Source organism: Grus americana, chromosome 3 (assembly GCF_028858705.1).
Source record: "Grus americana isolate bGruAme1 chromosome 3, bGruAme1.mat, whole genome shotgun sequence".
Taxonomy (NCBI): domain Eukaryota; kingdom Metazoa; phylum Chordata; class Aves; order Gruiformes; family Gruidae; genus Grus; species Grus americana.
Genome location: NC_072854.1, coordinates 80,752,635 through 80,813,582, shown reverse-complemented (window position 1 = coordinate 80,813,582; position 60,948 = coordinate 80,752,635). Strand labels below are relative to the sequence as shown.

At 44.4% G+C, this 60,948-nt stretch overlaps 2 protein-coding genes across 5 annotated transcripts; one reads left to right on the top strand and one right to left on the bottom strand.

Moving 5' to 3' along the window:
* Positions 1-2,610: 2,610 nt before the first annotated feature.
* On the bottom strand, positions 2,611-24,379 carry TAF5L (TATA-box binding protein associated factor 5 like). Of its 2 annotated transcripts, none has more exons than XM_054821547.1 (5): positions 24,162-24,379; positions 19,060-19,204; positions 14,110-14,214; positions 10,597-11,321; positions 2,611-4,615 (listed from the first exon to the last, which is right to left on the bottom strand). In XM_054821547.1, exons 2-5 carry the CDS (start codon positions 19,199-19,201, stop codon positions 3,818-3,820), a joined length of 1,770 nt encoding a protein of 589 aa, XP_054677522.1. In that variant the 5' UTR covers positions 19,202-19,204; positions 24,162-24,379; the 3' UTR covers positions 2,611-3,817. The 2 variants fall into 2 exon arrangements, with proteins under 2 accessions (XP_054677522.1, XP_054677523.1); XM_054821548.1 differs by lacking the exon at positions 24,162-24,379 and adding an exon at positions 21,780-23,412.
* Positions 24,380-24,498: 119 nt separating this feature from the next.
* On the top strand, positions 24,499-42,856 carry URB2 (URB2 ribosome biogenesis homolog). Of its 3 annotated transcripts, none has more exons than XM_054821395.1 (10): positions 24,499-24,517; positions 24,795-24,959; positions 26,184-26,360; positions 28,090-31,459; positions 33,445-33,605; positions 34,817-34,927; positions 35,863-36,105; positions 37,156-37,246; positions 38,471-38,610; positions 42,113-42,856. In XM_054821395.1, exons 2-10 carry the CDS (start codon positions 24,834-24,836, stop codon positions 42,308-42,310), a joined length of 4,617 nt encoding a protein of 1,538 aa, XP_054677370.1. In that variant the 5' UTR covers positions 24,499-24,517; positions 24,795-24,833; the 3' UTR covers positions 42,311-42,856. The 3 variants fall into 3 exon arrangements, with proteins under 3 accessions (XP_054677370.1, XP_054677369.1, XP_054677371.1); XM_054821394.1 differs by having other exon boundaries at positions 24,517-24,565; XM_054821396.1 differs by lacking the exons at positions 24,499-24,517; positions 42,113-42,856 and adding an exon at positions 24,519-24,565 and having other exon boundaries at positions 37,859-38,609.
* Positions 42,857-60,948: the final 18,092 nt, after the last annotated feature.

The window sequence follows — 60,948 nt, the reverse complement described above, 5'->3', positions numbered from 1 at the left end:
CAGGATAGCCTCTGAATATCCCAAAGTACATCACAAGATCAAAGGCTGCTCGCAGATGGAAACAGGTAGTTCGGTATGCTACAGCCTACCTCTGTTAAACAATTTTAAGGCACAGGAAAAAAAACAAACAAAAAACCAACAAGAAACCCAAAACAAAACCCAGGCTTGATTAAGGAAATATTTACAGGTCATTTACAAGCAAGGAAGGCAGTTTGATTATTTCAATGAGCTGCCTGACCAGCCCTGCTACCCTACCAAAGCTGCTGGAGTTGGTGGCGTTGTGACGTATAGCAGTGTGAACAGAAGTATTGCTACTGGTGGGGGGGGAAGAAGAGATAGCAAAGAAATAGAAGTGGACACCATCATGATCCTGGTCTCATGCCCTAACACTCATAGTTTCTGCGCCACCTCCCATCCCCTTCTCCAGAGCTGGGGTAGCGATACTGGTACACCCCCTCCGTTCGACAGCAAATATTTTTCTTATCGGGCTTGTCATAAACAGAAGATCATGACTTCACTGAAGATCACAAACCTATGCAAAGAGAAGACAATTTTATCCTAAGTGGAACTGTGAAGATCTGGACTAGGTAGGAAAGCAAGGCTACCAACAAAGCAAGCATGGCTCTGAAGAAATCTTCTTCCTCGTCTAACCCTCAGCTTAACGCAGCTGATCTCCTATTTGAAAACAGGATGCATGTTTTAGTATAGAGTAACACCTACGATATCAAGTTATAGAAATAGCTTCCCCAGCTGCCTTGTTCAAGAATTGCACTGTCCAGAGAGAACATTTCTGCAGGATGACAGACAGTGCATAACAACTTGATTTAAACTGGGCACTTTGAGAGAATGTACCACCTTCTCTGTACAACTGCTGCTCAGTGCTGTTGTATAGCAGTCTCCAGGAAACAGAAAGCCAGATGCATATTTAAAATCATTTAAAAAAGATTACCAGTCCAGAGACAAATTTTACCAGTATTTTGTACTTGAAATACACTGAGCATGGTGAGCATTGTTGAGTTATTTCAGTCAGTTTGGGCTCCCATCCAATACTTTAAAAAAACAACTCCATAGCTAACGTGCAGCATGACGGGATCGTCTTTGGCGAGGGACATCCAGGCAGTTAATTTAACTGTCACATCGGTGTCTCGTAATGGTACAGTTTTAGAGCCTGGCTCACCGTGAGCAACTAGACACCACTCAGAAGGAAGGCCATTTCAGGACTTTGTTGAAGAACCCACTGAGCCTGGAGGACTAACAAACAGTCAACCACAGTTGAAACAAGGCTAGCAAAATGGCTTGAAGTCCTTTTTATTTTTCTTGGCGAACCCAAAGGATCTGTTAATGGAAATATCATTTCTGAAAAATGTTTTTAGACTGAAGATACTTGTAAGAGACAGCTTTTTTACAGAGGAACCAGAATGGGGAGGAATAGGATGAACTTCGCCGTTCAGGATGTTAAGACGTTTAGACTGAACAGCATGGCAGCATGCTGCTCAGGAGATGCCAGTCTTAAAAGTGGGAAGGGCACCTTAAACACAGACCTTTGAATGAGCATAGCAGTTTGTTTATTAGGGCAAATACCCTTTCCTTTCATCACTATTCAGTGACTAAGCATGGAGTTGTACCTCGGCTTTGTTCGTACTGTGGCCTGGACTACCTGACACCTTTTGAAGGGGTGTTTGGCTGTTCATTGCCTTTATCAATTCAAGAGGTTAGGGAACAGAACCAAGTATCAGATAACAGATGTCAGAACTAGGAAATACTTTTGCCCCCTCATAAAATCGTGTAAAGCTTCTTGCTGCAGCAAACTGCAAAAGCTGCAAGTATATAGCTGATAAATAAAAGGGAAAACTAAATCCATCAGCAGCTATTGCAGATATACAGCCTGCAGCTCTGGAGGTCTAAAAAAAAAATAAAAATACCCCAAACCAACAAACAGTAACTGTGAGAAGAAAGGATTGTGTAAACCAGGGCAGGATCGCTGTCTATATGCCGTCTTTGAGCGTCTCCTGTTAGCCACTGCCCGATACCATGCAAGCACCTCATGCACTGTGCATCATGCAGGAGGATTTTCTGATAAGATGTTTTAGTAATTTACCAACATGTAAGACAAAAAAAAAAAGGCAACTGTGAGCCGTCGTCTAAACTCTTAGATCGTTTGGATGTTCTCAAAAGAATTCTCTCATGAAAGTCCAGAAGGTCTGAGGGAAACTGAAGGAAGTTATTTAATATCAACAGGCTGTCTAGAAGACCTGAAGATTGTGGTTTTGCTCGAAAGAGGCATTTTAGAACATCAAACCACAAAGTAAAGGTCAGGCAGCGCTACAGAATGAGGCCTTCTGGTGTAGTGTCGACCTCCAGGGTACCTAGATCCTCCACGTGTTTCAGCTAACCTACAAGTCTGTGTTAATACCCTATGCCATGACCTGCCAAGTCAGCTCTGTGACAATAGGTAAGGGGATATCAAAGCAGCATGCACCGAGTGAGTGAGACCACCAGATTCAGCCTCCAAGTGCCAAGCGGGCTGTGGCTCGAGCAGTGTAGAAGCATGCTCCTGCCCTCTCCTTCCAATGCAAGGCAGAGCAAGTTTCCCAGAAAGGGACCAAACCATTTTTATTTTTTTTTAAACTAAATGCTTTTAATAGAAAACAAAATACAAAATAACTCTTTCCAGAAAGCAGAAATATTTAATCTCTCCAAATGACAAACTAGAACGTGCTTTTTCCGCAGATCTTTGTTGTAAATGCTGATGATTTATCTCACAAAGTGTTCATGAAACTGATATTGCAACATTTTGAAAAAAATCCAACACTGGCAGAGCTGCCTCTGTGTACACACAATAATTTAGTAATACTATTTTTTCCCATGTCACTTTGTGTGTCTCTCTCTCCCCGTCCCCCTCTCCTTAGACTGCCAACTTCCATTTACGGAAATATTTCTGTGAGGTGCAGTGGTGGACTGACATGCCCCATTTCCATTAGAAGTCCAAACTTAGCCGCTTCAGTTCTATAGTGCCCTCCCTCCAGACAAGGCAAGTCATTTATTACCACTAAAGCCACCGCTCTACCCCACTGTCCTCCCATCCTCAAAACACAGTGCAACCTGATTCAGAAAGATTCCTAATTAATGGAACATAAATACAAATATCACAGCTAGTACCAGGAACCAAACCCAAATGACAATGCAGAGATGGGCCCCAACTGAGGTCAGATTTCCATCCCCTTACTAAAAAGAAAGACGGTATTTTCTACTTAGCTAGTCCAAAATATTCCAGAAGTGCTATAGGGAGCTGTAATATTTAGGACCACTATCACTGTAGAAAATACATAATGTTCTTTTAATATAAGGGTCTTAAAATGCTGGTCCTCTGCAATACCAGGAAAACAAAAGGAAAACAAAACAAAACAAAAAACACTGGGCCAGTAGTTCTCCACACTCTCAAGCCTCAATTAACAGTAGGTAAGATGTGCCCATCAATCAATGCAGGATATTTAAGTGCAGATCAGCAGCTTATCTGGTTGGTGGTTTCACTTGTCTGGACCAGGCTTTCAGTTTCCCCAAGCTACTGGATTTCCTCCCCTTTTCCCCATCCCTACAAGATTAGAATGTATATGTATTTTCATCACTCCTCCTTTTTTCCTTATTCTGTTTAACTGCACAGGCCTTTTTGTAGGCAAGACATTTTAAAGCATTTGCATCACTTTGAACATGCTTTTCAAGGGGGCAGAGGAAGAAAAGTGTTTCACAGTCAGTAATCTCAGCTTGCAACGGACTCTGGCATTCAATACACCCACCCACTTCCCTAAGAAAAAAAAAATTAATGTTCCTGATTTTCTTGTGCAATTCCAGTCACTAGAAGAAGATTACAGGCCATAAACTGTACGCTCAGTACGTTATTCATTTGTCCGGTATATACACCAACCAGTTCACTGGAAGACCCATCTGCAGGGGCATTGCAGTAAGTGTTCCGAATGTCCCAGACCCGGACTGAATTGTCCATCGACGCCGAAGCAATTAAACTACTGTCGGGGCTAAAAGTAAGGCTGGTTATGTTGTCCGTGTGCCCCCTCAGTTCTTTGTAAAGAGTTCCTGATGCCAAGTCCCACAGCTTTAGCCGCTGGTCTTCACCTGCTGATGCCAGGTACTTACCGTTGGGAGAAAACGCAAGCGCTAGCACGGGACCGCGATGCCCGGTGAAAAGACGCACCGAGTTGCCTTGCTGAGTGCTCCACAAGCGCACAGTTTTGTCCGTGGAGCCCGTCGCTAAGTAGTTGGAATTGGGGTGGAACTTGACGCAGTCTACATCCGCCAAATGGCCCGCATATATTCGCAGCGGATACGTCCGATCAAATGACCAGAGCCTTGCAGTGCGATCGTGGGAACCACTGGCAAAGTACAGGCTGCAGGGACTAATATCCAAATCCCAGACAGGATAGGCATGTCCTTGGTACAACACAGTGTTTGTAAAACTTCCGAGGTCCCAATATCTGATGGACATGTCCTCAGAACAAGATAAGAGTCCTGAACTGTCTGAAAGGAACCTCGTGCTATACACAGGTCCACAGTGTCCTCTCAGGATCTTCATTTCTGTGCCTGCGCTGTCGTCCTCTTCCTCCTGGTTGCAGAGGAGAAAAAACAAACCAGAAAGGAAAGCATGTTTATCTGTTCAACAAATACAGGAACCACCATGAGGAAAACAGGCGGGCATTAATACAGAGGAAGTTATTTTAGACATGGCTCATTTTGTGCAACTCGAACACAAACATTGCTAGTGCATTTGCTACATCTAAGTTAATGCTGAAAGAGATGGGGAGATAAGACTTTATTTATATAAAGGTTTTAGCTTCATTTTTTGTAGCCTCATGCTCACTCCAGAAGGCACCTTAACCTGGGACTACATACAAATAGGAAAAAAAAAAAGTATTTTAGACATTTTTCCACTTGCTAAAAACATATGCTTATTCCCTATCCGCTCTCCACTAAACTTTTGGCTAAGACGTTGAAATAGATCTTGGCATCTGCTCTTTCGGTGTGGTCATTACTGGAACTGAATCTCACAGTACAGAAAAAGAAACCCAGATGTCTCAAACAAAAGAGAGGAGATGGAAAGCCAAAGCATATTTGTCAAGCTGTTTGCTGGACATGCCTTCTTAACCCCACACATGAACAGAAACCGAGTAAGGCTGTAATATCTATTTCTCCATGCAAGCTCCATCAGGATGCTTTCACACCCTCACCCTTCGAGAGCAGCCTTCAAGAACAGCAAATGTATGCAGCTTATTTAGGTCAAAGGATCTATTTTGGGGTAGGAGAAGATGAATAATCACAAAAAGGATGGCACTGGAAACCTTTTTATCCTGTAATTCTCCAATTCAAGTACCAAGGCAGATAGTGAACAAGTAAAGGCTTTCATGTTTGAAGGCCGTTCAGCGAGCTGCGCAAAGGAATCTCCCAATGGAGGGTACATGTCTCAAAGTCTACTCAAGTAGCACCTCTTGACAATCAAAGGCTACAGACTGCACAATTTTCATCAAATCCCAACTCAAGAGAGTATCCTTGCCTGACAAGCTGGGGTCTTACTGAGAGCGCAAGATAACCATGGCTTGGGGCGCACCTGTGTAGCAGCTTGAGACCATCCTTCCTCAGGGCTCTTAGGCAGATACTGTTCCTCAGTACTGAATCAGTAACACTCATCCATGGACAATCTCTGCACATCAAATTCAGCACAACGCCTTTTTGTTTGTGAGCAGCCCCGTTAACTTTTATCATCACAAACTGGCCCATTTCCTGCAGAAGGAGCACTTCCTGGCCTGAAAGGAAACCCAGTTCCCCAGGGCTGCTGAACTGCTGGCGACCAGCAGAAGTCGGTGCGTTGGGAGCGGCTCTCTTGGCTGACACGACATCTCCCATACCTCTAACCTCAGGACTCATGGACGGTTCTGCTTCAGACCTACCAACAGTCCCAAAAGTCCTTCTCCAGTGGTTTCCAATCTCACATAAGAGGTGAGCAAACTTTGCGAGCTCACTGCCTTTCTCCAGCTCAGCTGCGTGTTTAGTGGTAGGCAGCAAGCCGTGTTTAGCAATGCTACTTCTCTTCGGAGTAGTCAGCGCCCATGGGAGTTTTATGATGTGGCTGGGAGCCAACTTCATCTCTACTATGGAGGTGAAGCAGAGAGAAATTACAGGCTCTAGCATGCAAAGCCCCATTCTTATTCAAATTGCTTTTTCTACCTCAGGTAGAGCATCGCTTGCTGGAATCCACAGCATCTCTAGGCTACGTTACCACATTAAAGGAGAGAGGCTGATACCTGCAGCATTTTATACAATTTAATTATAACCATAAGATTCCTGACAAGTTACCAGTGGAAGCCCATTCAAGTTACCTATATTGTACTATAGTTTTTGTAAATTCTGCAAGTCCAGGTACTTAGTTTTATGCCTTCAAATTCATAGAAGGCTACTTGGGTCATCTGCAAGCACATATTCTTTTTTGTTTTCAAGCACCTACTCTTATTCTCTTGTATTACAGTAGCAGATTATTTGAAAATGCCTTCTGAAGCATTCAAAACCACACTCCTATACGGTCACAGGTAGCAAATCTTATCTTTGACTTCTGTTTGACACCCACTTAGCATAACAACTGCACACTGTTGTTACAGCTCACCAAAACCGGTAGACCTATAATGCCTCTGAGTCACTACATTCTTCCGTTTCCTCCCCATCCAAGTTGGTCTGCTGACCAGATTAACAAAGCAGCTGGAAGTGCAGCCACTAAATTACTGCCTTGCAGAACCAAGCTTCATTTCTTTGTCAGATCAAGCACACTCTTCCTTGCATCCCACAGCTACTACCATGTAGGTGACCATTTACAGCAGCTATAGAAAGGTTGCAACCTGTGTTACAAATCAGCAGGGAATCCCTCTTCATAATATATTTTCAGGATTCCCACTTCACACACTGGTACCACTGGACGCTACCCAGATATCCATTAACTCCTTCTGAAGTGGTTTGCTGCTACAGCAATGAATGATTTGTATTTCCTTGGAATGGACAAGAAATTAAGTTATACAAGCCTATTTTAATCAATAGCCTACCCCCCCAAAAAAAAAACCCAACCCCAACCTCCTACCTTTTATTATTTGTACTATCCATTTTTGAAAAGAAGATCAAAACAGATTTGAAGTAATAGGATAGAACTGGAAAACCTACCAGCACTACTAAAATGAGCTAAAAAAAATAAATTAGTCTTCAACAGCGAACAGGATCCTGAGCAAGTACAAGACTCCCAAAAATTGTATTATTAAGAAACTGAAAACAACAAAAACATTGGCATGTTTTATTACACAGGACACCTTCCAAATGATACACCTATGGACAGACTACCCAACTCCTCAGCTATTACTTAAATCAGTATGGATTTTGCATGACAGTCATCTGGACCCAGAAAAATTTACTGCCAATGTATTTAACCTTGTGAGCAAACGTTATCTAGCTGACAAAAAGTGTCTTGATCTTCCACCCAGCATAAGCCTCAAGGGAATGAATGAGCCTCAAAAAGCAACAATGATAACCTCAAAAAAAATGAATCAAAAATCTCACCCTGCCCCATCCTCCCTCCCCCCTTTTTTTTTTCCTTCTATCTAGTAACAGGTTTCCCTGGGTGTCGTCATCTCTCTTGACCTGCAGTGCTCTTAAGATGTCAAAAGGGAGTATCTCTTACCTGCCTTAGTTAGGGATTCCCTAGCAGGGAAAGATGATGGAGTAGATACTGTGGCTTTCTTTGCAGGACATTCCTTACTGCTCCTTCCAGAATTCCCTCCCACCTGCCATCCACCAAGGTGTCAGCATCATCCCCACTCACTACCACTTGAAGGACCACTGACACTTAAAAGCAGAATCTCAGCAGCAGAGCTGAATGGGGTGAAGTCTTAGTCTTCACAGAATTTAAAGGCTGCCACTCTTGTGGCTTGGAACAGAGAGTATTATTTTCTATTGTTAATTTATGTAGTACCAGTGATAAGCATCGCAAAATTGCAGATACAAACAATACATCCATTTGCACAGCTGCAAAACTGCATTTTTACACTGGACCTTAGGTAAGAGAGACTATAAAGTGGCATTTGTGAGATGCTACTATAAAGAAAACAGAATTACCTTATGCAAAAATAGTAAGCCTCTCCTATTTCCAAAAAGCAAGACAACACTGGTAAAGTGCACTAGGGTATCACACTGAGCAAAAATTCACTAAAATTACACCTAGTAGGTGACTTCGACCTTACTGACACAAAGGCTTTACAGACTAGGAAAAAATGTTGTTCTCTAACACTTTTGCCAAGTCTTAACCTCATTTTTATATATACATACAAAAAGAGTTAATAAACAGAACAGTGATGCCACCCTGAACAAGATCTACTGAAACTAGCACAGTTTTAGCCTTCTACATTTTCATAAACAGAAGGACCTGTCTGCTTGTGGCAAATCAGAAACCAAGCTGAAGATTAATTATTTCAGGCACTACTATTTAAATACAGTATCCAAAGCTAATTACACAATGCAGAAATCAACCAAACCAAATTTAGAAACCTTACAAACCCCAGCCAAATCTATCATCCTCACAAGTTATTCTATAGAACTCACTGAAGTAATGTCAAAGCACATTCAGAATTTCTGTTCTTTGTTGAAGTTTTCGTCAGGTTTATCGCTGTGAATTGTTGCTAATCAGACTGCAGTGACAGTCTGAAACACAGCCCCTGTTCACACTGAGCTGCATTACTGATGACTGCAGCCAGGTCAGGGTGGTCTTGTTTGCTCTTACCGTCTGTGACTTCTACTCCCGTGGCACCCAAGCGGGTGCTGGTCTGCTTCCACCTGTGATGCCATGGGTGCCTGTGCATTTTCACTTAGGGCTCCCAGATACTGGAATTTACTTCCCTTCTAGTCAATAGGCTTTCATGTACATTTGGGACACGTAACCAGCAGCATGTTCAGGCTGGTATCCTCTCTCAGCTTTGAACTCCTGATCAGGTCACTATTTGATCAGTGGTGGAAGTTATTCAGGGCAATGATGGCTTTGATCTGCGCTGGTCTTTGACCAGTTTTTCGTTTTAGACCTGCGCACAAATACTACAGGACACACAAAATATTAAATACCCAAGCCATTTGTACTCAAGCTTCCACAGCTGTTTCATAATACACGTATGATATGCACGTACGTGCCCACATGCCAAAAGAAAGCTAATATGCACTCCTGATAACCTGGCAATATCTCACTTTTCTATCGTCTGGAGCCAAAGGAGGTGATCTGCTGATTTACCAGAGAAATTCTCCTCTGTTGCAGGTTATTGACATTTGGTTTCCATGACAGGCAATACAGAGTCACATGCCCTATGAGCTCTTGCAGCTTATAATGAAAACAAGCCCATAGCTCCATATTGGGCTAGTCTGGCCCACTTACCTGCTCACTCTGCAGAAAGGGTTAACCTGGCAAGCGGTGAGCATGCTCCTGTGCTATCTCACCTGGATACCTGCCTCTAGTTCTCAAGCTGACTAACAAAGCAATCCCTAACCACAGATCCCGGCCTACAGCAAGCCCTCTGCACTTTTCCAAAATAAACAGAACCATGCCACTAGGTATTTTTATGAGAAGAAGAAAAAAGTGGAAATAAGGATGTTTCTCCTGCTAAATGCTCAACACAAGAACAAATGGAGTCTTCTTTTTTTCTTCCTCTTCAAGAGGGGAGTGATTAAACAAAGAAAGAGTCACAAATTCTGATCTCTAACCAGATATAAGATGCTACGTGGGCAGCTGTGGCAAGAGGAGAGGAAGGGCGTGACCAGAAGGCAAAAAAATGAGTAAACTAGAAGATGCTATCTAGCCTGGCATGTGAAGACACACACATCCCTGTCCTTGTCTCTAGCACTCCAGAGTGGGAAGCCTCTGAAGCTTCTATGCTGCAGATTATTTGAGAGAGACATTTTACATAATTTTTCCATGCTAACTCTTTACCTCTGATTAAGGTGATTCCTTAAATACCGTTTTGCACTTAGGCATTCCTCCTTTTTCCCAAGGCCTCAGACCAGCCTCCTTTGGCTCTTTCCTTACTTTGGCTTTATTTTCCTCTTCCTGCATCTCTCCCCTTCTCTCCACCCTTCTGACTGGTTGTTCTGAGCCAGTTTCCTTGTAGTTTTCATTCACCACAGTGTGTTTTTACTGCTTGCATCTCCTTGTTTCATCTTCCCATCCATACGAAGGCTCCATGCTCCTCAGGGAAGGGAGCCTTCTCAAGTCACTTGTCCTTACTGGGCTGCCTGTGTACTGTCATCTATTCAAGGACAGCTGGAGGAGGGACACGAGCACCTAGACCTAACAAACTATGACCCGAGCACAAACTCCTTGCACCTCAGTGCAGCATTTACAATCACTGCAGGAAAGAACAAGGACAACAGCAGGCTATAAAATTTGTGAGTCAAGACAGGTTGTGGAACAGCCTCACAGTCCCCTAAAGACATTACTAAATACTCCACAATACATGCCCAAAATACCCCAGCAGAAAAGGGGAGGGGGCGGGGGGGTGGGTGGGGGAAGAATATCCAGACCTCCTCATCCAGGATGTCACAAGCCAGGCGGATGCGGGACACATCAACGAGGTGGGGCTCAGATTTTAACTTCCTGGAACGCAGGCTCCACAGCTTCACACATGAATTATCAAACCCAGCAGCGAGCAGCTTGCTATTTGGTGAAATCTCTGCAGTGTTCAGCAACTGCTCCGTGTTATAGAAGGCATAGAAACAGATGGTCGTTAAGGAAGGGGGCCCGTCCTTGACACGTTTAATGCTGTCCTGCAGTAAATCCAGTGCTGCCTCGTTTTGCAGAATGGAAGCTGGCACGTCGCTGGGTTCCAGGCCGTTGCTCTCGTTGCGTGAGGAACTCCCACCAGCGTAGAGCTGGTAGTCAGTCCTCTTGGCGGGCTGCACATCCAGGTGAATGTGCAAGGTCAGGACTTTGCACAGGGCGTTGTTGTTGTCACTTTGGAGGTAGCGAAGAAGGTAGTTGTAGCTGTCCTCTTGAAGGCGGATGACATACTTGTTGTCCAGAAAAGCCCGGAGCTTCAAGTTGGACAGGATATCTTGAATAGTCATGGTAGTTTGCAACTGCTCAATGATATCCTTCTGGCTGGCATTCTGCAAGAACATGCCATGGAAGCGGCTGTAAAAACTGTCCACTGTGCTTTTTAGGCCATTCTGGACCATGTTCAGATGGAGGTAGACAAAGAGGGGATACAGAAGAGGCATCACTTCATGGCTGTGCTGAGAATCTGAATCTGTATAAAAAACAGCAACAAACCTTGAATGATTTCTCAATCCACCTTCTACTGGGAATAAAACAGAGCAAGGACAATTACTGCAAAAAGCCTTGACTGTGGTATCAGAGAGCAAGAGGAGGTTTTTGTTGGTGCATCTAAGTGAACGTCTTTTGTCACCTAAAGGGGATACACAGTACCTATTACGGATTTAAAGAGAGAATTTCAAGTCAGTGAGGTATGTTGTCAGAACAAAATGCAGAGATTTCAAACTCCTTTTTAGGTGCAGGTCAACTATTAAAATACCACCTCAAACTACATGACAGCTGAGTTTTCCCCCTATGCATTTAGAAAGAAAAACTATGTCCTCTGTTTATTGCAATAAATGGACTTTAAAATTTAGTCATTATATTTAAAATAGTATTTAGTGTGTTTAAGTCAAAATTATTAACCTAGAGCTTGTGCAGGCCTGAATTTTGGTGGCTTTTTTTCCTCTCAGCTTCAATAAAACTTGCATGTGGTGCTTTGGATGAAACTGATTTGTCTCCCGGGGAAGGAAGCTACACTTTCCAAAATGTGCTGCAATATGCTGCGCTCTTGTTTTATTTCTGCGCCTGCTCATGTGCACGCTTTCTCTCTCTCTCCCCCTCTCTGTGCCAAGGCAAATCCCAGCAGTAATTCCTAGTACACAGTGTAACAAACTCCCAATTAGGCTGTGCTGTACCTTGCAGAGACTAATCTGTGCAACAGCTCCACCCCTCCTTCACCAGCTTCTTGGGGCTGTTTCCCTTCCACGTTCAGCGAGGAGCTTACCCTGAACACAATGGCAGTGTAGAGGGCCACAACAAGTTACCAGAGGACTAAATAGTCCAAATTATTGGAAGAAAATAGGCACTGCTGGTCTTCAAACAGCATTGCTGCTTTTCAACTTGTTCTTCCCTCCTGCCACTCACCAATGCATATTCTTTTTTCTCCCCCTTTTCATTAGATTATTTTCCCTCTCCTGTTGAGCATCTGCCCAGACTTTCTCTGGTCCATACTGTGCCTCTCCCTCATTTCTGTATGAGTAACTACAGAACATGTGTGTGGTCCGCAGTGTATACATGCATATTTGCATACTTTGGCATCATTCTCCTTTCTGTCCCACTGAAACTGGGCCAAAGCCAGTGAAACCAGTGGTCCGTATGTAGTAAAAGCACCAAGCAGCTAGCAGCTGCTCTCTTCTCTGTGGGTGCTCTAGTCCAGAAATGCAACAAGGGGAAGGACCTCACTCTGCAACAGGGGAAAAAGGGATGATACGGGAAGTTGGCAGAAACAGGAATGAAGAAAATGTTCCCCGGGAACACATGAAGAGAAGTTATGGGGGCTGGGTCTGCCTAGCCTGGAGACGAACCTCTGCCTTCAGTACCCAGGAAGGCATTATGGAAGAAAAGGAGCCAGCCTCTTCTCAGAGGTGCCAGTGAAAGGACAGGCAAGCTGCTGCCAGGGAAAGTGTCACCAAATGGCTCAGCCCTGCAGCTGCGGCCCAGAGGCACAGAGCAATCTCCACACTCTGATTTTCAAAACCTGGCTGGACAAGGCACTGAGCAACCTGATCAAACTCCAATCTTGCCCTGCTTTGAGCAGCTGGTTGAACTAGAGACCTCTAGAGTAATTCCTAAATTATTCAGTGGTCCTAGTCCCCTGCCCACTCCCCAGTGCCCTGGGGGCAGGCATCACAGAAATGAGAAGTGTCCTGCTGTGCCTTGTGGCTGGCTGGCAAGTTACTCCCTTGCAGAAACAGAAGCAGTTCATGTATGTGAGAAATCAAAACTGAGCAAGAGGGACAAAAAAAGATGAAAATAGTCGACCTGAACACCAAAACCATACCTAGCACTTCCCCAAGTGATATTTAAGCTACTGAACAGAGCAATCATACTTCTCAAAAACCTAAAAAACTGTAAGGATTTACCTTCACTACTAAAGTACAATGGTGTTGAACTGCTCTAGGTGGCAAGGCTTACACTTCACTATTTCTCTGTCCCTTCCCTTCCAACAACTACCAGGAATTTTAGTCCTAGTGTTATGCACACTGGGATCAAATCCCTACACTGGACAAACGCAGATGTGCCCAAAGGCGGGAGGAGTGGCAACCTCACTTTCCTTGGTACTATTCTCTAAAAATCCTATCTGCTTTCTTCTTCCCACATTTGGGACTCAGAGAAGAAATAAGGACATTCCCAGGAGTACCTTTTTTTTTTTTTTTAAATGTAATTAAAAATTACATAAAAAAAAAATCATGATTGTCTTCTGCATCACAGTACAGAATGAGAACTTTCTTCCTTTCTGTCACATACCTCCAGTCTCAAAGCCAGTACAGGTAAATTTAAGGGAACAAATTCTCCCTTAAAAATCCAGACCATCATAAAAATAAGCCAATTATGAATAAAATTAAAACCCCTAGACTAGGAGACAGCAGAGAACTACACTCATTTCTAAGTTACTTGCCTTTCACATAAAACACTCTAATCTTCCTTCTTGTCCTGTGTATGTATGCTGCTGTCTGGAAGATCTACAAAGGCCAAATGCTTGAACAAGAAAGGGCAAACAGTCAGCTATCTACAAAAGCCAAAGGTACTCAGCACTCAGACAACAATGAAAAAGAAAAATTAAATGTTTCTAATTCTAGTAACTGAAGTCTCAAAACTAGAAATCAAAAGATAGTTAGATATATGATTTTAGATTTCATTATATTGTCCTTCACTCACTGAAATGACAAAAAGAAAATAAAAATCAGCTACTGTCCTCTTCCTTGCTTCCTGATATTTACCTGTGAGAAAATTGCGTAATCGTCCAAATTGTACTTCATATTGCTGTGGCTCCGCCAGGCAGGGAGCTGCAGACACAACGTTGGCACAACCAGATTCAGATTGAACTGTGAAATAAAATAAGTAAAAATTAAATAGGGATTTAAGGAGTTCTGCAGGTATCTGGAAACAAAGTTTCTCATAAAATCCAAGGTAATGCAGCCACCAAGATGACATTTCATCTTTCAAACCGTCCAGGGATGACATAGTCCGAAGCACCTAAACATGGCATTAACAACCTAGACAGATCATGGATGAGAAAGTATTCTGGAAGCTTAAAAAAAAAACAAACCTAAAAATCTTAGAAACTCACCTGCTCCCCCCCAGAATACATTTTAAGGTTTCAAACATAACCTTAAGTTCCCAAGAAATTCAGAGAAACACCATCACAGATCCCTTAACAGTTTTACTACTTTGCACTCAGAAAAGATGAGGAAAACAATGTACAACTTTCTCCAGAACAAAGTTTCTTTTTCAGGGGGGACCCACCACCCATCACAGACAGAAGGTCTGCAGCGACACTACCTCAGAGTCTCAAATTACTTGTCCCAGTCATTATCATTTACTAGTCTTCCAGATGTGGTGGTGAAAACACACTGGATCTCTAAGCAAACACTGACTAGTTTTTAATCAAAATGTGTCCTCCGCCCTGAGCATTTTAGGTTAAAGGGCAGCTGGTATCTGACCACAGACCCAGTTGTTACGGTCTTCTGAGATGGTGTTAACCTGATTTTCAGAACTCATATTAAGTGTGGTAAAAACAGTTCTGACCTACTTAGAAAGGAAACTGGCTTCTACTTCTCTGGCACCAAACCTTTGCTCTTCTGCTAACCTCTGAGCCCGACAGGGGACTTTGTGCAAGTTTACAGACACCCACCAACATACCCTAAGCATATACAAATACCAGTGATTAGAAACATAGGTTACAAAATTTACAAAATTATAGTATGTTTATTTGTCTGCTCTTCTAAAAGGAGCACAAAAGGGCAAGGAGTTTCACTGTTTTCTTTTCCTCATTGTTTTTCAATTCATAACTGTTTTCCCCTCCACAAAACCTGTTTTCATTACTCTTGCTTTCAACTCCTTCAACTTCTTTCAGTCTCCTCTGCCCCCCACTGCTTTCCATCCTCTCCCTTTGCCTTCCTGCTCCTGACTGATCGCTTTTTGCTCCAGCATTTGGCTCACACACAGAGGCACAACTCTGACAGCCCTGGAAGTCTATAAACAACATCATCAAATTTTCACATGCTGAAGAGAGATAGGCCAGCCTCCAGCTCGTCTCAATGCTTCTAATTAGAAAGAGATCAGCACATGATGTACAGGCAGCCTGTCGCTATTCTCCCTTCTCTCTCTCTGGTAAGGCACAGGTCTATCTTCCCAGAGCTTAGGGAAATACAGAAGGTATTTCTACCAACTCGCCAGAGCAAGCTGAATTCAGCTTTGAAAACAAGAGAGCTGGCCTCTGCTTATCATCCCCTCATGGGAAGAAACAAATACAGATCCCAGCACCAATACCCTATCTGCTCTCAAATCAGTTTCGAAATAAACAAATATAACCTGTTGAAAGGTACAGATACACTGTGCTTTCCACAGTTGGGCTGCTTTGGAAACTCAAAGCTGGTAAGAACTCCAGGCTCACGTCCTGATATTACTTAACAGCTAAAGTAAAAAATCCTCTACCGTTCTTAAATTTTAATATAATCAACATTCAGCATGAGAAAGTAAACTGCATGCACACGCATGTAGTAACTCAAAAACACTTAGTGACAGTTTTCAATGTTACCCATGCTACTCATTGTAAAAGCAAAAAAACCAGAAATATGAAGGCCTGTCTTTTATGCTGTGTCTGAAGGGTCAAGTCTTCAGAGTTCTGATGGCCTCATTTCAATGGGAATGGGAACGACTTGCCACCTTGCGCTGGCCATGCAAGCATAACTTACTGTCCTTGGCTTTATGAAGTGCTCCCTCCATGCCACCTATTTAACTTTCTCTGCATAAGCAACTTAATTCCAAAATTAGGATGTATTTCATGCTTCAGAAAGAGGAATATCACCCTTGGCCGCCTATCCTGGAGCAGTCTGACTGGGCAATCATTACGCCCTACTGTTTCAGTTGTGATGCTAGAGCTCATTCCCATCAAACAAATGGTAAATGAACCCCACAGACCAGACAGTTATAACAAGTTCAAATTCTAATTCTTTTCCTTCCCAAAACTTTACACCAACCAGAACTGCAAAAGGGATCAAGAGCTCAACTGATTCCAAAACAAGAGAGATTTTCAGGCATATTTTTTTCCTAGGGGAAACAACACACTGGCCATATACTTCTCATACATTAATAAATCTACCACAGTTTCTTTTCCACCTTCCCCAGTGGTCCTAAGAACATATATTGGAAACATCTGCTCCTGACTTCACTTCCAGTAACTGCAGCCAGCTATGTGACCTGATAGCAAATTCAAAGGAACTTGCCTCTAACTCAGGGATACGGACAGAACCCTCCCAGTCTTGTGTGTTGGCTACGAGCAGCATTGCTTCCAGCTAACAAATGCAGGGCTACTGTAAATGCTGTTTCACAGCAACTGATTCCTCTTTTATGTGAGTGTGATGATGCGTACTTTTACATTATTTCAGATAGGCGTATGCGTCGATAGTGTACTATGGGCAGTATTAGAGGAAACTGTTCCTTAGTAACTCATTCTGTCCTCAAATGTTATTCTAGTTTTCTACAGAAATACAGGATAGTCACAAGAAAGCTCTGTGCTGTATTTTACTGCAGATGCGATCGGACAGGGTGCTAGACAGTATCATCTGGGTTCCCTTTCCCATGAAAGGTTGGGCCAGATGATCTTTCAAGGTCCCTTCCAACCTGGGCTGTTCTACGATTCTGTGAAAACAGAGCTGTACAGATATAGCAAGTATATGAAGCAACAGGGAAGGGCGGAACTAAATAGACTCTGGAAGACAAAAAGAAATGCTGAGGTAAAACTGAGAAACAAAACTATTTAAAACCAAAACCAGAGGACTCTTCACAAAAAGAAGAAATCACAGAATTGAAGACAGAAGCAAGCAACTCTCCTGTTTATACAGGCTGGTTAATTTAGAAGTCAAACAGAAGAGCTGAACAGAAAAAGCAAGGTGAGTTTTGTTAAGGAAGGAGCAAAAACATATTCAGAAAAAATATTTGATGGCTTTCCCGGAAATAAAGCAATGCAGGCTTTAGAATCTGGTCAGTTTTTATTCAGTTTGCAAAAGTAAGATGACTGCAGCAGAAAGTATTTTCAGCTTCTGTTGTCAGAATGCATATAAGGTGGGTTTTTCTTTTTTGACAGTCATTCATGGAACTGCAGCATGCTCACTGACACCTTACTACGAGCACGTTTGACAAGAAGTAGTAAGCAGCTGAATACATGAGAGCAGACCATTTTCAGTTCTAATGAAAACTGATGACTAAGTTCTGAATCACCAGCCACAAAACCCTTGCACTAGCAAGAGGATACAGAGTAATAAGAAGAAATTTAGTAATAACATTTGGTGGAAGATTAGTAAAAAGACAAAACCCAACCATGCCCTCATTCACACCCTTTACTGAAACATTTTTTTTCTGCGTGATGTCATATGCGAATGCAGGGGCTTGTAATCTAAGTCATCTCTTCTACTTCAGATACACTTGTGTCCTCCTGCTATGGATTGGTCCCAAGTTCTAATCCCATTTCAACCCACCTCTCCCGTAAAAATCTTCCATCAAAACCAATTCAGCATTTTACTTTGGTTTCATTCCTTCCCCATCTCCCCCAGTATTATTTCAGGGAATTGCAACAAGCCTCCAATAGTTACTCTGAAAACAGCAAGGAAATGAGAAGTACTAAGAAGATGCAAGTCACTTCTAATAATGAGATATTACCCAATTTCCTTCAGGCCCCTGAGAGAGTTAGCCTGGACATTTACCCACAAGTAAATAATTACATCTTTGGATTGTAACTAAGGCAAAATCCTCCAGAGGTGGAAAGAGCTATTTTGGCATCCAATCATATCTACCTACAAGCACAGAGTTATACAGCAACTACTGTTTTGTCAAATCAAGTTGTATCACGACTAAAGGTCTCCACTGCTCTTAGCCTGTGATGCTGTCACAATCTAAGCAGTGTCATTAACAGAAAACATTTCCTCCTTTCATTTTCATCCAAAGGTCAGCCCAGTATTTTCTATTGCTTTTACAAGTAAATTTAATCTTTATAACCTCCACATTGCTTGCATCCTTTCAATATTTGTATGTGCTCAAGCAGTAGTGTAATTTGTGGTAACAAAAATAATAATTACAATGAAGACTGTGACAGACAGGATTTGAGAAGCAGGTAGTGTAACAGGATTCAGAAGCCTTTACGAAAGAGGAGAAAGGCCATGCAGGGAAACAAACTGTCTCATCCACTGAAGGGGTTTTTTTCCTCCAAGTGACAGAGCGGAGCTTTCACAGCTAGAAAGCTGATGAGGCCAAAGAAAGAAACAGCCTGTATCACTTCCATTTCACAGGATATAGCTCTCCTGGAGTACAAAGGTAGAACAGATTTTCCTGCTTCTACTTAATTCCTCATCTAGGTTCTTCTCACCTCCATACCAAAGCACCAGTGCTCAGCAGGCTTCATGCTCTTTGGGATACAACATAAGCATTTTCCACTACCCTGACCTGATATTTCAGGCAGCTGCTTCACTGACTATGAATCTCACCTTGTTACGCTTTCATCCATGTTTTCATTCTTCAGAAGTTCAGAACTCACACCGACTTCACACTGAGAAATCGCTCTATTTCAAAAGGAGAGCTGTCCACGTGTACAAATTCACGTAGTTACCAATATACATACTCAGACTTGTCACAACTCTGCCAAGAAGCACGCACAGAAAATATGATAGGATTACCTGTGAGATTAGCTGCCATCTCTTCAGCAGTCTGACACAGCCTCAGCCCTTGTTTTAGGGGACCTTCTGAGTCCACATACTGACGGCGCTTGAGGTAGCAGGACACTGCCATCTGAATCTGTTCTGTGCGTACGCGTTTCATGACCTCAAAAGAAAAGATAAGATGATGAGGCTCCTACTGTGTAGGCATATGCTAAGATCAACATACACCATAGCTGTATTAAAACTGATAGAAGACAAGCAGCTCAGTATTTTGGTTGCTGAAGTCAAACAACTTCATTACTCAAGTATGAAACAAAACCTGTAGGCATTTGCCTCTCAGTACTAAGGCGTAACTAGACATTTTGAATCAGACCCCTGAAGATATTTTGCTGCCTAATTCTACTAATTTCACTGGGGAATCAAAATTACTTTTGAGGATTCTGGACTAAAACTGCAGTGGTGAGCTGAAGCATTTGGTTTTGTTAACTCATAAAAAGGGAACGTTTCTCCTCCTTGTTTTTTTTACAGTAGCAGGTTGGGTATTCTTCAGTTATTTTAGGATTCCTCTGCTTGACCAACCAACAAAACAATTCCAGAAGAGACAAGGGAATGAGAAATTAATACGCAAAGAAGGAAATTTCAGAACCATAATGCTTTAAATAGCACACCTGTTTGGGGAGTCCAAGAAACAATGGTTTATTGCCCAAACTTAAAGTTTATAGCCAGACTTCTAGAACTTCAGTCAGGTAAGTCCCCAGAACAAAACAACAGGAAAATGAAATCAAAAGCAGTCTCTTTTGCTTTTTTCACCTGCCCTCATCTATCTAGACTTCCCTCCTACAAAATTAAAAAAGAATCCTTTGAAGCTTCCTTTCTGTAAGTTTTGAAAGCCATCCTCACAAATACCACTTGGTAACGTCTCAAAACCAAAAGGAGCCCAATGGCTTGTAATAAACGAACCTCAGTAAGATGAATGCAATAGTTCCCTTGCTATTTGAGTAGTCCCTAACTGCCACCAATCCTTTGCAATAGCCATTGATTTTACACAGAAGTTTAGATAACATAAAGGCTTTAAATAAAGCAGAACTAAGCAACAGTTTTATTCTACCAGAGTAATAGGTAAAGCCTGCCTCAAGATAGTTCTATGCCTTACAGCCTCACTACCAATGACCCGCATTCATTTTACAAGTGCACACGCTTTCCGGTTTGAGTAGCTAAATCTGATGAAACACAGTTTCTCAGACAGACAGACAAGGATGCCCTTCCCCCACTTGTAAGAACCATATTTCTAACAAAATGACAGCTTTAAAAATACGATCATAAATAAGCGTTTTCTAATACCCTTGCACACTTTAGTGCTTATCCCAGTTGTTAGAACAATAAGCGCTCTGTGAATTTCCAACAGGATGGGGAAGGAAGGTTTCAGCAAAAGTTAAAACAGATATATGGAACTGCAAACCCATATGCTTTGGTGAAAACCTAAAAAATATTTCCATTTGTTCTTCACAGGTGAAATAATTGTTAAGGATGGAGAAGGGGCATCAACAGGTGTGGAGTTTTCAAAGCATTTCCAGATAGACCTATTAAAATCAGGAGTTTCAACCACAACGTTTTCCATTCCAAAAGCAAACTTCCTTTTAATCTTCCTTGCAATTATAGAAATTATATCTGAGACTTACACTGTCTCAAATATAACACTTTTTCTGCTACACAAAACTGTAGGAAAGACAGAATTCTAATGAAGACCATGAAGAAAGGTGGACACAGGCATCTTAGCACCGCCCCCCCCCCCCCCCAAAAAAAAGCCCCTTAACCAAGCTTTGCAACATGTTATGTTAGCATTCTGCATTTCAGCAGGCAGCATGGACTCACATACAAGTGACTTGCCCAGGTCCACACTAACACCTCTGCATCCAGTCTGCCACACAGCTTAGGTCTGGGTAGCAACTTAATTATATTCGGGATGCTCTGATAGATGCTTATTTCAGGTTTAGAAACCATTTTGGAGAGTTTGCATCTAGATTGTTGTACTTAGCTTATAATCCAGAAGAAACTCACTCCCAAAATGGCACAGAACAGATTCAGCTAAATGTTTCTGAAGTGGTTTAGCTAGTCAAAACTGTGCAAATCAGCTTCAGGTCTGTGGTTCAATTGCAGAAAGAAAGCATCTAGAAATACCCTTGCCCATACTTTTTTGCTTCAGTTTGCACCAGGTTAGATTTGGTGAGAAAACCCTTATTCATTATGGTACAGCATGCACGTACAGATAATTCCTCATAACTTCATAATGGATCGGAGAAACCAAAAGCTGGTCTATGAAAGATGCAGAACTCCAGAGGACCCTTTGAAATGACAGGGACAAATGAGGAGCACCAAGATCAGCCTTTTCAAGCTGCTGAATGAGCAGATGACCAACAGAGAAAATGGTGAATTTTAAATGGTAGGCAAAAAAAAAAAAAAAAAAAAGCAGTAGGTTACCCAGTAGTCTCAAATTTTAACATCATGATCAGACATTTTAGCAGAAATATAGAGAAGGGTCTGGGAAAGGAGCAGTTGCTGGCAGCTGATTCAAATCCAAGCTTTGAATTTCAGAGTTTTGGGGTAACAGGGAAGCCCCAGTTTCTTCAGCCAAGATTTGCAAGGTGGCATTTGCAGCTGCTTTATGCAATCAGTACAGTTTTTTGCTCCCTTCACATACCTAGTATACTCCTCCCAGTAGTAAGAATAGTGGTTCTTACCAAGCAGTATCCCAAGGAGACCTCTTTCCCTATTCCCAGGTGACAGAACAGGAACTACCTTACAGGAAATGCATCTTCACCAAGAAACACCCATGGGCACCAGACACACTATCACCCCTACTTTCGTTTCAGGTCTTCGTGTCTTGGTTGACATTGCCTTTATACTTCACCCTCAGCATTACAAAGATCAATGTCACAGGAGCAGGGAAAGCGTTCGTAGTGAAAGTGCACAAAAGCATTCATGAAAAGTGCAAGAGCAGCAAAACCAACATTCCTACAAATATTCATTATCAAGCCCTGAAAATTAGAGTATATCATAAAACAAACATAAGAACGGCCTGCCAAAATGCCTTTAACCGAGTTCAAGCTGAGCCAGTTCACAACAGGTCAATTACGCAGAATGTGAAGGCAAAAAAAGGACAAGCCTGCCACTTTAACCTCCCATCAGTTTTAAGGCTCTAGCTCTCATCAGTAATCTCCAACATATGAAACAAACTGAACACATATAGCATTCCCTGCTGCAGAAAGCTCGAAACAATTGTTCAGAAGTCCCAGCTGCCTCGTTCTTCTCAAATAGCCAGAGAGAACAATAAATACTAACGCCATTAACTAGTTTTACTGATAAGCAAAATACATAAGGAAAGAGAGAAGACAGACCACATCGGGAGCCTGCACAGATACAATGCAGCATCTTCTGCAGTGTCACAAATTGGAGTAGAAAAAAAGGGATATTAGGGTAATTTTTTTTGAGGAACCAAAACCACTTAAGAAACCCAGAGGAGAGGCCGATCACACAAAACACATCACTAGTTCCTCTTTCCCAGAAAAGCTGGAAATTAGCTGTGTACTAAGCATTGGGCCAAGGAAATTCATTTCCTGCCTAAGCTACATCTCAGGTACAGGTTTAGGCAGATACCGCAGCCGTGAAATATTACCAGTACAGATATACGAAAAAGACTTTTAAAACTTGTGTTGGAAATGCCACTTTTAAAGACTGTGTTCCTGTCCTGATGCTGGGACAGCAGTCTCTTTCTTCCAATAGACCAAGGAAAGCCCTGTGAATGTTAGAGAAGAACTGAGGACAAGCAACCTTAAAAAAAACCACCGCCAAACAACAAACCAAGAAAACAACCCACAAAAGCATGTTTTGAATATTCTCTACTGAGAACAGTGTCTCAGGCCTCAGTTGCGGACAGAGAAGTACCATCTTTTATCTCTCATCATTACGGCTGAAATTTGGGAGTCTACCAACAATACTAAATCGCCTAATTTTTAATTTCATGACATTAAGTTAATCTAAGATTTACAAAATTTCAGAACAAACAAGATAAGGGTAAACTGACACGCAGATAACCGTGATCCTAGAGCTGAGGGGCTTCGCACACACAGTGGCTGCAATTCAGAAAAACAGGCAAGCAAACACGACAAGTGGACGCGGAAGACTCGGCGTGCTACTGCTGCAAAATAGGAAGAGTGCTGCAGACAGCAAGAACTACGGAGAAGGCTTCTGCCTGAGCATCGGCGTTCACGGGAAGAGGCAGAGAGGAAACAGCTGTGATTTTAGAAGAGCCTGCATCCATTTGCACTGGACCTAGATTTGGCTCACCATCCACGGATTAAGCTTTGCCAATTCCACAGCGGTTCCCCTCCCCGCACCCTCCCCAAACAGATCTCCTCCGCGTTACCTGGGCAGGACACGCTTTGCTCCTGCCCACAACACACCACCTTACGCCTTCAGCCTCCACCACCCAACCCGTCCTCCTCAGAGCGGAGCCGCCGGACCTAGCGCCGCTGCCCTTTGGGCCCCGCCAACAGAAACCCCGGCCTGCGCCAGCAGCCCCACGCAGCCCCACGGAGCTCCTCGCCCGGGCTGTGCTCACGGGTGGGAAACTGAAGGGCACTCGCTGAAAGGACGCGAAACCGAAAATCTTCCCCAATCAGGATTATAAAAAAAAAAGAAAAAAAAAAAAGAAAAAAAAAAAAGAAAAAAAGAGAAGGGAAGAGAAATAATGCGATAAGAAGCAGCTAATTAAACCCACGCACTTTTCAAGGGGAAAAAAGCATACGATGAGAAAAGCCCACTCCGCCACCTCCGGGCGCAGGGAAGACGCCCGGCCCTGCCCTCACCCGGGGCTGCCCCCGAGGGCCGCGCCCGTGCCCGAGGCCCCCACGGGCCCCGCCGGCCTCCCAGGAGCCGCCTGCCGGGCCGGGCCGGGCCGGGCCTGCGGGCCTCCGCCACGAGGCGGCCCGGCGGGACGCCCGGGGCCCGCCCGCTCCCGCCGCCGGCCGGCCGGCGCCGCTCCCCCCTCGCGCTCCCCCACCCCGTCCCTACGCGGGCCTCGGGCCGCAGCCCCGCGCCGGGCCCCGCTCCCCGCCACTCACTGAGCATCGCAGGCGGCGGCGGCTGCGGCGGGAGGCGGGGGCCGGGGGGGGCGCTGTCACTGCGCCCAGCGGCGCCAGGCGCAGCCGGCGGGCGCGCCACCGCTGCCGCCTCCCCTGGGTGCCGCTGGTAGTAGCGCTGGCGCGGCCGGTGCTGCCCGGGGGCCGGCGGCTGCTGGCGGCGGCCGCTCCATGGCTGGCTGACACACACCGCGGCGGGCGGGCGGAGAGGGGGGGGGGGAACGGGGCTGGGGCGGCCCCGCGCGCAGGCGCCCTCCGGCCGCCAATGGGCGCGAGCTCCCCCCCCCACCGCCTCCCGCGATCGGCGATCGGCTGGCGCTGCCTTGGCGGGGACAGAGGTCGGCGGGGAGGGTGGGTGGAGCGTGCGGCGCGGGCCCGGCGGGACGGTGAGGGCCGGGCGGTGCCGGCGGCGGGGAGCGAGGTCCCTGCGAGGGGGACCGGGGGTCGGGGGCCCGGTGGGGGAGAGGTGGGCGTGGGGGAGGACCGGGGAGCGGGGATGTGTGGGGCCTGGTGTGCCCCGCTGAGGGAGAGGCGGGCGGGGGGTGGTTAGGCCCTGAGCGGTGGGTGCGTGGCCGCCCTCCCGTCCTACTGCCTTCTCTCTGGCGTTTCTTTCAGTCGTGTCTCTTCGCCTGTGGAGGCCCTTGTGCTGTCCCCATGGCAGCCATCTACTCTGGGATTTACCTGAAGCTGAAAAGCGCCAAGACTTCTTGGGAGGACAAACTCAAACTCGCCCATTTTGCCTGGATTTCTCACCAGTGCGTTCTTCCTAACAAAGAGCAAGTAAGTACTTTTTAATGGTAAATGGAGAAAAGAAAAATCCCAGTTATTAATTGCGGCTGAGGATGAATTGATTCATAAAATCCAGATCTAGTTGCTTAGGCTTTTGACCCTAGGTGGTAAGGCAGATATATCTCTGATAGTGAATTGTGGGCAGCTCTTAATTTCTGTGTAGTTATGTTAAATGTTTTCATAACATCATATTTCAAGTAGCTTCAGCAGAAAGATTTGTATTAAGGCAGGAAGAGTCTTTCTTATAGAGAGGGTAGTGTGTGTGTTCTGTCTCCTGGATAGATGAGAAACCATTGTCTTCAGAGCTGTCATGAGCATTGGTTATTAAGTCCTATACAGGACACTCTAAAGTCTGATGCTTCTGGTCATAGGTAAGAGCAAGAACTTCAGGGTGAGAGAACTGACTGTAACTACACGTGTGTTTCCTGGTGCTCTGAATTTGTGCACGTGCAAAGAGTGCACTCTGGACTCATGGGCTTCTTGGAAGATGGTTGGGTATTCTCTGATTGGAACTCACCCTCTCCCCTCAAGTCTTTTGTTTTGATCCTGTTTCTTGAAGGTCTGTTTAGTGTTTCCCCAAGGGAGGGGTGTCTTGTGCTGCTCCTCCAGCCTAGTAGTTTTGTGGGGTCTAGGATTTGCACCATCTGAGATCAATGTTTTGAGCTCCTGTTATTTCAGTTATTATTCAGTATATTAAATCTAGCCATACACCATAATTTTATTTTGAAATCAATAATTTAATTTAGTAGATTTCAGCCTTTTCCAATTTGCACACATCTAAATCCCTAGGCCTGAATTTCTAGATGGTAAATTTAAACATACCCAGAGGAGGGTGTGAAAGGAATACCAATTGTCAGAAAGTGAAAACCATCTGATTCTTCAAGTTTTGATTTAAAAGATTACATTTGCTGATCAGTATCAACTGTGAGAATTATACCCTGGTGAAAGGGTCTTAGGATGTTGACTCCTGAAAGCTGTCTTGAGAGGGTATGGGGGAGCAAAGCGCCAAAACTGGATTTGGAATTAAAGCTTTTAGGATTTCAGATCTTGGTTAAAACCTACAAGGGTGGACTTCTCTGCTCATTCAGAGCCTGTTCTGCTTGGATGTAGAGCAGCTGTCAAGGCACAAGTGCTGTAATTGTGAAGAGGTACTACTTCTGTCCTTTACTCGCATGGAGGTTATTAAAGATTACTTCTTTTTCCTTTTGTTAACAGGTATTACTTGATTGGGTAAGCCATGTGTTGGTTTCATACTACAATAAGAAACTTGAACTGGAGGATGAAGTTGTTGAGAAACTCTGGGCGTATCTAGATAACGTTATCCATAGTAGAAGACTACAGAATCTCTTAAAGAGTGGGAAGACAATCGGTCTCAGTTTTTCAATTGCACAGGTAACTAACACTGTGGATATTTTGTAACATGCTGGATAGCAGTTCTTATCTTCTACAGTACCTGACTCCTCTTCACAGCATAGGGTGTTGTGTGAAATACATAATAATTAATCTGATGGCTTTTAGGACCTCTAATAAAAATTCCTCTATTTGTGTTCTACAATACAGTTTGTATTTGTGCAGCACTAAGGCTGAAAATGGCAGAGCGTTCTAATGATAACCTCAAAGTTAATCTTACTTTCTGTCTTTAATGTCTTCAAACTATCAGAGAGTGAACTGGTTTAAGTATTTCGACAGGTAAGTAAAGACTCAGTTCCATATGTTGCTCTTCTGTGTTATTTACTGCTTATATTGCCATTTTGCCTGGAAGACTTAAGGAGAGAGATATTTTTTCCGTCACTGTGGGGCTCATCAGTGTGTTTTGCTTGAGTGCTTGTGCAGTGTGAGGTGCTGTTCAGCAGACCCTGCAGCTTCTTATGATGACTCTAAGCAGTGATGGCAACAAATCATTATTGATCTTAATCATATCATTATTTTAGCCTCAGCTGAACATGAATGAGGGAGACTTCAGTTACAGCTGAGAACTGAACCAGAAAGTGTAACTTCCTATTCAGCTTCCTGGTTACAGAAACAGCAGAATTAGTGGATGGCTGCAAAGGCAGTCAAAATCGCTGGAAAAATAACCCACTTGTGATCTGGTTGGAAGGAAGCAAGAGAAAACTGTCTTTACCTGCAGAGATCGATTTGTGAAGTACAGGCAATTGGTTGGATGAAATTCGTGCTTCAGAGATGTTATGTAGAAGTGTGCCAAATTTAAACGTGGTCTGGGTGTGAAAACTTGTCTCGCTGAAGATTAGGTGGGAGGTGCAGGCCACAGTACCGTAAAGACCAAGGACAGAGGTGGGAAGGAGTCCAGTGGAAAGAATTTAAGGATCTGTTTTAGTTCAGTGGGGCTTGAGCTGAGGAGGTGAGCTGTCCACTGCAAGGTGTAAGGAGACAGATGAGATTTTTAACTCTGGAATAGAAGCAGATTTGTAAATTGTTACTGAATTTGCTGACAAGATTATCTGGAGGTGAGAAGAGGGAGCAAATAAAACGGGGATCAAAGGAGAAAACCATAGGGAAACCAACACAAAGTTTGAGAAAAGGAAGGGAAGTGCAAGTTCAAGTAAACGTTAATTCTTCGGAATTCTATATCCCTCAAAAAAGAGAGAGAACAGTCCTTCACATTCCAGATACCAGCACAGGAAACTGGCTCTTTTTAAAATATGAAATGATATTTAGTCGTGAACATTCTTACTGAATAAGCTTCCTGGATCAAAGGTAGGAAGTGTGTTTTGTGTGGTTTTTTTGGTTTTTTGGTGGAAACATCATTTTGGGGACCTTGCAAGAAGGGAGGAAATTTACCCTTACTCCCTTTCTGCAGGATCAACTGTTAGGATCAAGGATGGGTAGTCTTACGCTGTTACCGGTAGTACACATACTGAAGGAGGGCTTCCTCACTCATCTTGTGGCACAAACAAATGCAGGGACACACTTTTGGCCAGAGGAGCTTCTAGTTGGAGACCCACAATACGAGGGGCCCAGCAGCAGCTGTTGGCAGGTCCCTGTTGCTTCCTTCTTGCAGCCAGAGCTCACAGAAGGTGGTGTTGGTTCATTGCGATGAGCTTTATCTTTGTGTGCAAAATTGACTGTGGGTTTGTGTTTTGTTTTCTTTTTCAATCTTCAGGTCATAAATGAAAGATTATCAGAGGTCTGTTCTCAAAAAACACAGCAAAACATTGGCACAGTGCTGAGCTGCTCCAGTGGCATTCTTTCTACTCCTTCACTCTCCATCATTTACACAGCAAAATGTGAGCTCTTGGTTGATCTCCTCAGCAAGCTGTCCAAGCTGGCATGTCAGCAGCTGGCTTCTGAAGACACTGTGAGCTCCCAGGTGTTCAGCGTCCTCCAACTTACCTTTGCTCAGTACCTCCTGATCCAGAGGCAGCAAACCAACCCAAATCGTGTGTTTGGGCAAGTGACAAGTCACTTGCTCCAGCCATGTCTGCTCCTGAGGCACTTGCTGACTGTGAGGAGCTGGACACAAGCAGATGACAACCATGTACGCCAGCACCTGAGCAGGGAAATCCGCAACCAAGTAGAAACTTTGCTGCAGGCTGGGTTATTCCAGCCTGAGCTTTTCTCATCCTACAAAGAGGAGCTGCTGCCAGAACAGGAGAAGAAGAAAGGAGCTTTGAAAAGTCTTTTGCTACCAGTCAACACAGTGCAGACCAAGCTGGGCAGTGCCTTTTGTGATCCTGCCCTCCATGGAGCTGTTGTGGCTGGTTCGGTGTCCCTGCTATATAAGCTCTTTCTGGACTCGTACTGTAAGGCAGAAAATCACCTTCTGTGTTTCCACATGCTCAGCAGACTTTTTGGCTGTCTCAGGCTCTCTGGCCTGCAGCAGGGCGTGAGGGAGGATATGCTCTCTCCTGCGGACTGGAGCACAGAGCTGCTTGCTTTGGAACAGCTGCTGAACTTGGTGCTGAGCAGTGATATCTATAATGTCGCCAGTGACCGTATCCGGCACAAGGAGGTACAGTTTGGGTTTTACCGCAAGCTAGCACAGATGTTGATGAGTCACTCCCAAGCTTCCATCCCTGCTTGGTTCAGGTGTCTTAAACTCTTGATGTCACTAAACCACCTTATAGTAGAGCCAGACTTGGATGACTTAGTGGCCTCGGCTTGGATTGATGCCAGGGTGTCTGAGCTGCGTACGAAGAAGCCCCAGGAGGCTCTCATCAACACCATGTTTCAGACTTACTCCAAGCTGCGACAGTTCCCACGGCTCTTTGAGGAGGTGCTGACAGTCATTTGCTGGCCAGCTGCTGATGAACTGAGGCTGCCTGTCTTCTCTGCTAGCCTGACAGTAAAGCTTCGTGAGTGCCTCCTTGAACTGCCACCCAACCAGATTCTGGACATTTTGTGTCTCTTTGTGGAGAAATGCCAGACCCTTATCATTCCTGCTGTTGAAGGGTCAGCTGACATGGCCTTGAAGCTGCTGTCAGTGAGCTCTGTGCTGCACGCTTTTCTGTTCAACATGAGGAGCCTAGATGATGTCACTCCTTCCTCTGTGGTCCTTCGCACTCAGAGTCTGCTGGCAAAGATGCAGAAGGGAATAATTCAGCCACTGATGGAGCTGCTTCAGGCTCCTAGAAGAGAGGAGGAGAAGTCAGACCTTTGGCTAAGGAAGGCCAGTGACTCTGCTCTCCTCCTTGTTTACACTTGGGTTGAGGTAGACACTTTGTTTGGTGTTAGCTGCAGTAAATACGTGTCTCCAGCAGCTGAAATTGCTGGTGCTGTTACTACATCTGCTGCAAGGCATGGTGGCATTTCAGCTTTCCTCCCTGATGTGGAGGAGCAGTGCTGGGAGAGAGTCATGGAACTTGCAAATAGTTTTGCCTCCACCAGTAAATACTGCTTACAACTGCTAACGCTTCAGAAAATGAAGATGATCTTGATGCAGACCGAAGCTGACCTACAGGCCTTGCAGCATGCTGCAGCTTTCATCCTGGAGTCCGGGAGATCCAGCATGAGCAGGGGAGAGTCTGAACCATGGGATGGAGATATCAGCGCAGTAAGTGATCTCACCTACCCCACAGCCCACTGGCACCTTGTCATCTCCAACCTGACTATCCTGTTGCCGTACGTTTCCCTGAAAGATGTAGAGTACATTGCAAATGTGCTTCTAGAGACCTTAGTATTGGCCAAAGCTCAGGAAGCTGACACAGACTCGGAGCCTTCCATCAGCATTGGAAAGATATCTCTTGGTTTGTTGCATAGCTCCTTTCTACCAGAAATGAAGGTCCTGCATTGTGCTTTTCTGACCAGTCTTATTCATCAGTTTGCTAGGGTGCTGCTCTCTGCTGCCAGGGATTCAGTAGATCTGCCACTTCAGCAGCTGTCTGCAGGTAATATCCCTTGGCATGAAGAAATCCTGGCTCCTTGCAGACCTGCTGACCTTTTGGAAGCACCGTCAGAAAACAAACTGCTGAAGGATGAGCTCAGCATGTCTTGGAAAACACTGGAGAAAGTTGCCCAATGTATGGTATTGTTAGCAAAAAATGGCTGCCCTGTCATCCTGAAAGAAAGTCAACTGGAAAGCTGCTTGGGTTTGCTAGAAATTGCTTCTCTTCTGAAACTAGACAGTCTTCTTCCTTCTGACTGTACCCGATGTTTTCTGGTGCTGCTGTCGCTGCTAGCCAATACCAGGGCTAGTGTCTCTTGCAGCAAGCTGTTACTGCTGAAGTTTTTAAGTACCTGCTTCCACCTCCTGAGATGCCTGCAAGCTGGCAGGAATGCCAACTCTGTTTTTAAGGTGTTTCATGCCAGTGATGTTCTTGAGGCTGTCATGACCTCCCAGCTCACAGCTAGCAAATTCTTCACTGATGATTTGACTGTTCCTGTTTGGGCACAGTATCTCCAGGAAGTGGAAGCCTTTTTGGAAAACTTTCTTCAGATGATTATTGAAAGAAGGCAAAGTGTGAGGCTCAATTTGGAAAAGTTTATGTCTTTCCTGGTGAGCTGCAAGCCAGATGCTGGTGCAGCCAAAAGCAAAGTTTGGAAAAACTGGAATCCCGCAGCTGGGCAGTTACTGCTCATGGCATTCACCACACTGTGTCATGTCGTCACACTGTACCTTCAGCAGCTGCCAGAAAAGAAGCTGCAGTCTGCGGATGTACTGTCTGCTCTGTTGGAGCCGGTAGTTCTGCAGATGGTCAGAACTGTTGAACATGGTCTTCAGAGTAATGCCCAAAACCAGCCGTTGCCTGTAGCATTCATACCAGCTGTCACTACTCTTCTCAAAGCAGATCTGAGCCATACTGTCAAGAAGGGCTGGCAGAAGGAGCCCAGTGGGGTTTTGGAGCAACCCCGTGTTAAACTGTACCAAAAGTTTTACTCTCAGATACTGAGAGAGCTGCCCTGCGCCGGAGGTAATCTGCAGTTCCTTCAGTCTGCGTTGCAGTTCCTAACAGTCTTCTGCTCAGTGCCAGATCTGTATCCTGGAAAAGAAACTGCCGTCATGGTTGTTTTTTCTATAAAAAAGCTTCTCACTGGTATGAAAACTCTCTTTCTCCGCTTCCTTTTCTAATTTTGCAGTGCAGAGGCGAGTTAAAAGCCATTTAGCAAAACATAGTTTATTGAAGAATCTGTATCTATTTACTTGTGTTAAAGCAGTAGGCTATCCTTTTGTAAACGCATAACAGGAAAATTTGCAAGGAGGCAATGTTGTGGTACCTGGACCACAGCCACTGTCTAGTTTAGTAATGATCTTCTCCTGGAAGATGCAAGCATCCTAACAGAGTTGAGGTCCTCAGTTACTCATCCCCATAGAGCATTTTGACAGTAACTGGAATGTGGTAATACTTCTGGATATGGGGCTGAAGGTGCAGTGTCCTTCTAGTCATGTAGTTGGTGTAGCAGGCACTACTGAAGCAGTTGATGTGCACCAGGTCAGATCTGATACGTCTTATCTGAGGGTCTCAGAGGACCTTACAGTAAAATACTCATCTATTTTTACATCTCACAGGCAAGGTTGTAAAACAATGGAAATCACCTAACTGTTAAGGATACTGAACACTTGTAATTCTGATAAAGTCTGTGGGAGATGGGCAGATCAATCCATTTATCCCCATCAAATAAAGACCCAGGGCTAGAAATGACATGAAAAACCTGTCTTGCCAGCTGTCTGACCTAGTGGCTCCTTTATATTGTCTGGTTCAGAAAATGAGATGAACTAAACACAGCATAGATATAACTGTTCTGTTTAACTCCTCCGAACAGTTGCAATTTGTCGAACTTACTACTAACATGCTGTAATGCAGTGGTCTCCAAACATTTTTGATTGTGCACACCTATCAATAAAAAATAAATAATTGAGCATGCAGCCTCAATATATGTTTGTTTATAAATTTTATGCATGCATTACTCTACTAGTATACTACATACATTGCAAAGCATACACAAAAGTTTAAAAAACATGAGATAAAGATAAAATAAGCGCTATTTTTACACTTTATTTATTAAAGATATTTTATTTGTAATTCCTGCAGCCCAATGGATTGTCGTGTGCACCCCACTTTGGAGGCCACTGCTCAGATGTACTACAGTCACAATCTCAATGTTTATAGTGGCATTAGGTAGTTAAGAACAGACCACAGGTCTCCATGGAAAATCTGATCTTGAATTCGCGCAGTTGAGTTTGAGCTAGAACTTAAACGTAGATACAGGCTTAGTCTGTCTCTTCCCTGGCCTGCATTTTGATCCTTCAGCGTTGTGGGGTTCAGTAAGGGCACTGAGAGCAAGGATTTTACGTGAGAACTAGGGACCATGAGGATGTGTCAATTGCTGCAGTTTTTCTGCTGACTTCTATCTCTCATCCTGTGCCTCACTTTACTAGTCTAAGATTGTTAAAGTGCTTTAGCCTGGAGACATAATTAATCACTGTAAAAAGCTGTAAGAATTTCTGATGAATAAGTAAAGTATTCAATAAGTTGAATTACAGATTCCTGTTTAAGAAGACTTTTGGCATTGCCACAGATCCTGTAGATACTTGTGGAACTAAAAAACAAACCTTCACAATCAATTAAGATATAAGCTAGTCCAGGACTGTCTTACATAATAATAATTGAGTAAGTGGGGAGCGTGACATATGATCAGCAGAGAACTGAACTTTAGCAGCTTAATGCTTTTGTAACTTGTGGTGGCTCTCTGGCCAGCATTTGTAGTAAAGGCCAGTGGCTGGTTTAGCGTACTTCCTTGGCTTGTGCATGCAATTTGTTGTAGTATTTCCATATTACTGGAGGCTTTTTATGGATATGATGACTGCTCTGTGAACTCTAGAGGAGGAAATACTTGAGAACAGGAATTCATTGCACTAGTGGGGACTGAGTTAAAGGGAAAGTGTGGGGCCCTCTGTGCATTTGAGTGTTAAAAAGGTACCCACAGAGCTGTTTTAAGGTTCAATTCACCATGTTCTTACCTGTGGAAGCCCCTGTCTTGGAAATTGATTAAGATATGCTTGTGTCTCTTGAATATGCAGGTCCTGCAGTCACAACCCAGGTGATCCAAAGTATCGAGATGGAGCTGACAGAGGTGCTTGTCCAGCTGCTGGGAAACTGCTGTGCTGAGGAGTTTTATACCATAATGAGGCTGGTGCTGCAGGGACTTGAAATGAGGAATGTTTGGCAACAGAAGGCTAAAGTAAGGCATGAGCTTAGTTTATTGTCAACTTCTTTCTTCAGTTTTCTGTAATCTGAAAAAATGATGTTGGCTGAATGACATCTGATAAATAAATTTTTCCTCTTCCTGCTTTATGTTCAGTGGTCAGGTCAAATTAATTTACACAGTGAAAGGCTTAGTGACTGTGCTGAGATATGCTCTGGATATAAATTGAGAGAGGTAGAAAGATCATGGAAACATACTGGAAAAACTTTCTGTCCAGTTTAAGGACTCAGCAGTCTTAATTCCATGTATTGTCAACAGAAATCACACAGCTGTGATGTTACAGGCCATGCTGAGATTTTTTTTCTACTTGCCGATCAGAGCTCTTGCACAACAGATACTAGCAGTCAGTGAGTTTAACCACTGGTTGTCTGTGGCTCTTCTTAACGTGGCTAAAGGCACATCAGAAATGCTGACGTTTTTAAGTAAAACCAAAACTGCACCTGCTTTTGATATTTGTCTCTATAAAGACTTTTACTGTGTAATAACCAGATACCATTCAGTAGCTTTTTAAATACTATGCCTTTCTCCAGAGCAGCTTAAGCAGCAGTGGTGACATATGGAACACTTTGGGCAAAACAGCCAGCTGTACCCTCCATAGGAAGCTCAGTGACTTGAGAATGAAACTTGGATTAAACTTTGGGGTTTATCTGGTTCTGTCTTATTTGTCAGAAGTAGACATGGATGTGCTGCATCAATTCTTGATATGTCTTTTTGAAAGTGTATCTGGAATTCTTCTACTACGCATATAATTCCTGCCACCTGAGTATAGCTTGTAATAGGTTTCTTTTACCAGTCTGTCCTAACAGCCAGCAAGTAAAAAAAAAACCAACCCTGCAGCAAATGCAGTGTCCTGGTGTCCCTGTATTCCCCCTACTTCCCTCTGTTATCTAGTGGCAGTTGAAGGCTTTTCTTTCTTAAAAATCACGTAAGCCTTTTTGTACAGTAAGTTGATTCTAAAATAAATGCAGCATGCAGTACATTTGGGCCGGTGGTGCTCAGCGTACTGCATTTTTTTGAGCTGCTGCTTGCTTCACAATTTCCAAAGAGACCTGTTGGTGGGAGGACTTTCATGTGTCAAGGCTCTGGTTATGCTCAAAACTGGCGCTGCCCTTGAAAGAGCTCTTCTGTACTTGAAAGGAACCAGTGCATCTTGTACCCCTGAGTGATCATCAATCTGCTTTCTGCAGGAAGTATTGTCAGCTGTTACGCTAACCAGATTGTTGCTCAGCTGCCCATTAAGTGGAGACAAAGAGAAAGCTTTCTGGTTTGCCAGCCCACAGATAATCACAGCTTTAGCTGTAAGTATCTCTTTATTGTAACTTCATTACCTATCCCTTTTATTGGTTGGAGTCTGTGGTGGTTTATATCTAACACGCACAGAGGCATACAGAAACAAAAAAGTTGTGGATACTCAACAAATCCATACCAGATTCACCTGCACTTTTTTGTCTAGACCCTTTCTCTCCTCCTTCCTCAAATAAATTTCCTTCTGTGAGTGCAGTGTGTAGGTCATCCATTTCTTATTATCAGTAATTTTCTGGGACTGCGCTATGTAATCTGGAGTTTGGGAGAAACTTGTTAGGCTGCAGAGAAGAGAGTCTGAGTCTGCTGTCCTTCCTCCTGTCCAAAGAAGGTAACTATCTGCTACGTGTTGTAGCAGAAGCCAACAGCAGCAAAACAAAAAGAGAAAAGTGCTTATATTAAAAAAATAATAATATAAATTCACTGAATTTTAAATGAGAAACTTAGCTGCAAGTAGCCAAACCCAGGTTTCCTGTCCTTTGTTTGTACAGCAATACAAACCTAGTGACATAGGTTTGTCTTCTCTCATGGTCATGGTGTCTCTAGACCAGAATTTGTCAGACTCTGCAATGCCTGGGAATCATGAGCATGCAATTTCTGCCTTTTCTGGTAGGTCTGCATGCTTGTGAAGGAGAGAACCACATCAATGCATTCATGTGAGGGGGTGCAAAGAGGTGCTGGTTGTCAGGGGACTTGGGGAGTAGTTACAATTCCACCCTCACAGCAGTGCTTGCTTGAAATGCATCGTATGCAACTCGCCCAGGGTGCAGTTGCATGAAAATGGTTAAAGAGCAGGAGTCTCCCTGCCAGTCCAGCTTGCACCAGTCCAGTTCCATTGGCTCAGGTCAGAGCATTATGGTTCCCTGGAGTGTGAATGCTAGGGATAGGTGGCTAATGCACTCCTCCTTATCTGTTTCCTGTCTTCTTGTAGATGCAAACCAAAGAGGCCTGTCAGGACCAGTCACTGATTTCCACCATAGTTGTACCTATTCTAGAGACTGTGGCAGCTCTGCTAAGGCAAGGAGAAGGGGTTCTCTTGAATCCACACCACGTGGCATTGGCATTCAGTATTCTCCTAACAGTACCTCTGGATCATCTGAAGACAGAAGACTATCGCAGTGTCTTCTTGGGAGTCCATGAAGTACTCTTCTCTATTGTGCAGTGTCATCCAAAGGTATATCTGTGAGGGGGTGGGAGGAGGGGAAAAAGGTAGAAAGAACCAACACGGAGGCCAGTGATGAGAATTTTTTTTTTTAATAGTGGTTTTGAAATAATTTGTCCTGATAGTATGAAAGTGCTTTGTACTGCTTGTTATTTGAAAGGCTGAGAATCTTAAAATCACATCATTTCAGTTGCTCTCCTGCTTTGTTTTATGCCTGCATTGTTGGTCTTTGGCAGCAGATTGCTTATCAACATCTGATGCTAGATTAGAATAAAACTTTCACTTTTTTATGATTGATTTCTACAAGCACAAATGACTCGGGCTGTAGGACCTCATTCTCACTGGAGATCAAGATTCTGCAGTCCTTTGAAAACAGGGCTTAGACATGTTAGAAGTTGGTGACCTTCAAACATTGTATCATCCTGGTGTTCTTGTCAGCCTTCTGGCATGGGAAAGTGAAGAAATGCCAGAACTTGCACAGGGTTGGAGATACTCCATGGAATATGTAGGCAGAGGTGGAAGAAACAAGGGAAGGGGCCTCATGCCTTTGTATTAGGACTGAGAGTGAAGAAAGTTAAAGATGGGGAAATGGCAAATTCTGAAAGCAAGGCAGTACACATTGGTAAAATGCCCTTACAAAACCCCTGTGGTAGAAAGCTGCCTTTCCAGGCTGTTTTCACACAGTGATCCATAGCGTTATTGGACCTTGCGTTCTGTGAATCTGTCTGGCTACACAGGTTCTCTACCAGCAAGAACAAATTCCCTAGGCATTAGGGTACTAAATCAAATGCTGCTTTGGAGAGATTGAGTAACTCTAATACAATGTTTACTTGTTCTTTATATTTGAATGTGGCCAGGACTGCAGCCCTGCTCCAGGGTTCTCATGTACTACATACTGTATGGATGCAGAATGAAAAGATAGTCTCTGCTTCTGACAGCTGTATAGGCTATACAGTCTCCTTCACAGTAACTGATTTCCTGCAGACTATGGGGTGGTGTACCTCTACCTTCTCCATTCCCTTTACTACATAGTCTCAGATGTTTTTTTTCATGTTTTTGCAGGTGCTGTTGAAAGCAGCACCGTCTTTTCTGAACAGTTTCCATCGTCTGGTTGTTTCTGTCATGCATGAAGGACGTCAGAAAGGAGACAGAGGTACCATATCTTTTGCACTGTATTAACACACTGTAATTTTGTATATTCTAGAAGAGGAGATGCAGAACAGGGCAGTCGGACACCAGAAGCAAAATCATCTAAACCTAGCTATGGCATTGAAACCATTAGCCCTATCTGTCCTTTATGTAAAATTGAGGATGAGCTTTGTAGAATTGTGGGCTTATGAAGGTAATGCTCCTGTGGAGCTGCATCCGGACAGCACTGCTTTAGGTGAATAAGGTATTCTTCACTGACTGGCAGGCAAGTAGACAGGAACTGGGAAGGCTTGCTGAGCCCAATTTCTGCTCTTCCTATCAACTTCTGTACCTGAAAGCATGGTGGCTTTCCACTGATGTGCTACAGCTTACCATGTTCAGATTTATCTCAGCTGATATATTGCCCACAACTGTGGGCAAACGTAAGCGTATATATGCATCGTGGAGTAATATATTAACAAAGGCTCAGTGACAGAGGAGAAGGTCTGTTAAACTGGTGCCAAACTTTGAGAATTTGCTCGCTTCTATAATAAGTTTACATAAGGCAAGGATCACAAGAAACTTAGGGGTGTACATGGTGTCCTAAAGTTTTAAAACATGCTGTTTATCTTTGCAGGATTGTTTTATTTTCATAACAGGTAACATGAAAGTAATTTCTACATTTCCCTTCTCCATTGTTTGTATTAGTTCTCTTCATTCACTGCCTACCGAAAGGGTAAATTCTCAGGTGATCTCTGCAGTCTCACTTTAAATATCTCCAGTGCTGTAGCTTCTGCTGCTGTATTCCATGTAATAAATCTCATCAGAAAGGTTTCTTACTATGCGGTTTCTAAGAGATGAGTTCTGATTTTCTGTAGGTAGAGAATTTAATTTTCCAGTCTCCTTGTTCTCTCCTCCACGATGCTAGTTGGGAGTGAATCATGGAAGGGACCATAGCTGCTGCTTTTAGCATTTCAGCATGTATAACAAATACTTTTTGCTTGCAGTGCATGTGGAGTGGGAATCAGTGTGCTCTTACAAAATAACCATTGGAAGAGATGCGTATGGTGTGTTATGGGGGTGGGGGGCACCTCTCAGCTGTGGCTTAGTAAGAAAAGAAGATAAAGTGGGCAAGCTCATGTTGGCTTCATGTAGTTCAGGAATCATATGGCAGACCGGGTGATTCTCTGTTTTTTTCCTAGCATTTTTAAGCCTTAAATGCCAGACTGCAACTCATTTTCTGTTTTAGGCAACACAGATGAGTTTGAAGTTATACTGAAGTGTGCACACTTGGTGGAACGGATGTATACTCATATTGCTGCAGAAATGGAGGACTTCACTGTGTTTTCTGCTTTCATTGTGGCTCAGTATGTGACTGAATTGCAGAAGGTAACATGTTCTCATCCCTCTCAAAAGTGCCATCGTATTGTACTGCCTTTGGAGTTCCTGTTCCAAAGGCAGCTGTGTTTAAGTTTTGTAAAATCTGTGAAGTTATAAAAGTTGCAGTGCCTTACAGGGATACAAGTTTGATCCAGACTCTGCTATTTTGAGCAAGAGTTCCTGAGAATCTTTCTTACCCAGCTCCTGAAAGCTTTCTAAAGGTGTGGGCTTTGTTTTTTTAAGGCAAAACAATACAGTGTCTATTTACAGAACTGCTTTGCTTTTCTGTCATGTTGGGAGAACATGGTTTTTTTTTTTTCTTCATGTGTAGTTCTTCTCCCAGCTAGTCTCAGTTGTCCAGGACTGATAGCAGTTAGGGCCCCATCTGGCAAAGTAATGAAGTAAAATTGTCCTGGAAAATGTCTTGTAATCTGGTCTAAATGAGTAAGTGAATGGAGAAAATGTTATCAAGCTGGAGAATTGTTAGCTTTTCAGTAATTCTCCTTCCATACCAAAGATACCATTCCCATCCTTGCTGAAAACAACTGCTCCTACTATTATGAATGCCAAAGCCAGGTCAGTAGCTTCTCACATCCAGACCTAAGTTCAAACTGTCACTCTCTTCAGCCTAATGGATTTAGATTTCACCCAGGGTTTGAATGCTGCTTGTGTTGCAAGTACCTGCAAATTGATTGTTTGTGGCTGTTGCCTGGGCGTGGGCTGAAATACAAAAAGGAATGTTAGTATTTGATTTTAGGCTCTTACCACCACAAAAATACCGTAACTGGTGCTATGTTTCTGAAGGATTATGGTGTAGCCAGTGCAACTAACCATGAAGGTTGTTACACAGCTTAAACTCAGCTGCCTTCTCTATTGCCCCGCTTTTTTCCAAGGTTTGGGAGCAAAACAATGGGATATATCAGGTTTTAGCCATATTATTTAGTGTTCCTGGTAAGTTGGTTATTGTTTACGTAGTAAACATAGTAGTTCAGCAAATATTGGGGACAAATTACTGTTAAGACTACTTCTGCTCTATTTAACTATCGCTGAACTCTGAAATCTGTTCATCGCTGAATGTAGAGCCTTTACTCGGAAAGCCTGACTGGAATGGTCAAATGACCTTTCCAAGTTAAAAGGACACTTAATCAGTATTAGCAGTGTACAAAGTCTCATGAGACTTCCAGGAAAGTTTTGTGCAATACTTATCACTGGGAAATGGAAAGTGATGGATGATAGTTGAAACCACAGATCAGTAATGTATGCATGGAACCTTTGGGTGTGGAAAAGGGAATCAGTGTAGTGAGCCATCAGATGCTGTGACAAAGGGGTGTTTTCTGTCTGACAGAATAGATAGATCACAAGTAGGTGATGATTTATTTGCTCATTAGACTGGTGAGAATTGATGGATATCAGATGAAGGGGAGGCCTCAGCATGCACGTACGCATCTTTCATGTTGCTCCGCAGAGGGAGAGAAAAACTCCTTTAACCATTCATCTCTTCTGAGTCCAGATCAGTCGCTTTCAGCCTGTGATCTGAAGACCCTGGGGGTCTGTCAGAGGTAACTGAGAAAAACATATTGGTAGATTTAAAGCTTTATATGGGCATCTGCACACTTACTGGAACCCTTTTAAAACTGATGAAAGCTACTGGCCTAAACAGTCACTTACTCTTAAAGTCGTCATGTAACAGTTCCCTCAGTGCTTCCTCTTTATTCCAGGGAATAAAATATCCTTGTGAATTATTTTGTGTTACTCTAGAAAGATTTCTTGCTGGAGTGGGTGGCATCTATAGCCTCTTTCATATTGTTGACAGTGCTTTTCCTTAATTCAGCAATAGTGAAATAGCTCTTCACACATTTAATGTCTCCCATCAAGAGCTCTGTAATGCTTGACAAATTGGTTGTGCTAACTATATAGACCGTAAAACACTTAGAAGCATAATTAACTGCCAGCCAGTAGTGGCAGCTGTTTAAATCTTTGGTTCTACTTCCCATAGTGTTATTGGAAGGTGTTTATAGGAAACTGCACTGCAAAGCAAGAATGGCCCAAATAAAGCATGAGTCCAGATAAGTTTGGGATGTAAGGGATGCAGTTCCATTAACTGCAGCTCTGAGATATCCCAAGTGTGGGACATCTGGTCCATCTTGATGGTAGCTGTGGGAAATGTCCTCGTTCTCTGCCATCATTTCTCTGCACTAGGAAGGGAGAGGCCAGCCCAGCACATTTACTGGGAGTTGTGATGCTCGACTGTTCTGTTACTTTAGTGCTCGATGTAGGGAGAAATAACATCTGTTATAAACCAGCCAATAGATCAGCTGACATAGAGGGGAAAAATGACCCCATCAGGGTCAGAGATCTAAAGAAAGGCCTATGTGCCTTAATGCCTGCTCTATGTTTTTTCCCAGCTCTGTTAGCAGGTCTAATAAAATATATTAGCTGGTTTACATTTAGGGCAGAAAGAGAGCAGGAGCCTGTCACAGTGATTAGGAGTGCACTTCATTAGTGGAAAGTTTATTAATTGCCTCAGGAAGAAAGAAGTCTGAATTTTAATGACAGCTTTTTATGTAATTTTCATTAGGCCTGGAGTGCAGAGGCTTAGGTCTGGAGGCATAAAGCTAATTTTGGGATTCAGCAAAGATAAGACATAGTTCTGCGGCAAAAATAATGTGATTATGCCAGAGGCCAGCACCGCCTCAGGCAGTGAAGTATTTAGCAAGTGATTTGTGAGCGCAAGACAAATTTCAGTTAGCCTGGAGCACCAGAGGACTCCAGAGTCAGCGTTGATGTTCCTGGTTGTAGTGGCAGTTCTGCTGGTTCTGGGGTTGAGCCGGGGTTATGATGGCAGAAGCAGGGCACGGAGTCCCGAGTCATTCCTTCTGTTCCTTCAACTTTCTGCGTGACTTCAGGCAAGGTACCTGATTTCTGGTGTTAAAACAGATCGAAGAAATGCACATCTCCTGAGCTTTTTGAAGGCTTCTTTTATTAAAGCTTATACGGTGAAGTCCTCAGATACAAATTGTTAGATAAATATCAAGTTGTTAAGTGATAAGTTAAAATTGATTGACTACGCAGTGTAAATGATAGAGTAGCCTAAAGAAAGTGCTCATTTGAAACTGAGACTAATATGAGCTCTCAGCTAATGTGAGACATACAGGATCTACTGAAATATGTAATCCAGGGCAAGTATTTTAGGTTTTTTTAATTACAGTTTTTCTGCTGAGGAGTGTTCACATGATTCCAAGATGATCAGTGTCTTTGCCCTCACAGCAACGTGTATAGTAGCACTCTTGTGCGTTTTATTGCAAGGGGCATGCTTGTTCTGCAAAAGATGTTTGCAAAAATCAGGAAAATATTGCACAAGTCAAAATCTTGGATTTTATCTAATGGGCTGTTCCAGATGGTCTGATGCACTGGAAAACATGTTGTCAGCATTTAATGTATACTGACTGTGGAAAGGGTGTTTTCTTGCCTTTTAGTCTTCAAGTTTAATGCAGTTTTGTTTTTCTCATAGGTGACTTTGCACCCGGCTGTGAAGAAACATCTCACAGAAGGGATATATCACATCCTTGACCTTTGCATTGAACGGGACATCAAGTTCTTAAATGCGTCACTACCAGCAGGTGTAAGGGAGGTCTTTAAGGATCTGTATAATGACTACAACCACTACCACAAAGCAAAAAAACAGGGGGAGGAAAAGTATACTGCATAATGAATCCTGCCTGGTGCTGCACAATCGGTTATGAATTGATCTTGCAGCGCTCAGAAAACGCTCAACTGCTGTTTGGTTTGGGATGACTAATAAGATCAAATCTGAAGAGGGTCCTCTAAACATGGATCGCACCTATCTATACAGCCAGCCTTCGTAATGGGGAAATGAGGAAAAGGGGAACAGGGAGGGAGGATGTGCTCTTAGGTCTGGTCCTGCTGTGTGCCACAAATGGCAGAACTGCTGCACCTGTGCTGGCCCTGGTGAACTCGCTGGGAGCCCTGGGGAGCTCGCTGCAGTCTGGCTGCAGATGTCAGGCTTTGGCACATCATGGCGCTTTTCTTTGGAAGCAATAGTCTGGTGTAAAAGCCAGTGAGGTTTATAACTCCTACTCTCGCTTACATGGTAAGCAGAATTAAAGCAGTTAAAGTGCTTATTTTTGTACTCTGTTATTTTACATTTTGTTACTGAAGAAATTTGTGGATGTTACACAGCTGTGTGGTAGGCTACTGTGCAAAACTGTAGAAATACAGTAAAAAAATTGAAAGTTTTTATCTCTTTGCTTGCTTGGTTTTGCTTTTGAGTCCAGCCCTGGGCAACCCGGTCTGACCTATTGAATTTCCTTCCCAACTGAATTATCCTGCGATCTCATGATAATCAAAAAGACTGCTTCTTAGAGCTCTGGTCAAGTTACTGTCATTAAGCAATTACACTTAGTTATCTGAGCTGTGGTTGCTCTCGGTGTACATTTTTATCTTGTGACAAATGCTGAGTACCAAGACCTATCCAAAATCTCTTTGGTCTAAGCTGAGCCCTGGTGCTTTGTTTTCACTCTAGGTTAAGAGCAAGCCCTGGACTAACTGCAGCTTAGCTGATGGTAATTTAATAAGCTGTGGTAAATTAATCACATTTGAACCTGCAAGAAGCTTTATCAAATAGCTCCCTTTCATTAGCTAAACTACAGAAGTTTATTTTGTTGAAAGTGATAGAGACTGAAGATCCAAGCTTTTATGTAAGGGGTAAAACATCACCACACGGGCATGCAGTTAGTAGTAAGAACTCAATACTCTCACATGATTATCTGCTTTAATCTACAGATAGGGGGTGGGCAGAGGAAGACTGGAATGTGGCTTACCACTATTACTGGTACTTACCACTTTTACTCCATTTGCCTCATTGCAAGGTCCAAAGGATGAAGTTTACCTGGGGCAGGGGACTCCACATGGCACAGACAAGGGAGGTGAGCAGGGCTGTAGGGGAGCCCAGGCAGGTGGAGCTGGACCTCAGGGCAGGCAAGGCAGGGGCATGGCATAGCAGCCGCTGCCTGACATAGATCCTGTTGTGCTCCCCCCACACTGCCCCGCTGGCTGTGGCCCTGGCAGGGCACTTCTGGCACGTCACAGACCCCTGCTGGTACCATGAGTAGGACGTGGCATCAGGTCCCTGTCCCTGGGGCAGTTACCTCACACCGGTGTCTGCTCACCTCCTTCATCTTTGCCATGTGGAGCCTCCTGTGCTGGCTAAACTTCATCCTTTGGACTGGAGATGATCCTCCTCACGTCCTGAAGAAGCAGCTTGGAGAAAAAGCTTTGATACCATGCAAGTGCCGTTTCAGAAGTAGCCACAACAGTGGTATGTTCTCAATGCTGTTCAGCCACAAATGCAAAGCACAGCACCATATGGGCTGCTAGGAAGCAAGTTAACTCTTACCCAAGCTGGACCCTGTATAGCACCGTGCTGTTTCTGTATTTTATTTCAAAGCTGAAAAGCTGATGTGGGCTGGTGTTGGGAGGGGTGGTTACTGCTGCCCCACCAGGCTGTGCAACACTGAAGTGCCTGGTAGGTCCCAGAAGGGAAACATGCATGAGCTGAGCCAAATGGGCATCAAAGAGAAGACCTCCAGGGTGAAGACAGTTAATACGCTAGTAAAATGAAGGAAGGTTATGAGTGTTATGAGAGAGGATCTGGAAAGAACAGTGAAAAAAGGAGCAGGGGAGGAAGGAAGTGAGGTAGCATCTCTGGCATGTAAATGTCAAAACTCCCCTGATGTAGCCATATGGTTGCAAGCCACACACATAGCTCAAAAGCTTCCGAGTGTAGACCACAGAGTAAATAACATCTTACTCATAGCTTTAAAGGAGGTTGAGCTGATACCAGTATTATTTCATTAATATTAACTTTTTTAATTTTATCAATTTTAACTTCTTGGCTTGGAAATGAAAATATATAGCTGACATGGACAGGGGTGAGGAAAATAACCAACTCCTACTATAAAAATACACTACAGTGCTTGCATGAATGAAAAATTGAAACCTTGCCACAGTTAAATCTTTATTTCAAGTATGCTGCACAACTGCCACTTATCCCACAGCCCTCCTCCTTCTCCAGGCTAAGCAGCAGAGTTCTGAAACACAAAGCAGCATTTCTGTGTGGAAGTTACAAAGGGGTTAATAAGAAGGCTGTATTTCACTTGCTAATCCTAGGTCTTTGTCCAAGAACTACTCTGGTTTTTTTTAGCTAGAATAAATTAAGTCACTGGCAGCGGACCACCTGCTGAGAAAGCAGGCTTTGTTTTATTGAGTACATTCCCACGTGGGTGCAGTGTTCCTCTTTTGTCACACGATGGAGCCATCCTGCCAGGGTACAAAAGCACCATCTGAAATCCCAGCTTTGGAGTCCTTTCTCCTAGGCTGGGTTAGTTTATGAGCTCTGAGCAGCAGGAAGGTAAAGGGTTTGGAAGCAGCACCATCTCGGGGCTAAAGGACAGGATTGCGACCTTTGTTTCACTCGGACGTTAGTCCTTACAGACTTCCGCAACAGTTAATCCTGGCCAGGTTTCCGACCGATGCCGTGCATCCCTTCCCAGGGCACTCAGAGAGATACCTCCCGCAGGCAGAGCTCCAGACCGGCGGGTCAGGGTCCCGCTGGCTGTGCCGCAGGCTCAGCCTGGCGCGCTGGGTGTGGTGGTCGTTGCTTGTGCCCAGGCAGTGCCCGAGCTGCTGTGCCAAAACTAACTCGAGTATAAAGAGACAGGATGGGCAAAAAGAGCTGTCATGACCAGCAAAGATCACGTTGGTTTTATTTATCCCTTGGTTTTGTGTAGCTGCTGTGAACGCCAGCTGATTTTCTACTTATCTGGGGGTGGGGCTTGATGCTTGATCTATCTTGCTATTGTGGATAGAAATGCCAAAAAAGATGATGGTGTAAGATGGTGGAAATTATTTTGTTAGTTTACAAAGAAGTTATTTTTCCTGTTCTTACCTGCTGGGAGGAGACAACATACTGAGTACTTTCCTTTGAGTGTGAAATGCATCAGTAACTTCCTATTTGTTCAGTTCTTAATGTGAGTCTGGGGCTGTTGGATAACAGAAAGCTCCTTCTGCAGCTTTCTTTGTGGGCTAAAACATAATGGCATGAATAAAAGAGTACTTTGAGAGAAACCCATATCATTATTACTGAACCATTAAATGTCTACAGTGATAATAGCTATACTGGGATTCTATAATCGTTGTGTGTTACATACTTGTAAGGAGACTTGCCTTGAAGTGCCACAATCGCTTTTCTGCTTGAAGCAGATCCTGGCCATTCAGGTGGAGAATGGCATTTGTGTCCTACACAGCGTTTGCAAGAATGGAGAAATGATTCCCCCCGCCCTGCCCAGCGAAATGGCTGCTGATTTTTTTCAGTAAGAAACATACAAAAGTGCCATTGTATCATTCTTGGCAGTGCTGATCAGTGCCACTGTCTGATCAGTGAAGTATTCTGCAAATAGTTAAAGTTTCCAGAAAGGAAGATGCTCCTGTTGTTTTATCTACCCTGTCAGATTTATGTCACAGGCAAGTAGAAGTGAAACCTGACATGCTTATGGAGTAGTACTGATTTGTAGTCATTTTTAAAGTATGAAAGGGGTTTTGGGGGTGGGTGGGTTGTGTGTGGCTTTAAAGCCTGGAAAATTTGTGAAAGAAAGTGTGTCCCTGTGACCTTCTCAGAGCTTTTAGTCTAGGAGAGCCCTCTAGCAAACCCCTTGACAGTTCTTCAAGAGAATTTGGGAAGACTAAATAAAGGCACTCCAAGTGCCTAAGCTGTATTGCCATCCCTTTCCTCCTGAAGGAGCACGCTGACTTTTCTATACCTATTTCTAAAGATGGTAACGAATTAAAATGGCAAAATGCATTTTGTCATTTTTAGGTATCTTTTAATGCAAGCATAGAGTGGCAAGATGTACAGGCCTGGAAGTACTTTCTAACAGTGGCTGCTTGGTCCTTTCTAGGCATAGAGTCGTTTGTGTCAGAAGAGCCTTATTCTGACACATAGTTCTGGGACTTCTAAGATTGGTGGAGACCAACTTCTGGCCCAAAGCAATTGTCATTGGTATGATTACTTTTTGTAGAATTGCTTCTTGAAGGGAGAAGTTCCACAGATGATCTACTCTGAACCAGACATCATCTTGCGGAAGCTGCTTCAGAGCCTGGGCCCTCTTTTTCCAGCAGGGAAGCCATTGTAATGCCTTTTCAGCTCTTCCCCACAGCCAGAGGACAGGGCTATTTCTGCTGATAGCTGGTGGAGAGGATTTGGAAAGCAAGCAAAGAATAAAAGGAGAGGGAAACTGGGGATGTATCCCCTGTTAATTCATGCAGCAGCTGAGTTTTCTGTTAGGTTCAGGCACCTCTGCTTTTATTTCTACAGCTTCCCCTTGAGGGATTGGTTCTGCAGGCTTTCACAAGAGCTGTGCTGGGGCTTCTCAGGAACGTGTACAAAGCTGAACGTGCTGTCCTAAGGATAAGGACCATGGGCTGCTTCTGCTCTAGGAAAGGAGAGAACAAAAAGAGCAGGAATGGAGGTCTAGGATGCAGTCAGACTATTGCCAGGGCTATTTGCTGATAAGATGACTTTTTTTAATGAGCTGATTTTGGGTAGGAATGAGCAGCTTACAAGAAGGAAAGAAGCTCCTGGTAGCTGAAAGCAGAGCAGCTTTGAAAACTAGGCTGTTCCTGGGTTTCAGTGCATCTTAAACATCTGCTGCTTTATTTGGTGTACTACAAGCACCCAGAAAGCTCTTTTGGTGGTGGGCCTCCATGTGCGCAGCAGTGTGAAGTGTGAGCAGGCACTCGCCGTCCTAACACACTGCCAGGTGTGAGAGACGGTGGGTGGGAGAAGAAACAACATTGCGGGGAGAAGTGATTGATTTGTGTTTAGTTTTTCATGCCGGTTTTAGAGCAGCGCGTGGGAGTTCCCTTCAGTAACCTCAGGGAATAGTATTGTTGGGTTTGGGTTTTGTTAATATCCCAGGAAAAGAAAGGAAAAGCAAGTGACCATGTTACAGAAAAATCAAATTTTCACATTGGGACACAAGCAGACAAATCCATAAAAGACAATTTGTTCAACTACTGCCATCGGTAAATTGCGTGGCCTGCGCAAACAAAGCCTCAGCTTTATCGGACAGTGTATTAACTCACGGAGGAAAGGCTGATTTATTACTCTTCATCCAGCCAGTAATTGTCAGCCCGTAATCCCCCAGAGGGAAAGTAGCCATCCGTGCTTATCACTTGAGAAGAGACACTAGAACAAGCAGATGCTGATTTTAGCCTGGCAAAAAGCGTTGCCACTTGAGCACAGCTGCTCTAGCCTAACGCAAGTGGCTGCTGCTCGTTCCTGTTCATGAGGCACAGGGGTGCAGTTGAATCTGAGCACCTGCGGCTGGGAATAAAGCCGGGGGCTTTGGTGTGCCTTTATTCTTGCATCCGCTGTGGGTCACCTGTGTGTTTGGCTTGCAAGGGCCTCACCTTCTTTGGCCCCTGACACAGGCATGAGTCTTCCCCGTGGGGGATTTGTGAGGTTTGCAGAATGTTGAATGCTCTATGCATACCTAAATGAACTGAGATTATTTTTTTTTAATGCTACAGAGGTGAGCTATACAGCATTATTTCATTTGTTCATGATATTTCAAATGATAACCAGAAAATAAGTAGACTGATAGTGTAATTTCTGCCCCTTTTGTCCTCCCACCAGACATATGTGAAATTTGCTATTGTTTCAGTGTGCATTCTACTTTCTTTTCTAGGACTTGTTGAGACTGCTTGGTGTTTTCAGGAGACAGGTATACAAATATGACCTGCTAGTACCTGATTTCTTCAGACTGACATTTTAAAATATGTTCATTAAAGTTTTTATAACCTGAGCCCATAATAATGAGAGCCTAGAGTATGTGCCTCCTGGTACCACATGCAAAGGAAATGTGTGTCCAAGAAACCTGTTATTAGCAGCTCGTGTTTTGTTTGTGTGGTGACATCTAAGAGACTTTCTAAGCAACTTATTTTCCCTTGCTGTAAAGGCAGATTTCTTACTGCAGCAAAAGGCAAATCTGTTCTTCAGATCTCAGCCTGTGCTGTATTGTCTGGATGAGGAGAAACCTGGGGAGGAGAAATACTTTTGCTCCTGAGCCATGGAAACTTCAGCTGGAAATCTCCACTGAGACATGTGCCCTTTCCCTGCAATTAGCTAAGGGATTATCATCTGTCACAGTATTTCTGCCCGCACCCCTGCCCGAAGCTGCTATTTCTCTAAAAGCATCACCAGACTTGTTGCATCCCGTCTATTAGCAAGGGGACTGTCCCAGCAGATCCTGTCTGAGGGGAGACTCTCAGCATACTGAGAGTTGGGAAAAACCCGTTCATGTGGGTGGTAAGAAACGGTAGTGTTTAGTTTCTGAGGTCTGAAGCTTCAATCTGTTCTTTCTAGGTAAGTGTAATGGTGTTATAGCTGGGCCATGTATCCACAGAGCGTGGATGAACTGCATTAAATGGTTCCTCCTGGCGCTCCTCCATTCCTGTTTTTGGAGGAGAATATTGTGTTGCCTTAACACAGGCGGTATCTGGAAGATGGGTTCATCTCCCCATGCCGATCCAGGGTGCTGAGGAGTAGTCGTGGCATGTGCATCTTTTTCCCTGCCACACTGTAGTAGTGGTAATGTTTAGAATTAGCTTCTGCAGATGATTCCTAGGGACTTCAGAGGGCAGAAACGTGCCCTTAGAGCTCACGGCACTTTTCATCTTCAAAGTGCATTATAATCATTAATACATTAATTAGGCGTTCTCCCCTTCCTTCCTGCTAACAAGGTTTATTAAGCTGAATGTATTTATCTTTGGGCAGCTTCTACAAGCAATTGAATGAATAATTTTCCTAATAACTTTAATAGCAGAGACATGAAAGGGAACAGGGATGATGAGAAGAACAAGAGACCGAGGTAAATAAAGCTGCTCTATGAAAGGAGAGGAGCAATTTCACCCTAGGTGTAACTCCACCAACCCCTGCAACTCCCAGCTGGCAGCTGTGCAGCCTTTGTTGCTTCTGTCTCCCCTAACCTACGTGTAATTGCACATCTATGCAACACTTACGCTAGCACACACAAATGCAAAAAAAGAGGTCATGGATGACTGGGACCTGCAGGAAAGGAGACGATGAAAATAGTTTGCAATTGCAAGGTGAAGAAAGCCTGGATGAAAGTTTGACTTTTACATATGCTTACACCATCTTAGGTGTTTTTCTGAGAACCAATAAATCTAGCAGAGTATTTCACAGGGGGTGAGTTGCAGGATCCAGGAGGTGGAGGAAGGTCATGAAAGACTATGTTTAAGGCATTGAAAACTTTAATCTAAAGCAAATGAAATTTTCTTTCCTTCTCCATCTTTACCCCTCTAGCATTGTCTGTGTCCTCAAAGTACACACAAATACATGGTGTATGGATGTTACCACACGTATGCTGTTTTGCTCGTACTCTTACAGTACACATTGGTGGAAGGACATCAAATGTTTGCTCAGAGTAAAGACATGCTCCTAAAACAGCTCAGAGACTCGGTGACTTAGTGGCTGGGATGCTGCAGTGTGAGTTTAGTGACTTGCATCTTAGGCGACGCTCTGCCGCTTGCTACGTGATTTCACCTCTGTCTTCTTCCTGTCCTGTTTATTTAGATTCACAAGCTTAAGACTAGGAGGGACTACTAGATCATCCGGCCAGACCTCTTTCTTGCGTATCACATCACAGTCCATTGAGCTTGACATAGTTGCTGCTGTAGTGAGCCCAATAACCTGTGGGTAGTTGCAACATATCTTCCACAAAGCCAAATTTTTGACGTTAAGCTTTTCAGGGCAGGAGCTGTGTTCTATCCATACATTAAGGAGAGCTTCTCAGCAGTGTTATTAAACCAGCATCAACAGCAAGAAAAACAACAAGGCTAATAACAATAATGTTAATTATAACCTATTAATATTTTATTGGTTAAACTTGCAAAGATTTTTTTTTTTTTTTTTGAACTCTGAAGCCAGCCACTGTATACAAACTGTAGCCTTCAGAAAGGGGATTGAGAAGTGGCTATTCAATTCTGGTAGGCAAATACTTCTGCAGGGCAACAGACCGGGCTTTGGGAGGGCTCTTTAACGCAGTGGAGGAGGTTGCAACAAAAAACCCCAACATAGCTAGGAGCTGTTCTCCAGCAAACACAAATTTGCAGTAAGTTACAAATAGTTATGTTATTGAGCTCCATACAGCAGTAAGGGAGTAAAATGTTACAGCTGATGGCATACAGAATTAATGCTATGAGTCTGAAATGTAGATTTTATGAAACAAGGAGAATCAGCCCTGTTCTTGTATCTCTGAATTCCTAATTTAAAGTTCAGGTAGTCTGCCTGTGCCACTTTAATGGAAAATGGCTTGCCAAATGGAGCAAATATTTTTTTTTTTGCAAGAATTCTTTCAGCTAATGTGGATTTGACACATTGTCTCTTATTGAAAAAATCTAACCTTGCCCGAAACCTTGAAGGAAGAAAACCTTGACTTAAAATAGAAATGTTTGTGATGGGGTCATAGGAATGGAAGGATCCTTCCTAACCACCTGCCTAGCTGTCAGAGGAGCTCATCTCTTCCCCTCGGCACGTTTGGTTGTGTAGAACTTGCCACGGGCTGCCTGCAGGCTGCAAAGGGAGTGGGGAAGATGAGCAAATGCACTGAGAAGTGACCAGCGTGTGTTTGCTGCGATAGGAGCGGCACCCACCGCCCCCGCCAGCCCTCGGATGGAGGAGCTGCAGCTGCTTTAGCTGAAGCAGTGTAAGGCTCCAGTGTAAGTAATCTCACCGCACCCTCTCGGAGGTCGCTTTCCCCACAGCAGCACCAGTGGAGCAGAGCTGTGGTCTCACCTCAGTCCCTGTGGCTCCGAGCCTGATCCGTTACCCCAAGCCACTGGGGAGGACAGTTTAAAATAAACTACCAGGTTGCAGAGAGGCTAACACACTGCTACTCTCTCTGGCCCCTGCTGCGGGGCAGTGGCCTTTGGCACGCAGGCAGGACAGACATGGCTGGTGAAACTCAAGGTAGTATCTGGAAGGGATGCAGCTAAGCCTGCCAGAGTTGCCCCTGAAGTCCCAGGGCACTGCTGGTCCTGTGGCCGCAGGCTCAGCGTGAAGCTCAGCCTTGTCCAGATCCTCCCACCGTGCCCAGTGGTGTGGCTGTGCTGTGCTGGAGGCACTCTCAGCACCAGCAGGCAAACTAGCTCTCGGCTGGTTTCCCACAGGTGCCAACGCTCAAAAGTCAGGCTTCAGTCCTGGCAACTAATTACCTTGGGTGGGGGTGCTGTCATCCCTTTAGCCCTTATTACCCTGGCACCACAACTACGTTGGTTAAAGCTGGCCAAAGCCCAGCCAGCAGCCCTGGAGTCACACCTCTGATGGCAAAGCAGGCATGCCTTGGCTTTAAAGCTTTGCCTCAGGCTTCAGCACAAGAATGGATTATCTTTCCTACAGCAGCATGGGAGTTGTTCAGACTCTGCAGCAAGAGAGAGAAAGGAGGAAGCAAAACTGGACTGGAGCAAAATGAAATTTATGGTTGCACGGCTTGTGATGTAGTTTCCTCTCTGCAGCCAGAACTGAGCTTTCAACCTGGTTCAGTGAAGGAGATGAGCCACTAAGGCTTCATTACCTTAAGGTGCAGTGATAACACCCTGTTGTCTGGGAACCAAACAGCTTGGGAGTCCATCCTTTTGGGACAGTCTTAAAAAGAAACATTCGTAGGTTCAGATGCAAGTCTGTTTCAGGGTGTTGTTTCAAAGCTAGTAGGAAATGTTCACATGGAAAGCATGCAGGAAGACAGCAAAGTAGAAATCCCCAGTGCGACTCAGTTCAAAGCAAGGTCTGCCCTGCTGATTCTATTTATAGTACTTCAAGAATGTGTTTATTTTGTTATTCCAAGAGACAGATGGGATGGGAATTGCAGCGTGGGACAGGTTAAGACAAAAAAGCACTGCCGTGGTAGCCCATTCTTCCTTTTCTTTCGGAGCCAATGCAGGCTGCAGGTGAGCAAGGCCACAGTGAGACTCATTTCTTGCAGCTGACAGATGTTAGCTGGAGTGGTGGATTTCCAGAGCTTTGAAAAGCAGGTTGAGGACCTGCGTGGCATGTGTTAGAGTGCGGGTAGTTCCATTCTCCTTGCCTTGGGTTCCCACAGGACATGCTACTCTTCCCTGTCGAGGGGTGTGAGCCTTACCCAACTGTGGCCTGTTAGCAATGGCAGCACAAGCTGGGAAGCGGTAAGTGTGGGCTCCTTGTGTTGTAGCCTTTATATAAGGTAATGTCTTCCATTGCTTTTTGGCTGATCACATATTGAGGTGGCTTTTGTGGGTACCTAGGCTCACGAGCCTTCATCTTGCCCAGGTTCTAATCCTTGGTGCTAGGCAGGGTCATCTCTGTCAAGCTGCTTATCCTCCTTGCTGAGTGCTGTATCCCAGCATCTGCAGTATTTCACCCCTTCGTGCACTTCCTCTGTTTGCATAGTGATTACAGAAATAATTTTTGCTTGCTGTACAACATTCTTTATGTTCCAGAGATGCAGGCTATTATTGTGATTGTTAAAGAAAAGCAAAGCTGCAGCTCAATATTGAATGTGAAGTATTCCCCCAGTCAGACGTCGTAACTATGCCCATAACTCTCAGGCTTCTGACATGTTAAACTGGTCTGAGAAACGAATGTGGTGTGAAAGACCACTTGATGGGAAGCAAGCTTCTATATCAGACCACTGAGCAGCTGCACCTGCTCTAAATGTTTCAACTTTTTTCAACTCTCACTTTCAATGCGCATCTTCTGAAATGCCTTCTCTTCCTCTGATTCTGCTGACGACAGTCTCACTGAATCACGGAATGGTTTGGGTTGGAAGGGACCTTGAAGACCATCTAGTTCCAACCCCCTGCCATGGGCAGGGACACCCTCCACTAGACCAGGTTGCCCAAAGCCTCATCCAACCTGGCCTTGAACACTGCCAGGGAGGGGGCATCCACAGCTTCTCTGGGCAACCTGTGCCAGTGCCTCACCACCCTCACAGGGAAGAATTTTTTCCTTCTATCTAATCTAAATCTACCCTTTTTCAATTTAAAACCATTAAAAGGGTTTCCAGGGGTCTTCTGCAACAGCATGAAAATCATAAGCCCTGCCACTTGCCAGCCTGATGACCGCTTTTCTTTTATGTACCATCTGCATAAAGCCATGGTACTGTGCTCATCCTTTTGCTCCTCCTGTCTTGGATTAGGTATTTCCACAGCTAAGAATTGATCAAATGGGCTAATCTGCATTTCGTGGGCCAAGGAAAGATTCTCAACATCAGCAAGAACCCTGCCCTTATGGGGAGGGAGCGGAACCCCAAGATTTTGTTGCCTTTTGTTGCTGTGGCTGATTTGTGGCTTTAATCATTTCCTCTTGGCAGAGGACTATCCAGCACTCTGTGCTCTCTACCAGGAATTGACTCATGGAAATGGGAGTTTTCCCTCAGTGCACTGAGAGCGCGAATATCTGTGTGTGTTTGAGGAAGCTAGTGAAGTAATATGCAGATGACGAAGCCTTCTAAATGTGGGGGGAAAACCCATATTTGGCTATTTTATATAAAGCTTCTCATCTTATACATCAGCCAATTGGAGGTTCATCTATTCTAGATCGGAAATTTGCCCGCTTCATTGCTCACAAATTGCAAAGCTGGTGACCTGAATGTTGCTGCTTTACAGAGGAAAGTGATGGCTGGTAGTGGATAGAGCTGATCAGATACCATGGTGATAAGCCTGATATAAAATACAAACCTTGGTCTTGCTGTCGTCTCCGTGCAGATCTTGTGTCAGGTGTTGATACAGCATCATGGCCTTAGGCATCATCATCATCTGGGCTTGAATCTGGGATTTGTGGATCTAAAAGCACAACTTACTATGAGCTGGAGGCTCAGGCAGGCAAGTGCACTGTGACCAAACATGAGGTAAAGCGTATTTGTGTAAGCCGCAATGAAAAAGATTTAAGCAAATACATTTTTATCTCACTTTTGTGATAGGCTAAGTGGGTATGCAGTCTGCCACTGCAGCTCGGCAGATAAGCAGCGTCTTCTTGAGCTGTAGCGTATCTGAACTGTGAGCTGAGGGGCCCGTCTTTGTTATCACGAGACTGAACCGTCTCAGTAGCATTTGTGATCCAGCCATAAGGAGGAGACAGAGCTGCAGTAGGCAGGGGTTCAGGCTGCATTTCAGGAAATCCAGTTGATCGTACTGCAGCTCTGGGGGATCTCCAGGGATCTGTGTGTTCAGGGACCTCACAGGACGGGTGTCTCTGGTGCCTTAGAAGCGTCTTGGCAAACCAAGCTCATTAAATTATATGGTATGTCGCCTGTACTGTCAAAAAGTTGGGGTTTTTTCATGTTGTTTGTTTTCTTCTGTCATAGGATTAAGCACTCCAAACAATGGAGCTTTCTCGGTATCCTCGGGAAGTTATTTCCTACCTTTAAAGATTAATGTCATGGAAATTTTTGTTTGATCTCAAGCCTGACTTTCATTGGCTCAGTTTTATCCTCTTATTCCTGGATACAAGGGACAATGGCAGGAGAAGCAGGATTTCTTGCATCAATGTTCGGAGGCACGGTATCGCTGTTGCCCCAGCTGTGGAGGAGCTGTCGATGGCTGGGCCTTGAGGCAGTGATGCCTTTCCCTGATGAGGAGGAAACCCGCTGCGTTTTAGCTGTGTTGCCTGCTGACCCACTGACTGATCTTTGATGTTTTTATTTTGAAATGCATCCCACTGTACAAGATATATGCATAGCTACAGCCCTAAAAGATTATCTGTATGCTGTTGCACATGAGCAGGCTGCGCCCAAGGCTAAATCCTGCAGCCTAGCCGGGTATTAGCTGACAAGCAGGTGATACGCAGAGAACAAATGGGGAGCACAGAGGGTGTTTGTTAGGCTCCTGGGGCTGAAGAAATGGGGATCTGTGCTCAGGAACAAAGACAATTTGCATTTAATTTCTCTGGGCTGCAGTGCTGGCAACAATGGTAGATGTTCATCTGTAGCATTAAACTGCTGCGCGGTCTGGGCTGAATGGCCGTCTTTGTTCAGGGCTGGAGCAGCAGGAGCACTGCAAATCAGGACCAAAGCACTGGGTCGTACAGCATGGCCACAAGCCTGAGGGGGGAGGAGGGAGAGAAACTGGATGCTGGTAAAGCCTACCCTGTCTTTCCTCCTGTCCCAGGGGAGGTGTTCAGTGACCCTGGGAAGCCCTAGAGGGAAAACAGTGCCGTCCTCAAGTGGCTCTCCTGTGGGTTACGGTCAGTGCCTGTCCGTGCTGGCGTTCACCCCGGCTCTGCACTGAGAAGGGGAGGAGGGGCTGGCCGGTGCTCATCCCAGGGGACTATTGCAGAGGGCCAGGCAGGAGCAAGCCAGGCGGTGCACGAGGTGCGTCCTGCCTCTGCAGCTAGCTGCGGCTCCACGCAAGAGATTGAACAGCTCTAAATCTTACCTGGCTGGGACAGAGTCTTCTCCCTAGGCCTTTGGAAGGTGGTGAGGAGGGTAGGGATGGAGATGGAGTGTGAAGTGCGGTGCAGAGCCCTGTTCCTCTAGCAGACACCTGAGTTCAGCCAGGTGTTACGTGGTGGCTGGGCTTCCCCCTTCAGACTTTGTGGGGACAGGTTTAGTGCTGAACCTGTCATTCAGCTTAACAGCCTTTGCAGGGGTCTGAGGCTTGGAAAACCCCTCCCTAGCAGATTCCAGGCACTCACTGCGCTGTGAAAAGCACGTCCCCTCCGACTAGCAGCTAGCAGCCACAGAAAACGTTGCTGTGGCCACCAGCAGCATTATCTTCCCTGCAGTTTGGGACCTCCTTGCTCATTGCAGTAGCTGTATTTCTGGTACAAGTACAAAGCAGTGGAAGTTCAGCTGAGACCACCGCCAGGCAGAGGGTGACTGGTGGGGTCTTCTACTGGTCTCTTACCAAGAGTGATTTGCAGTCTGCTGTTGACTGCAACAGCTGGGAGGAAAGTGTGGGAAGTAGGATCCTATTCTCTAGCCCCGCAGAGAAGTGGTGTTCGGCTCGGGGATTGACTGTGCCAAACAGTGATGGAAACCTGAGCTTCTCCTGCCTCACCTACCCTGTTGTACAGTGCTCGCCATGCCAGCTAAATGAGACATAGTGTTAATTGCACTGTGTGCTCCTAAGCTTCTTTCCATGGCTTTCTGGAGGCTGATTAAGATAGGGAAAGTAAAGTGGGGATTATTGGTATCCTGGTGGAGCCTAGGGGAAAAAAAAAAAAGGAAATTCCTTGGAGGAAAAAAAAAGAGGGATTTGAACAGCTGATGGCAAGCCTCTGCAAACAAACCGGGAGACTTAGGTAGCAGATGGACTAACACTCCCTGGGCTTGTGCCAATGCATCAGATTGATTTTAAAGATGAAGCACCCACTGCCTGGGAAAGCAAGCCAGTAGCCCTGCGAGTAGGAGCGCTTCCTGGCAGCTGTTCAAACACTAGCTGCTTTATAGTTCGCTTTCGGTGCATCAGGAGTCAGTGAGAAGCACTGGGGGCTTGGGATATGAAATATGACCAGTGGGGACTACGGACCAATAAAGGGATTATTTTTGTAGGGAGGATTGCATGGAAAATAATGTCCAGTTGCTCAGAAACTCACAGTGCGTGATTAAAAGACCAGAAGAGCTCAAAAGGCCATCAAGTCAAACTCCATGCCTCCCAGCATGGTGAGACATGAATCCTTCAAGCAAAAGTGTAAGGTTCTCTGGAGTTCAGTTCCAGAGAGGAATTTTTTTGCTGGAGCTCAGCTGTACACCTTGCTGTAAATCAGCTTATGTCCTGAGGTACGACTGCTGTCCCGAATGACATTAGCTGTATTAGGGACATCTACCATAATGTGTTTGAACTGAACTCACAGGGTACCTCAGTGATGGATTTGGATATGGACACTGACGAATACCTCCTTCTGCCACACCGTCCCTTTCCTTCTACAGAAATGGTATGAGCTGGAATGGTTTATTTTTCCCTCCTGCACTTTTCTCAAAATGAAATGAAACCCCATCCGTTGATGAAATAAAACTACTGAATAATAAAACACGTGAAGGCTCTTCAGTGAAATAAGCATTTTCACAGCAGTTCATTCCATTGGATTATATACACATATATATGTATATGTAATATAGCCTGATGGTCCACCTAATTTATGAAGGCTATTCCATGGTTCTTCCTCTTAATTTCCCATTATATATAATTTGGTTCTCTTTTAAGTATGCCATTCACTGTTTTTATGGTATGCATGTCAAAGAGACACAGACTCAGACCCCGAGCCGGTGCCAGCTCCCACATCTTGAATTGCCCCTTGAACATAAGCTTATATAAAGTTAATCAGTTTTTAGGCTGATTGTACATGTGCAGTTGTGATTAGAGTCTATATTTAAGACTCGGCTGCCAAAAAGACTTCAGCAATGACAAGCTTACAAGTATTTCAGCAAAAGACCGACACAAATGCGGGGTGGGCTGGGAGTGCCGCACAATTTACACTCTGCCCCGAGGAAATGCTACCCCCCCACCCTGGCACGGCACCCTCCTCTGCCTCTGTTGGCGTTGCAGCGAAGGGCGCTTGTGTTTGTCATCCTGCCTCTTCCTCCATCCCAGGGTTTCTGATGTAATAAGACCAGAGTGAGAAAACAAGTATGATGCCGCAGGCCTGGCAAAGCATGGCCGTGGCAAATGGAAAAAGTGCTGGGAGGCTGGCAGCTGGTCTGGTGTTGGGGGTTTCAAGGGCAGAGATGTGGAAAGGCAAAGAAGGAGCAGCATCAGGTACTAGTTCCCATCGATGAGGAGTTCCGCGTTCTCTTCGCTGTGCTGCGGCTTGTTGGCAGCCAGAGTAGTTTGGAGAAAACCAATATCCAGCTGTCACTCAGAGCTCAGACGGGTTGTGTCTCGATGTTTGCAATAGTGTGTCTTGACTTTTGAGTAGCTGGGGTCTTGCTGAAGCCAAAGTACCTGATCAGAGAGGATTTTCAGTCAGATTTTCACCTTTACGTTAAGGCAGACTCTTACCTGCGCGCTTAGCTGACAGCCGTGGGTCTGGGGGCTGGTGACTTGGCCTTTCACTGCTGGGGCGTTTGTTCGGCTGTACTCCAAGCAAATAGCGCGACAGGCTCCCACAGGCTCTACCAGCTGCTCGGCCATTTATGGCCTTGGGTAAAATAGATGTGGTGGTCCCTGGAAAGCCAGCGGGAATTCAGCATGAGGACCACTGGGCTCAGATGAATATCACTTCAGTGTTCGCTAAATGGGTACGTATCCAGATTTATCCAGTCCAAGGTGACAACCCTCTTCTGTTTCCCAAAAATAGCATCCCATCACCTAAAGTCCTCTCTTGGTCTGCTTAACTAAAAAAGAGTGTAATTAAAATACTAAACCGAAAGTTACTTCCCTCTTTGGTATCCCACCAGTTTTATACCACTGACTTCAGTGGAGCGACATTGACATGGAGCTGAGACAGCCTGATGATGAGTTTGGTCCTGCGTTTGCTTTAACAAACTCATTTAATGGATTTCTAGAAGCGGGAATGTCATGGTAACTGATGGGAAATGCATCAGGTAAGAAATGACAGGTTTCTGACTGATAGCCAGGCATGTTAAAGATATGGGTGTTTACTGGCAGGGAGAGTTACTGGAATAAAACATTTTATGATTCATGGAAAATAAATGTAAACATAACATTATTTTGTTTTACTTTCTCCTCTGCCGGTCACTGAGGACACCTGATTTAAAATGTTACCTACCTGCTTAGAGAACAGAAATGTTTTCTGGGCAGATTCTGAGGCTAGTAACACCGAAGTTAACCCGGAGTTGTGCCCCAGCGCCATCCGTGGAGTTCCTCTGCATTTACACCAGCGTCGTAGATGAACTTCTGGCTCATGAGAGCAATCAAAGCTAATCGACGTGGCTAGAATTTGAAATTTCAAATGCTTCCACTGAATGGTTTGTGAGCAATCTACAGGCTAGGAGTTATTTGCGGAAAGTATCCAGCAGTTAATTTCAAATCCCATATACATTTGAGATGTTCATAAGCTACTTGCAGACAATTTGCAAACAGAAAAAGAGGCTAAAATTCATCAGAATAAATGATCTGCCATGAATTATTCATTTGGCTCCCATCAATCATGCCAAATGTCTCCCTTGTTGTTAGTCTCTGCAAAGAGATCAGGGATTGAATTTAGCTTAGAGACAGAAGTACGCTTTCACCCCTAGAGGTGCTTCTTCAAAGCAGACTAGCGGCATGTAGGTGATGAGAATAAGAAAGCTTCAGCGGCACAAGCCGTTCCTGCTCTGTGGATAAACAGCAGATTTTAGCCAGCAGGGCTGTCAGGCAGGCTGCTTCCGCAAGGACCATTCTTACAAAAACAAACCCCAACCACCAAAACAAACCCTGAACTTGAAGGGGAGAAGAAAAGAGAGAATTCGGGGTGTTTGCTGTAAACAGGAAAGGTGTCTTTCAGCGCATCCTGGCAGCCGGCTGAGGGTAGCTTTGCTGTTTAAGGTGGGAATGAAGAGTACGGGTGAAGTGAAGTCTCGGTCACTGAGAAATAAAAGCAGGTATCACGACTGGAGAGTGTTTCAGACACCAGCATGTCTTCCCTTCCTTGCATACATAATTCATCCCTGGTTATGGGCATGCTCCTGTAACCAGCAGAAAGTGGGCAGCCAGAATTAAATGACTCAGTGGTGTCCATGCAACGTCTCGGAGAGAGGGGCTGCGGTGGGAAGGCTCTGTACCACTTGGTTAGTATAGTGGAAACCATACCCAGATACAGCTTTTTGGGGAACAAAGGTGGCTAATTAAAGGGAAAGGGCCTCCCTCACTGCTGTTTTACTCAGGTTGACAGCAGAGAAATATAGCTGACACCAGCTGCGTTTTGATAAATGGCAGTGGCATAGTGCAAATAAGAGCACTAAGAGTAAACAAGCTGTCTTAAGTTGAAAAAAAAAAGCTGAATTTGATTCAAAGGCAATACATGTAGCAGCATAAGCCCTCAGCACTCCACGGGTCCTTATATAAGGCTCTCATAACCTGGATTTAGTTGCAGCATGGATGTATTATCCCTGGGTTTTCGATATAGGTATTGCCATGGCTGCATGCGGAGTGACAAACCAGACCCAACTCTCCAAAGCCTCAGCCCAGTGCCTGAGGTGCTAGGTTACAGCTTTTAGTGTTCAGAAAATGGAAATAAATAGGGCATAATAGAGTTTAGGGAACTGAAATGCCACATAGCTGAAAGAGGGGCATCTAGCAGCAAACCCGATAAGAACGTATGTTGAAGCAATC

What these genes read in the sequence shown, in the direction of transcription:
- URB2 (XM_054821395.1), top strand. Translation starts at nt 24,834, where the DNA reads ATGGCAGCCATCTACTCTGGGATTTACCTGAAGCTGAAAAGCGCCAAG. An exon ending in TTCTTCCTAACAAAGAGCAA is followed by an intron (nt 24,960 to 26,183) that starts GTAAGTACTTTT and finishes TTTTGTTAACAG; the next exon opens with GTATTACTTGATTGGGTAAG. An exon ending in ATGTGACTGAATTGCAGAAG is followed by an intron (nt 38,611 to 42,112) that starts GTAACATGTTCT and finishes TTTTTCTCATAG; the next exon opens with GTGACTTTGCACCCGGCTGT.
- TAF5L (XM_054821547.1), bottom strand. Translation starts at nt 19,201, where the DNA reads ATGAAACGCGTACGCACAGAACAGATTCAGATGGCAGTGTCCTGCTAC. An exon ending in GATGGCAGCTAATCTCACAG is followed by an intron (nt 14,215 to 19,059) that starts GTAATCCTATCA and finishes TTTATTTCACAG; the next exon opens with TTCAATCTGAATCTGGTTGT. An exon ending in ATTACGCAATTTTCTCACAG is followed by an intron (nt 11,322 to 14,109) that starts GTAAATATCAGG and finishes TTTTTTATACAG; the next exon opens with ATTCAGATTCTCAGCACAGC.